Below are 61,482 nucleotides of genomic sequence, written 5' to 3' on the forward strand. Positions count from 1 at the left end.
AGGGCGCAGATTATTTTGTTACTATGAGATGCTTTAGATGGTGTAGGCAACACTCACATTTTTGAAAGTTTCTTTATACCTGAAAGACGCTTCATAGTGAAGCATCTGCATAAATTTAGTGAAAAATTTCCTCTAGTCGGATATCATTATACTTTCTGAGGGTTAGGAGAAGGTGATGGTTCTGCTACACCAGCAGCTCAGAATAGTACGGCCTGGAGTAACTCTGTGCTCAGTCACTCATAAGCTATATGCAGACCAAGAGGTAAATTCTCTACCCTCTTGGAGTTCATTTTCATTCTCTGAAATGGGAACAACAAGAATATCTACCTCGTGACATTTTGCACCAGTTAGATGACAGAAAGAACCTAGGATGATATCTTTGACGTGCTAGGAATGGAAAAGTCAGAGTTATTTTTAGCAATAGCCTTATTATTTTAAAGTGACCTAAAATTTAAAGAAGTACAAATTTTACAAAATCATAAATCTTTGTTTTATATATAGATAATATGTATTTATATTATATATGTATATTTATAAATTATATATATTTATTTATAGATATAATTATATATATCTAACTATATATTATGTATTATATATATATATATATATATATATATATATATATATTTGGGAAAAAATCCTTTTTTTAAGGAAGTATTCACAGAGCCATCACCTCATATCTCATTCCAACTATCCCCCTGCATTCTCCCCTTTATTCTTTGAAGAAAGTCTTATCTAGTCACAAAAAGTCTACAGAGTTATTTGAATAATCTTCACATTTTCCTCAGTGATGAAATTTCTTCCCATCTCTGAATTTTTCTATGTCAACTTTTTAAAACTTTTAACACTTTCTTATTTATATTATGGTTATTTGTATTTATTTATTTATTTTTACTCACAATGGTAGCTTCCAAACTCTTTTGACTGATATTTTCAATTAAAAAAAATGTACAGTTATCCAGTGTATGCACACTTATCTTTGCCTTTGTCATTCAAGCTGCTCTAATGAGTTTGATGCTTTTCTGTTGTATTCCATTCTAACCTTCCACCATTACCCTCATCTATTCTGTCCTATCCCAATCTCTTATTTTCTTCCACCTGTTTTGTCATATAACCCAGTATCCTAATATATCCTATCTTACTCTATTTGATATAAGGGTATGTGTGTGTGTGTGTGTGTGTGTGTGTGTATGTGTGTGTATGTGTATTTTCTTTCTTTCTTTTTTCTTTTTTTGAGAGAGAGAGAGAGAGAGCGAGAAAGAGTGTACATGGGGGTAGAGCGTACATGGAGGCTGAGGTAGAAGGAGAGAGAGAATCCCAAGTAGGCCCCACACCCAGTGAAGAGTTCCACCCAGAGCTTGATCTCATGACCCTGAGATCATGACCTGAGACAAAATCAAGACTGGGATGCTTAACAGACTGAGCCATCAAGGTACCCTTATTTTGTATTTTTAGAGAATTTTTTTTTAAAGATTTAATTTATTTATTTGACAGAGAGAGATCACAAGTAGTCAGAGAGACAGGCAGAGAGAGAGAGAGGAGGAACAGGCTCCCTGCTGAGCAGTGAGCCCGATGTCGGACTCAATCCCAGGACCCTGAAATCATGACCTGAGCCGAAGGCAGCGGCTTAACACACTGAGCCACCCCTGTGCCCTATTTTGTATTTTTAAAATGCTAGACTGAACTTCTAAATTGACTGCATGCTCAATAAAATTGTGATCACAGTCTGAAAACATTTCCCCCTCCTTGAGTTAGGATTCATGTTGAAGTCTTCTTGCATCTTCAGCATGATGATGTAAGGAGATCAGCATGATATATCATATACATATGCACAGTAAAAAATTATATATATATATAAACATACATATATGTTTTTAACTTGGAATGCTGATCTACACACAGAGAAGTTTACTAAATCTAAATCTAAAGTTAATCCCTAACTCAGAGCTTTGGGCAAAAGTATTAGAAACTCTATTAGAAACTTTACTAGGCTCTCTGTGGGTTTTTCATCATTAAGATATTATCTCAAACGTATAGAACTTATAATGAAAGAAAGTTTGAGAGGAAAAATTGGGATAACAAATGGTTATTCCTATTGTATTGGCATAGCATCTCAGTTGAATTTAGTGAAAGAGGCTTGATTTCCTGGTTATGGATTGAAGCATATTTCTTTTGATTGGCCAAGATCTTAACCAGCTCTGCTTTATTAGGACGAGGGTAGGTAGGAATTGGGAAGAATAAGTGGAAGATATATGAGAATAAATTTGGACAATTTATAGAGTCCAAAATTATATCAGTAAAGACTTTTTCTTTAACTTGTAGTACTGGTATTTGAAACAGTATGTATATCATATTTACATGTTTTGTTTGAAAAGGAAAAATACATGCATTATCCCAAAGGATTGAAGAAACAGATTCACCATAGAAGTTGCAGTGCAGATATGTTCCAGAATTCTAATTACATTTTAAGATTTAACTGACACAAAGATGATTTTAGAAAGGAATATACATGTACACAGACAAAATAAAATTGTCCCAGCTTTATTTCTCTAGGATGCATTTAGAAGGTAAACAGAGGGTACCATTGAGGACAGATCAACCAAAACAGTTTTATAGAAGCTATGTAAGTATTTTCTTCTTAGAATTTGTTGTAAAAAAAATTATTAAGTAAAGGCCACTTCAAGTATAATGGAATCTATTTGCAAGATCTTCTGTTTTTGTTGAATAACAACCAAGAAAGTTAAAATCATACACCATGAATCATGTAATTGGTGATATTACAGTGGAGTTATTTAAGGAGCTGAGTACTAAAGAAAGGAAAAAAAGAAAGAAAAATAACCTTAGATTAAGCCTTTTCCCCCCCCTGTAATTCTCTGCTTGTAAAAATTTTATATGGGTGACTTCATAGTTGCTAAAGATAAGAGATTGTTACGAATTTCACTTAGCTGCCAAACATCTGGGCAAAGCTGTGACCCATGAGGAATGATATTAATGAAAGATGAGCTATGGATTTTATACTAATTTGGGTCCCACCGATGCCAAGGTCAGCACCTCAGGGTAACAGTACCAAACTATTCATCATGCTTTGTCTTCACAGGAGAACTTGTTCTATGATGAAAATCTGCAGCTCAGTGGACATTGCTCATGACTTAGGGGCTCAAACTTAATCAGATGACAGGGACCAACTGACTTCATGTCTACATACAAAACACACCCTTCAGAGAAACAAAATCAAAGAAGTGAATAAACTTACACATTCCTCTTAACAATTGTTTTCTTAATTCCAATTAGGTCCAAACATGACATTCTAGTAACTCATGAAATTTTCTCTCAGGAGGATGAGCTTGAAAAATGTATTTTCAGAGACTCCTTCTTGAATTACTGACCCACTACCCTTTGTATTTCAAACTAGAATTCTAGGAAAAAAATGCTCAGTGTAGTGCTCTAGGAAGAAAGCTTTTGACCACTCTGTACACTGTATTCCAATGGAGAATACACTACAATGATAGATTCAGTGATAAAATTATGCCCTGACAATGAAAAGAAAAAAGAAAATTAGAAAATATTCTAAAAAAAAAAATATATATATATATATATATATGTATACACACACACACACACATATATATTATTTAAGCAAAACTTTCTATCTTAAGAGAGGAAGATTTGAATATATGAGATTTTAATGAATTTTTACAAACATATTTACATTTCTTATTAACATTTTACAGAAGAACTAGAATGAGTTAAAATTTCATGTTTTACTGTCTACACATGTAATTGCAAAAGGCAACTATAATAAAGCTTGAGATAAAATGATTTCTTTTCAAAGCTAAAACTGATTATCTTCAAATAAGTCATTTAAGTTTGGGGGAGCTATGTTTACTAATCTCTAAAGTATAATGCTGTCTTATAAGGTGATATTATTACAATTTCTCTCACTTTTGCCTTAGCTTACAACAATAATAGATGCCTACCTCAGTGTAGTACTTTCTAGTCAATGTGGGGACAGGGTCCAAGGCTAGTGGTTACAAAGCTAATTCTGTATTAGCAGACAGGGTCTAGAATCCGTTTGGGACAGGGTCTAGAATCCGTTTGGGACAGAGTTTTCCTTTATCAGACAGCACACAGTCAATATTTCTTTTTTATTATAACATATGAGTTATTCTTATTTAAAATATTTTTTTAAAGTGAACTCAAATTATTTCATAGAAATAGATTATTAAAATCTGCCAATATAACTATGATTCCAGAACCAGGAAATACACATCCTACTATATAATTCCAAGCACAATTTAAAATGACATTATATATATATATATATATATATATATATATATATATATAAAATAGCAGATAAATCACATAGAATTGAATTTCAAATATTCACCATCAAAGATATATGATAAAACAGATAGAATCTGAATCTATAAAAATTTATACCTTACTTGATATTCCTTTCCATGAATAGTGTTTTTGCATATGTCTAAGAATTATATAAATGACACAGAAGGTGTGTTTTTCTTGACTTTCTGATGTAAGTTCTCCATCTGTGAGACTTTATACAATAATGTTATTAATTTTACTGTAGGAGCAGATATCTATATGTAATTTCAGCCTTGAGTTAGTCTAATGTGATTATAGGATTATAGAACTGGAAAGAATTGAGGTAAAGAAATACTTTTTTGTATCATCCTCTTTTATCTTCTCTTCAGTTTTTAGGAGACAGCATTCCATATTGTCAAATGGATAATACACAACTATGCTTAAAATGGATCTTTAAAATTAAATGTTTTCTTCCAAATTAGAGTTAACATCCAGATTGAGTTCTATGGCTAAACAGTTTTGTTTTTTTTTTTTTTTTTAAACATCAGACAGTTCTCTATTCAACAAATAAAGACCTTTTTGTAGGAGTTGAAGAAGAGGCAGCTTACTAGTTACCTACGTGTGAAAAAAATACCAGCAGTATTAAGAGGAATAATAAAAAGGCATACACAGATCTTTCCTGTCTACAGGTCATAGCCAAAGGCATCCAGAGAGTAGAACAGGCTGTGAATGTAACAAAAGATTCTGGGGTCCAGGGGCCAATCCAGCCCACTGGAGATGCCCATCTGATCAAAGTTCTTGTGCATGTGGTAGTCAGGCAAGAGGTAGTACAGGGACCCCTGGTGGGGCTCCAGAATGGCTGGGGCTGTCTCCTCTACTGGGTTTCCCCCAAAGTATGTCCCAGCAAGATCTACCTTCTTGTCATTGACTCAGTTGTTTTTCTTGTCTTTACCTACTGGACAACTACAGACCAATCTACCTAGTTCAAAGTGCAGAACTTTGTTCTAATGTGGTGACCTACATTGCCTCCTGGCTGGTGAAGGGCCACAGAACTGATGGGGCATCCACGCTCACTTGCTGCACTCGTTTGCTGAGCAAATCCCACTGGCAAACCTCTTTTGCAAGAATATCTAAGAAGAACAGAGAGTTGGGCGCTACCTCCTGCACTGGAGATTCACAGCACCAGCAGTTCTCTGGCAAAACTCAGTCTTCATGGAATATATTGTCATGGGGGAGATCTTGGTGCTAGTGACCTTTGGAAAGCTGGCTCCTAGTTGGCTTTTGAATTCTTGTTTATGTGTTCTAGTAAGTCTTTGCTCTAACTTCCATTTTCCGTCTTTTTATACATGCCAGCAAATGATGGTTGAACCCCCTAGCTGTATTATATAGTCCACAAATTGTTTCAATTCCATTATGTTTTTCTCTCCAATTGCTAGATTTTAGCAGGTAAGAAAGCTATTGAATTTTAAGGTCCTCTCAAACCTCTCTGCCTAGGTTAATTCTTCGAATCTGAGTTACAAAGGCTATTTACCAGGCTTTTCCTGTTACCTATATTTTTAGTCCCTTTTGGCAAATTCAGGATTAATTTCCCAATAATATGGGGATGTAATGGTAAGTGCTGGAGAAACTCCATTTTTACTTTAGAAGCAGAGAGCAAGTGAGCATTAACAAACAGCTTAAATGTTGTGTTCTATGACTGCCCTTCTTTGCTGACTGGATAAATTTTGTGCTGGGAAGTTTTTCCTGGAAAAAAAAAATTGAGAAAATAATACTAACCTGGTTGTAGTAAAAGAATGTAAGATATTCACGAATCACCAATGAGAAAGGCATTGAAAAAAATAACCAAGACTGACATATATATCCCAAACAATCTTGGGATCTATCTGCTTGTATCTACCCACTTAAAAACTTGCAACAAGTTTGGATCTATCTGGTTAAAAAACTTTGTCCTTATGTGAATTCTTTCCTATGAAAGCCCTTTTATGTGGTTACCATGGGGATTACATTTTATAATTGCCCAAGTATATACTGTTAAAAAAAATTCAATCGAGTAAAAATTAAAGATGTAATTGACTTTATTAATCGATGCATGAATCAGGCAGCATCCCATCCAGAAAGTAGAGGGAAGCCTCAAAGGGCTACAGAGAAGGAAAGTTTTTTTAAAGGTAGAGTGTAAAGGTCTACTTAACCAGAACAATTCCATCTTGGATTAAACAGCCATTTTGTTGTTTATGCAGTAAAACTTAAACTGAGCCTGCCGCCCACCCCAGGGGACTTACTTAAAAGCAAGTCCGGGAAACCAGTAGAATATGGTCGACCAGTTCCTGAGAACAGGGCCCAAATATAAGGGCGGGTCAGGCCAGGTGGAGATAACAGAGCCCGAATGCAGGGATGAGTGGGACCAGGTGGAGACATCCCATCAGTGGGGCATGCATACTGTCTCCCTAGCTACCAAGTCGTGTGGGTTCTGCCTTTTGGGTGCCTTTTGGGCCCAATTCTGACCAAGATGATAAGCTAGTTCAAATAGCTACAATAGGGTGAATTGTAATTCAATTGGCCACCCATGTGTGACCTGGCATGACTGTGCAGCTTTCTCTGTGTGTTACAATCTCATTGGCCACCTGTGTGTGGCCAGGCTGAACCACGTGGCCTTTGCTCTATAACAGTTAATCTGTGAGGCTGGGAGGGGTCACCCTCTCTGTAAGAGGCGGAACGGTGGGTTTGATTCTCAATGTTTGGTGTGAAATTAAGCTTTGCTTGATTTTCGGTTTGTATCAGTCTCGCTCCTTTGATCACGGACCTATTATTGGGGGACCTTTCAGAGAGGAAGTGAAAAAAGGAGTTATTAGCAAAGAATGTGTTGTTTTAGGCACAGTTGCCCTCCTAAGGGGCTTATCAGTAATTATCAGTAATTTCCTAGTGCTGACCAGGAAATTCCCATGTTGACACGTCAGAGGTCACATTTCTGGGAGGTTGAAACTGCAGTCAGGTTAGGTATGAAGTCTTGGTTTACTCACTTGGGATCTTAACCTAAGTCATGCTATTTGGGGCCTGTGTTTTTTGTTTAATTGTTCATGCATTCATTCATTATTTATATTCTTGTAGGCTGGTGTTTGCAGAGGGAGTGGCTCTGCTGGCCAGGGGAGTGGGGAATAATGAGTGACTATTACTGTGCTGAGCCTAAATTGCCCCAAATGAACCCCTATTTACTAAGTCTTCCCTTGGAGGTTGCAAGCCTTTAATAGAGTCACGAGTTCCTTACATCAGACAGATTCTGCCATGTAATAATTTTTTGTCTAGGTGGGGTGACACATCTCTAGTGCTTCCTACTATACCCTCTTCCCAGAATCTTCTTTTGAATTTCTTTTTAACAAGTATATTTCAAAATGATTATAGCACAGGCATTACAGCTAAATTTCTAGCAAGAATTTGATTGTAGAGGGGCACCTGGGTGGCTCAGTCAGTCAAGCAACAGCCTTCGTCTTCATTCCTGATCCCAGAGTCCTGGGATCAAGCCCTGCATCAGGATATTTGCTCATCAGGGAGTCTGCTTCTCCCCCTGCCTCTGCCAGCAGATTCCTCAGCTGGTGCTCTCTCTCTTGCTCTCTCACTTGCTCTCTCTCTCTCTCTCTCAAATAATAAATAAAATCTTTTTTAAAAGGTTGACTATAGAATATAGTTTAAATTATTTCTCTAATGTTCAGTTTTTAAGATTGCATCATCTTGAGAATGAGAAATTAATTTTTTTAAAAATAGTAGGGAGGACGAAAGACACTGCTAATAATGATAAAATCAGCTCCTAGACTGCTTGATATGGTCGCTCAGGAAAGCAATGTGAGGCACAACTCTCTGTGGGGTTGTTGTGGCTCAGACCATAAACACAGAAAGCAAAAGGAGCAGCATACAATTAAAGATATGATGGGTATATTAAGCAAATGGGAAAAATCAATCACAATCGTCGGGATTCTACAGAGGTTGAAGCTCCCTGTTTTGTCTCTACGTCCAGGTTATGAACCATGCAGTTAAATCCATGGACTATCTTCCCGTACTCCTCTAGGAGAGCTGCCAGCCAATGGCTTCTCTTTGATAAATAGAAAGCAGCTGTTGTCTCAAGGATGGCTATTAATCTCCTCACAAATGAAAGTAAGTGGGAAAGCTGAGAAATGCTTTGTAATTAGTGATTCATGCACTCCTTCCCTAAGAATAAAAAATCTTTGAAGCAGTTTCTGCTTGGAAGATGGATAAGTTTTAATTGATACATAGTTACCTTAGGAAATCAAGACATACCAAATGGAGTCTAATCTCAAAAGCTTCTGATTTAGGGTAACTATTACTTAAAGACGTATATTTGTTTGGATTTCTTGTCGTGTTGGGTTATAGAAAAAAAAATACAATCCAGTTTATTCTAGAAGGTGTCCACTAACTGAATTTTTTCTTCTTGGTAATTATTTAACTTAGCTTATGGCATCTACTCAGCTGTACTTTAGGGACAAAAGACTTCAACATAGCGATTTAAGTTTTAGGAAATGAATTTCTTGGACATTAAGGTGGGAAAGTGATGTAATGAACACTCAATCTTATATTAGACTGGGTATTATATAAGACTGATGTATCACTGAATTCTACCTCTGAAACTGGTAATACATTATATGTTAATTGATTGAATTTAAATTTTAAAAAAAGTTTAAAAAATGAATTTCTTTGAAAGAAGTTGTATTTCTTTCATGTACCTCAAATTGTATAGCAGCCATTGGACAATTCTAGTACTTTCCAATATATTGAATATGAGATTCCTTTCTTTTTGTCATGCATATTATTTAAAGTCATTTATATTATTTTCATATCCATCAATAGAAAAATTAATGATCCAAAAGTTCTCTGAACTTTTGTATTAATCAAAGTATTAATCAAAATAACCATTGTATTAATCAAAGTAACCATCTCTCTAAATGAATTAAGTTAATTATGTAACCATTTAATAATGTATAGCACATGCTAACAACACAATAAATATATTTTTTTCATTATTTGGTACTTGAAAAAATGGTAAAATCATATTTAGTCCCCAGCTTTTGCCTATGAATCAATGATCATAGCTCTCTTCCTAAACCCATAATCAGAAACTCAGGGCCTTATATAGCAGAACTTGTAAGGGACAAGTATACAAATGTGTAAGTTGAGGAAACCTTTCCTCTAAATACTTTTAGAGGAATCTGTGTTGATAGAAATCATTTGAGATTAATTCACACTGGAATTTGGAATGCCTTTGTGTCCTCGTAATTTTATCAACTGTTTCTTTGGGTTATCCAAACTAGATTATAACAAAAATATTGATTAATTAAATCCCATAAATATTTAATGAGCAACTACTTTGTGCAAAGCACAGAAGTACTGTTACTACATTTGTGGAGCTTTTAATCCAATGGAAGTAGATAGAAGCTGAAATTATTAGTTATTAGAATATAGGTTTAAAGGAATTCAATGGGAATGTAAGGACAGGGGAGGTTAATTAATATGAATTCACTCAATAATTGGCATATGGTCCTTATTTTTACTATCATTTATAGCTAATCAAGAGACTAAAATTTTTAATTCCATTAAAATTTGATGGCTAGATAGCATTCTAGTGGATCAACTTCTAATGAGGTTTAAACAAAAAGTGGTACCAAAAAAAAAAAAAAATTCCCTAGAAAGTACAACAAAAGCTTTAAAATCTGAAAGGTTTTGCCCTTCTTAAAAACAAAACAAAAACAAAAACATCTTAACAAAGTGCTTTGGCATCCAACCTAAAAAAGAGCACTTTAAAAAAAAAAAAAAAGACAGATCATCTCATCATTTTAGCACACTGTTCCACTTGGAGATAGAAATACTTGTTTCCAAAGCAAGTATAAGTGCAAAATTGCCAACAATTTGTGGGAAAATTAAATATCCATTTGGTATGGAGTGATCTTTTTTTTAAGCCCTAAACTATTCTTTTCCAACATTTTTACAGCACTTACAATATTTCTGATAAAAAAATATGTCTCAAAATATATTAAGATGTTCCAGTTAAAATTTTCTTATATAAACCAAAATATAATGTTAGGTAAGTAGTTGGAATATAAGAATAATATCATTTTTCTCTTAATTCTATATAGAATTCTATACTTTGTCTTATGAAATTGTATGTTTTTACTGATTACCTGTACATATGTGTGTGTGTGTGTATACTCTTGTTTTAGCTCATTGATGATATGACTCACTATTCTCCTCCAAAGTTTTGGACCAGTTGGTAAAAAGTTATAATTTTCATGAAATTAATATTGATAAATAAGGAGGCAACAGTGCTTCTACACTGACTTTTATCATCTTCTACACAGTCACTTTCATTTACCCTAATTACAAAAGGTAGAAGGGATTTTGTTTCTATAGTTTGGGGTACTGAGTATCAAGAATATTTTTAGGTTCAATAAGCTTTTGTCTATTACATAAATGTTCTAACATTTCATATATCTAAATGATATAGTTATTATTATTTTTTTTAAAGATTTTATTCATTTATTTGACAGAGAGAGGTCAGAAGTAGACAGAGAGGCAGGCAGAGAGAGAGAGAGAGAGGAGGAAGCAGGCTCCCTGCCCAGCAGAGAGCCCGATGCGGGACTTGATCCCAGGACCCTGAGATCATGACCTGAGCCGAAGGCAGAGGCTTAACCCACTGAGCCACCCAGGTGCCCAATGATATAGTTATTATTAAAGTACAATTTTACCTGAAAGGACTCCTAAACATCTAGTAGTTTTGGTCATTTTACATTTTCCAAAGTTAAAAAATGCTGAAATGTCTGTTGGGTACACATATGGAAAGCCGTGAATGCTTCATAGTAAACAAATCCTTAACTATGCAAAGGATGGGACAATCATCCGAGTTTCTCTCTTCTAATGTCATTTTTCAAAGCTTTTAGGCAGCGTGCATGTTTATGGGGGAAAAGGAAGGGAGATCAGCTCATTCTTCATTCACTGGAATATCCTGATCAATTCTTAAATTCCTGAGATTGGCACACAAATTAAATCCTTCTAGAGGAATTGGACATTGATTTCATATGAAGCTACAGGACTCTAATCACAGATCTGTCTTTACTATCGGTAAAATAGTAAAGAGAATGTGGTTTATTGTATACTTTTGGAGAACACGTAAGATGTATTCTAGCTATTCTAATCAGGGCTACTCTTAAATTTAAACCTTTGTAATTTTGCAACATATGCAACATGCCCTCTGTGATTGTTAGGATTGCAGTAATTAAACCTAAAAGCCCTGATGTAATTAGGAGGTTGGGTTTTTACTTTTTGTCTTGAAGTTCAGTTGCACATATTGGACTAATCATAATTATAAATTAACCACACAACATGCATGACACTCTCTTAAGATGCCTTATTTAACTATATATATATAAGACCATTTTTGAACATACCATCCAAACCAAGAGCTAGACTATTGCAAAGTTTCTGTTATAAGAAAGGTTGGAAAAGCACACACACACACAAAAAAATTTACACATAAGGTGAAGGCAGCAAGTGCTCCTGGGGCATCTGAGACAGGAGGTGCCATAACTCTTGAAAGAGGGGAAATTTACTGAGATGAATGCGAACAACCCATCTCACTTTTCTCCTTAGGGCCCTTTTTAAGTCTGGCATGGCATAGAGTGATTGGCTAAAAAGTTTGGTAGAGGAAAACCAATGTGGTGCATACAAATGTGAAGCATTTGACAATTTTAGAAAACAGAGAGAGAAAAATGGAATTTGGCCAGGCTGCCTCAGCGGACAAAACTTGTATAACCAAGATCCTCAAGAGAAGCGCTGTACAGAGAAGGTTGAACATGACATTGTCTGGCTTTCTCCTCGCATTATTTTCCAGTTCTTATTATACACTGAGACAGATACTAAAAATCCTAGTGGACAGTGGGTAAGGTGTTTAATGGGGATTTTGACAGTCTCACAATGTTGAATATTTAGATTTTCTGAAAATAAATTGGAGTTCAGTTGGAAAGTGGTAAGCCTGAAATAGATCAAGCATTGATCCGTATGACAAGGAGGCTCCAATTAACGAAGCTGATCGTGGACTAAGGGGATCTTCCCCTACTGCAGAAAGTAACCTGAGACACGACTGGGTGAATGTTCTCTGGAGGAAGATATCCAAAGCCTCTATCACGTTTTATAGCACAGTGTCCCACACATGGAGAAATGCTAACAGACAATCTAAGAGAAGGACTAAGAAAAACAATTGATAGCAGAAACAGTTTTAAGATGGTCCAGATACTGAATTTTTCAGCCATGAACTTTAAAATAAATGTAATTAATACATCAAGGAAAATTAATGACAAGATGGAGAAATTTATCAGATTACAGGAATATATATATTCCATATAAAAAATAATCAAACAGTAATTTTAGAACTGAATAAATGAATACTATGAAAATAAGAAACTATAGATGAGTTTAAGAGCTTCCTGGAAAAAGTGAAGAGCTGACTGGTAAACATGTTAGTAGAAATTATCCAGACTAAAACACAGAGAAAGAAAACAAATTAAAACAAAAAAGGAAAGAAAGAAGAAAGAATGAAAGATTAAGAGAGAAGTACAAGAGACATACAAGAAATTGTAAAATTTATAACTTAGCAAAAGAATTAGAAGAGAAAGAGAGAGAACTGATGTTCAAAAAGATAATGGCTACAGTTTTCTTTTTTTACATTGAAAAAAGACATCAAGCCATAAGCCACATATTCAAGCAGCACAGCAAATTTCACTTAGAGTAAGTACAAAGAAAAGCAACAAAATAGAGATAAAATCGATCACCAACAATCCCATACTAAAATAATACTAACATGAATTCTTCAGACATAAAAATTATGCCAGATTGATTATGGAAATGTAGAAAGGAAGAGACAGTAATGATAACTGTGGTAAATTTAATGGTAACTAAGGGTAACTAATGGTAAATCTAAATAAATATTGGCTGTAGAAAACAATAATCATAATGCACAATGGAGTTCAAAATAAATGTAGAAATAAAGTGCATGAGAATAGTAACACCAAAGGTAGGAGGAAGAAAAAAAGAGGTATGTGTTCAAATGTTATAAAATTGGGGTGCCTGAGTGTCTCAATCAGTTAAGCATTCAACTCTTGATTTTTGGCTCAGGTCATGATTTCAGAGTCATGGGATTGGGCCCTGCTTCAGCTCCATGCTGAACATGCCTGCTTAGGATTCTCTCTCTCCCTCTGCCCCTCCACAGGTGCTTTCTCTCTCTCTCTCTCTTTCTCTCTCTCTCTCAAAACAGAACAAAACAAAAAACAAAACAAAAAAAAAAGAAAAGAAAAAAGAAAAAGAAAGAAGTTGCACAATTGTCTGGGAAGTAATAATAATACTTATTTTTAGGAGAAGCTAGTAAGTCAAGAGTGCATATTGTGCATTTTTAGGATTACCATTAAACAAATAGGAAAATATTTTATAACAACCTAATAGTTGAGAAAATGAGAAAATTCTGATAATTTAGTAGAAAAAGGAAAGAACGTAGAATATGTGAGAAAATAAACAATAAGATGTTATTTATAAATGTAAATACATCTAGTTATATTAAATGTGAACAACCATAATACTCTATCATAAATTTAAAGATAAGTATATATCCTATGTGGAAGAAAGACATGTATTTTTTTATTTTTTATTTTAATTTTAATTCCTGTATAGTTAACCTACAGTGTTGTACTAGTTTCAGGTGTACAATATAGTGATTCGACAATTCTATTCATTACTCAGTGCTCATCGTGTTAAGTGTACTCTTAATCCCCTTCACCTATTTCACCCATTCCCTTGTCCACCTCTCCTCTGGTAATCATCATCATTGTTCTCTGTAGTTAAGAGTCTTTTTCTTGGTTTTTGTCTCTTTTTCTTTGTTCATTTGTTTTGTTTCTTAAATTCCACATATGACTGGATGCATATGGTATTTGTCTTTCTCTCCATGACTTATTTCCCTTAGCATTATACCCTGTAGATCCATCTGTGTTATTGAAAATGACAAGATTTCATTCTTTTTTATGGCTGAATAATATTCCATGCTGTGTACACACACACATGAATTTATCCATTTATCTTCAATGGACACTTAGGTTGCTTTCACACCTTGGCTATTATAAATAACACTGCAATAAATGTATGGGTGCATATATTTTTTCAAACTAGTCTTTTTGTATTCTTTGGGTAAATACCTAGAAGTGAAATTGCTGGATCATATAGTAGTTCTGTTTCTATTTTTTCAAGGGACCTCCATACTGTTTTCCATAGTGGTTGCAAAAATTTACAATTCCACCAGTAGGGCACAAGGGTTCTCTCTTCTGTACATCCTTGTCAACATGTGTGATTTTTTTTTTTTTGTCTTTTTGTTAATAGCCGTTTTAACGGGTATGAGGTAATATCTCATCATGGTTTTGATTTGCATTCTCCTGATGATTAATGATGTCAAGAGTCTTATCATGCACCTATTGACTATCTGTATGTCTTCTTTGGAAACATGTCTGTTTAGATCTTCTGTTTAATTTTTAATCAGAATGTCTTGTTTTTTTCTTTTGCCACTGAGTTATATGATTTTTTATATATTTTAATTATTATCTCTTTATCAGATATATGATTAGTAAATATTTTCTCAGATATATGATATTTTCTCAGATATATGATTAGTAAATATTAGTAAATATTAGTAAGTTGCCTTTTTCATTTGTTGATTTCCTTTGCTGTATAAGATACTTTTAGTTTAATATTGTCCTAATTTCTTATTTTTGGTTTTGTTGCTCTTGCTCTTGGTATCAGATTAAAAAAAATAATAATATTGCCAAAACTCTGTCAAACAGCTTATCATCTCTGTTTTCTTCTAAAAATTTTATGATGTCAAGTTTTAATTTCAAGTTTTTAATCCATTTTGAGTTAATTTTTGTGTATGTTATAAAATAGTGGTTGTTTCATTCTTTTGCATGTGGCTGTCTAATTTCCAATTTATTGAAGAGATTTTCTTTTCCCATTGTATATTCTTGGCTCCTTAGTCATAAATTAATTAACCATACATGCATGGATTTATCTGTGGGTTCTCTATTCTGTTCTACTTATCTGTTTTTATGCCAATACCCTATTTTTTCTATTACTATAGCTTTTTAATGTATTTTTAAATGAGGGAGCATAATGCCTCCAGCTTTGTTCATCTTTCCCAAGATTTCCTTCGTTATTCTGTTTTTTTGTTTTTGTTTTTGTTTTTTGTTTTTTACTGGTTCCATACAAATTTTTGGATGTTCTACTTCTATAAAAAATGCCACTGGAATTTTGACAGGGATTGCATTAACTGTGTAGTATGGACATTTTAACAATATTGATTCTTCCAATTCATGAGCATGGAATATCTTCAATTCCTTTCTTTAATATCTTGCTGTTTTCAATGTACAGGTCTTTCATCTCCTTAATTAAATTTATTTCTACACTTTTTTTTCTCTTCAATGCAATTGTAAATGGGAATTTTTTTTTATTAATTTTTCTTTCTGATAGTTTACTACTAATGTACATAAATGCAGTAATTTTTCTTTTTCATGTTGATTTTGTATCCTGCCACTTTACTGAATTCATTTCTTAATTCTAACAGTTTTTTGATGGAGTCTTTGTAGTTTTTTATGTATCATGTCATCTGCAAATAGTGATAGTTTTATGTCTTCCTTTCCATTCTCAATGCCTCTTATTTATTTTTCATCCCTTATTGCTCTGGCTAGGACTTCTAATAGTAGATTGAATAAAAGTAGAAAGAATGGGCATCTTTGGCTTTTTCTGGATTTAGAGGAAAATCTTTTAGCTTTTCACTGTTGAATATGATGTGGGCTTGTCAAATATGGCCTCGATGATGTGTAGGTACATTCCCATTTTACTAAGACTTTTAAAATCATAAATGGATGTTGAATTTTATCAATTTTTTTCTGCATCTATTAAAATGCTTGTATCATTTTTATCTTTCATTTTATTAGTATGATGTATCACAATGACTGATTTATGGATGTTGAACTACTCTTGAGCATCCTTGAAATAAATTCTACTTGACCATGGTGTATGATCCTTTCAATGTATTGTTGAATTCGGTTTGCTAATATTTCATTGAATATATTTGCATCTATGTTTATTAGTGATATTGGCCTATAATTCTTTATTTGTGTGTGTGTGTGTGTGTGTATGGCATCCTAGTTTGGCTTTAGTTTTGGGGTTATAATGGGCACATAAAATGAATTTGGAAGAGTTCCTCCCCTTCTATTTTTTTGAAAAGTTTGGGCAGGATTGGTATTTTAATTCTTCTTTGAATGTTTGTTAAAATTCACCAGGGAAGCCATCTGGTCCTGGACTTTTGTTTGTTGGGAGGTTTTGATTACTGATTCAATCTCTTTCCTAATAATTGGTCTGTTCAAATTTTCTATTTCATCATAATTCAGTTTTGGGGATTGTATGTTTCTAGGAATTTATTCATTTCTTCTAAGTTGTTCAATTTGTGTGTGTATAATTGTCCTAGTTGTGAGGATATAAGATCCCTTATGATCTTTTGTATGTGGTATGATTTGTAACATGCCCTCTTCCATTTCTGAAATCAGAAATAGAAGAAGTTTTTTTTTTTAATGTGAGTTCTTTAAAAAAGTAATTACTATTGTCTGTTCTAGACATTAAATTAAAAAGAGAATTAAGTTGTAGCATTGATGAAAAAGAGGAAAGTTTTTCCTAGATAAATATACCTAATGCAATACTCAAAGCTATGAAATCTCAGATTGCTCTGAGCTCCTTTTTTTTATCTCCATTATTAATTAACTGCCTTAACTTATTTTTTCCTAGGAGAAAGTTGAAGAGGGGATAATCATACTAAAGTAAGAGCACAATTGTCTGGAAGTTTGTATTTTTAAAATCAAAGTTAAGATAAAAACTGGTAAATTTCTAACTTTGGTTACCTAAACTTACAATTTGATTTTCTAACCTTTAGGTTTTTTTTTCAGTTGCTACCCTACCATATATTTAAAGTCATTGTAAACTATCATCAGAAACATTTAACTTCTAGCTGTGACAGTGTGCTTTATTTTATTCGATATGATGTCTAAGTGAAATATAAGACTAAAGTAAGTGTTTTCTTTCCTTGAAATCAGATTTTCATTATAAAGTTGATCTTTAAATGTCCCATTTTGTTAGGCAAACAACATTATTTGAAATTAGTCACAGGTTTCTTGTTTTGTGCAAGCAAAACTTGATTACAAGCCTTTCTATAAAGCTTCTATTCAGTTTAATAATTCATACCTCTCTGCTTATCAGCTTTAGAATTCTAAAGGAGGAATTTGCCTATAAATCTTTCCCACTGCTGCATTTTATTTTAATGCACAGCAACACAACACTAACATAATTGGTGCAATCTGTTATTTACAGATATGTGGTGAGACGCAGGTGGCAAACTCTTTTTTAGTGTTGTAAGGAAAAGTAAGACCTTCTTCACAACTTGAGTTATGTGAATAAAAATTGTGGCTGGGTTAGGATAGCAGCCATTGTCACTATGGGTGTTCTCTAATTCTTGCAGTAAATCTTTTCCATATGGAATACTTTTCAATTCCACTCTACACCAGAAAGCTTATTTTATGTTAAGAACATTTACTTTCTAAAAAAGTAGATCCATAAAGGAATATTGTTGTGTACAATCTTACTCAAGTGTCCAGAATAAGTTGGCTTATGATTTTTGTTCTAATAAAAATCATCTATAAATTCTTTCTGAAATCTAAATCACATACCATACTTTTTGTGCATCAACCATAACCTCTAAGTTTAAAAGCTTCCAACAAATTTCAGTTTTAGAAAACACATAATCACAGAAAACAAAATTCAACAATGTGGCTTTATTGACTACATATCTCCTCTATAGTTCCATTTATATATTTCCCTTTATATAAAACCTATGAATGGAATGTTTAATATTTTCTATATCTATTTAATCAAGACCATCAATAATAACCATTTATCAAATTCAGTGATCAAATCTTAGTCCTTGTTGTACCTCTTAGTAGTATTCAATAAATTTGATGACTTTGTTCTTAATATTCTTTTTTTTCACTCGGCTTACTCTGTGCATCTCTCTGATGCATTTTTATCCTTCATCCTCCACTCCTTCTTCATCTTTTTTGTTAGAGTTTCTCTTCTTATCCCTAAATGTCTGAGTCACTCATGCTTAGTTTTATAACCACCTTCCTTCTCTATTTGGATCTTCCTTCCATGTGATTCTATTTGGCTTTATTACAGTCGATTCTCAGACATATAGCCTGATATGCTATAGGACCTTACAACTAAGAACTTGAAAACTAACTTTAATTGTCTGTCTTTTTTTTTTTTTTTTTTCCTAATCTGGTCCAGTCTCTATGTAGCCATTAGAGTCATCTTTTAAAACATTAGAGAAGATCATACCACTTCCATAGTCAAAATTTTCTGGTGATTTCTATCACATTTAGAAAAGAATCAGCTTCTTAATTCAGGTCTCAAGGCCTCACTGATTTAATACTAATCATGTATGCCTTCTGCTTCAGCTATGCTTACTCTGTTTGGATCACATGGAACTTCCTGCTATTCCTTAAAACACATCTAGTTCTTTCCTGCCTCAGAGATTTGCACTAGTGTTTCCTACACTAGAATGTTCTTCTTCCTCCCCACCTGACTTCCTGTTTTTCTTTGCCTCCTTCAGGGCTCCACTTAAATATCACCTCATCACAGAGACCTTCCCTGACTACCTTAAACAAAATAGAAAATGCACCACAATTCCACCACTCTGTTTCCTTACTTTGCTTTGTTCTTTTCTTGTATCACTTATTACGACTTTAAGTTAGCAGATGTATTTATTCATCCAGAAGTACCTCCTGATCATCAGGGAAAATGTCCATACCTTGAGAGAGAAAAATATTCTGGAAAATGTTTTTGGAATATTTATCATTAAAACTATCAGATCAGGGATGCCTGGGTGGCTCAGTCAGTTAAAAGTCTGCCTTTGGCTCAGGTCATGATCCCAGGGTCCTGGGATCGAGTTCCCATATCAGGCTCCTTGCTCAGCAGGGATCCTGCTTCTCCCTTCACCTGCCACTCCCCTGCTTGTGCTCACACTCTCTTTCTCTCTCTGACAAATAAATAAATAAAATCATTAAAAAAAACTAGCAGATCAAAAACATGAAGGATTAGCTGTGCCTTGACCAAGAAGTAGGATGATATCAGCTTTCAGAACACACCTACTTTAAGTAACTGTATGTTGATTAAATATATATATGAATAAATACATATAGAATTATCATGAAATGTTCAGTATTTTAAAGAAGTATATTTTCCTTGATTTTTATCATTTTACTATTGTGCATAAATGAACTAATTGTAACATTGTTGATTTCATTTCAATAGCTATTACACACCTCAAATTCCTAGCAAGAGGGTAGGTCTTAGAAGAAAAAATCAGGGGCACTGAGTGGCTCAGTCATTAAGTTTCTACCTTGGGTTCAGGTCATGATCTCAGGGTCCTGGGATCAAGCCCTACATCGGGCTCTCTGCTCAATAGAAGCCTGCTTTAACCTTCTTCCCCTCCCACTGCTTGTTCTCTCTCTTGCTGTTTCTCTTTCTGTCAAATAAATAAATAAAATCGAAATAAAAAAAAAAGAAAGAAAGAAAGAAAAAGGAAAAGAAAATACAGGCTCCTTTCCCCGGGGTGCTCTTCGGGGAATAGGAGAAAACTATTGAACACAACTGACAACTAATGATATGAACAGAGCTCTAAGAAAACATATATATTTATATACAAATTTTAAAAGACTGTGATTGTGGAGACCTTGATGATTAGGTATAATGAGAACTCTTAATTGCAGGCTTAAAAAGGACTTGCAGTTTCTAAAAAAATAGTTCTCAATTTAGAATGAGAATTTTGAATTTAAATAGAAACATTTACTTATACAAAATTTTATAAGTATATGTGAACTTATATTTTCAAAACATATTAATTATGGTACAATTTCCCAGTAGTAGCCCAGAAATAATTATGATCTTTCATGGAAGAACTGCTCATTTTTGTAGGCCACATTCAGAACAACTTGGAACAATTGCCCTACTGCTTAAAATCAGGAAGTCTCTTGAATTATCTGTTGCAGGTCGGCATCTTTGCTGATGTCTATAATGTACAGAGGAATGATCAAAGTACTTAACAACAGATAATTAACATTCTCTTGTTCTGTACAATTCATAGAAGAAAAGTTATTATTTATATTTTAAGTCTATTTTGCAAAATGTGTTTTATGTATACAAAGTGCCATTGTAAGAACAGTCATGACCATAATAAAAGATATCTTAAGGTTTTGCTATTATTCTCATACAACAGTTTCTTGGAAGAATCTGTTTTATTTTTCTAGTTCTTTCAAAAGCAAATAGTGCCTGAGCAGTATGCCTGTATTTCTTCTATTGTGATACTTGTGTCTGTAAGAGTTGAATAGAACCCCCCTTTCTGTAAAAATAATTAGATAATAAAAAGTTTCAGATGAGTTCATAATCCAAAGAATGGATGCTGACATTTTTATCCACCAAATTATCTTAGAACCAATTTGAATGGGTAACATTTAAAATAAATATGGATCATTAATGCAATTTCATCTTTTCACTTTGTCTTTGAGCAGATAAGTTATTAAAATAAGAACTATAAGTAAAAATAAAATCAAGCACAAGGAAAATAATGATAATTGCAGCTATTTAATAAAGCACTTTCTATGTGCCTGGCACTGAATTTGTGCTGTATATTCTCCCGACCCCCGTTTAAGTCTTGTAACAATCTAGAATGTATCTATCGTGTTTATCCCTTTTGGATGGGCTAGCAAACTGAGGCACAAAAAACTATATAGATGCCCATAATAATTTAAGTTACAAGGGCTCTGGTAACAAATGCAGGTGTGTGGACACAAGAGTATGTGCACCCTTGTTAAATTCTCCTCCGTCCATTTACCTTTTCCTTTTGCTAAGAAGGTAATTTTTTAAAAAAGAAAGAATGAGAGAATATAATTAAGACCATGCTTTCATGTTCAGATTGTCAACATGTCATTCTGTGCATTGCCCCATTTTTAGCCATACCATTTTGGACAGATTACTTACCCTTACTCCACCTCAGTTCTTCCCACAAAATGGAGAAGAAACATACTAGGAGAATTGGAGTATTCTTGTAGGAGAAGAAACATACTACGGGAATAAATAGTGCATGGCATAAAGAATTAGTAAGTTAAGGATAATATTTTTCACTTAAATGATTTTTTTAAAGATTTTATTTATTTATGAGAGAGAGTGAGAGTGAGCACAAGTGAGGGGGATTGGCAGAGGGAGAGGGAGAATCTGGCTCAATTCCAGAACCCTGAAATCATGACCTGAGGCAGAGGCAGCTGCTTAACTGACTGAGCCTCCCAGGCACCCCAGGAAATGTTTATTGAGCACCAACAAAGCATGTTGCTTATTACCGGACAGGATATAGCTCTCCTGTCTTTCTGCTTACTATAATCACAATTGTATATTTATTAATGATCTCTATTCTTTCTGCATGTTTTGATGCTTCTGTCTGTACTTATCATATATTCAATAAAAATCTCCTTACTATGTGCTAGCTGCTAGGTACTGAAAGTTTAGAGATCTGTGTGTCCAAACCTACTATTAAGACATACCTAGTCATGTCTGGCAAACTGATGGAGTAAGTCTAATTCACATCAATTTGTATGAGGTAAGGACATATCTAAAAGGAAAAATAATACTAAAACCTACTGAGTGTTTAATAATGCCTGTTTTAAATACTGCTCATGTAATCATGCTAGTCAATTTAATGGTACCATTATAATATTGATTTTAGGTATACGGAATGTGAGACCCATGGAGATTGAGTAATTTGCCAAAGATCATTCAACAATTATGATGAGGAGCCAGTGTTGAAATACAGTCAGTAAGTCTGAGAACCTACACTCTGAACCACAATCCTCTATCATTTTGGACCCAGAACAAGATGTCATAATCCAGTGTTGAAAAAAAGTTTTTTTGGATAGTATAGATAATTTGTTCTTTCACTATCAATGGCCCATAGACTTCTACTGAGTTCTAGTGAGAGGGGAGTATGAGTAAAAGCAAAGAGTTTTGTTTTGTTTTGTTTTTTTACTGAAAACTTTATAAGACTGGTATTCATTTGGGGAGCAATTCGATGTCTTTTTAATGAAATGTAGAAGCAAAATGAGAAGTGTATTCTACTTCCCAAACCACAGAATACCACTCAACCTCAACACCTAGAAAGAAAACAGCTCTTGGTGTAGTGTCTGGCCGGAGAGCGGTACATGGAATATAGAGCAACAATGTCCAACACAGAGAATGGCAGATGGTTTGGGCCAATTCATCAACACTGCCCAGGGTGAGGGGGACTACTGCCCAAACCAAGCAGCGCTGGTGTCAGATATGTCAGTAAGAATCCATAGTGATGTGTGGAAATTTAGCAGAGTCAAGAGATGGTGTGGTCCACAGGGAAAGAGGATCAAAGCCACACAAGCGAACAATAAATAAATTTGGCCTCATGGAAACTCAAGTTTGCCAGAAGTGTTAAGGAGCTCTTGCTAAGTGACTCCATATCCACTAGGAGTGGAGGGATTAATAAACCCTGGAGGGATTATTTCAGCAAGGCATAGAAGAGCCATTGCAATATGGATGATGAACATAATTTTTCCAACTTCATTTATGTCTTGGCTTTGGATATACTCAGATTTCCTAAGTGAGGCATGGTCCCCTTTCTTAAGAAATCCATGGTCTCTAAAGTGAGACAGACAGGCAAAATAACTACTTAAAACATGGCTCTGTGCTTGAGTTCTACACAAAGTTCACCTGGAACTCAATCAGTGACAAGGAGGTTACATTCCTCACTCTTCAACACTCTAACTTGTTCAGCTCTTTCCACCTCACCCCCAAATTTCCTTTTATTATTACTGTGATTGCCATTATATAAATTAAACTTAAATCTTTGTTCACGATAGCAAGTTCATTTTACGAATCACCATTTGCTTACTCTGTTGTTCTGTGCCATGCAGGAACATACAGTCAATGAAATCAATATAGTCAATTTAAAAAACATGTGATAGTTGTGATCTATAAAAGTCACTGCAAACAGTGACTCAATGAATGCTGAGTCATTTATGAAGATACGGGATTAGTTTCCTGTGAGGCTCTGGTCCCATTTTCATCAACCAAATAATACGTAACCTTATTTTGTATGTGTTTCTGCTTAAAGACCCTTATTTAATATGTGATTGACTCATTAACGTTGAGCCTAGAGCCAAGGGTGCTATTGACTCATGCCTGAACAAAGTGGATCCACATATTTGTCTATAAGGCACATCACAGACACCCTATGCTTTGAATAGTAGCTAGCTCCTCAGTACTACACAGGAAGGCAACTTTAAACAATAAAATTACCAAGAGAAAGCACAAACAAGCAAAATATATGGCAATAAATAAACAGCAAAAAAGACACTTGGTCACTCAGGAGAGCTGAAACAAGAGGGCAGAGCCTTGTTTGACCTCAGCCGGAAACGCCTCCCCCAAGGACAACTCAAAAGTTTCCTTACTCTGGGAATGCTTGCAAGTGACTTGAGAGTTACTCATGTGTTCAGGGCGGTGGGGGTGGGGGGGAGGGAGGGAAACGTGAGCTCCACATAAATTTTAGCGAGTAGATGAATTTGCAAATATAGAAATCACAAATAAGGAGGATTTACTACATTGGGCAAATAACATCACATAACTGATTTCCATAAAATCTTTTTCACTTAAAATGTGACTCTAGTTGGGATCTTAATAAATAAAATCACATATATTTTAATCCATTAAATGAGATTCTTTGTTTGTAGCTGATAATACATTAGAAAACATATAAAACTCTTAAAAATCTCTTGTTTAGGGGCGCCTGGGTGGCTCAGTGGGTTAAAGCCTCTGCTTTCAGCTCAGGTCATGATCCCAGAGTTCTGGGATCGAGCCCCATATTGGGCTCTCTGCTCAGCAGGGAGCCTGCTTCCTCCTCTCTCTCTCTCTCTCTCTCTCTGTCTGCCTGCCTCTCTGCCTAATTGTGATCTCTGTCAAATAAATAAATAAAATCTTTAAAAAAAACCCTCTTGTTTAGCATGATGTAGTAATCACTCATATCTCCCCTAATATGTTACAATTAAGTATATATGCATTATATATGTATAAATTATATATATAAAAATACATATAAAATTTTCTATATAAAATTATATATGCATATATAAAAATATATACATATCAGTGGCCAACCTATGAGTTGGTACCTTTATCAAAAGGAAAACATACTCAGTCCTTTCTGAGGAAACTGTCCCCCCCAATATTTTTTTTCTGAACAAATTACAATGACCTATCAGTTTCAATTAGTAAATCTGAAGCTACTGTTCTGGCCACAATTGATTATAGGAAGAATATGTTTGTGAGTCAAAGCCAACCTGTTTAGACAGATCATAGTAAAAGCCAATAGCTAATGAGATGGCTTGGTATAAAACCATCTTTGATGAGGATGGTCCTACTGCATGGTGATAAACTTACCTAGCCATATCATATGTCTTGACAATATTAATAATAGGTATTAATAATAAGAATCCTGGTTTCATCCTATGTGGTTTAATTATTTTTCTATTCCTCTCTCAGCTACCTCATTCTAGTTTTGAAACTCCGGAACTGGTGCTATTATAAAATTGCTAGCACAATTTCCCATTCCATGACATTTTACCACATAGCTTTATACTAAACTCCCATCATCAAAGAGAAACTGTGTCTGTCTGTTTCTGGCAACAGGAACATAGTTGATTATTTCCAAGGCATTTGACTGGCTAAGGTCACACAGGTAGAGGTGACAGTGGTCACAAACCTAATATCTTAACTTACAGGACTTCTGTTCATGCATATCATACAACAGCTACTTACGCTATCAAGATGACCGTTTTGGGACATGCTCCACCTGGCTTTAGTGACAGATTACAATTCCTTGCATGTTAAAAATCCACCCTAGAAAAGGAACTCAATTTCACTCTTAGATATGGACACCGAATATAAATTATTTTATCTTCATCTATAATTTTATTGAATTTATCTTGTTCATCTAATCCTTTTTAGTAGACGACTGTTAAATCAAAAGAGGTTTAGCATACTGGAATTTTCTTGTGGGAGAAAAGACCCTCCGTCTATAAATGAAGGATAAAATAGTCACAGATAAAAGGAAAAATCATCTTTAACCTCAGGCTTACTAAGTAAAGCCTTACAAGGACAAAACACTTGACTTGATATTAATCAAGAACCAGCCTCCCTAGGCAGGAGAGACCTGAACAGGTTGGACTCATGACATGATGCTTGTGAAGTGTCTCGAAATGCTGTCACCCCTGCTGAGACTCCTGATGCTGCTACTTCTAATGCCAGACCTGCTGTCTCTCCATGTTACCCTCTTGTTCACACCACTTCATGCTCATGTCCAATGAGCCAAGGAACACACTCATAATCTACCTGTTCCAGGGGAATAAAAGCATTTTTAGCAACCAAATTAGGGAATGCTGGGGCTAAAGATCAGTAACCATGATTGATTACACTCTAGCTCTTGCATCTGGAAAGGGGAATCCAGTAAAGATAGAAAGCCATGAATTTGGAGCTAACAGAAAGTCATTCTCTAAACCGTTAGTATAAAATAACAATTGGAGCCTGGCGTCATATTTTAATGGTGGTCATCATTGTATAGATATTCATGAATGAGATTTGAATGAGAAATAGAAAAGTACATCTTGTTTCAGATGGGTAAATGTTTTAAATTGGTTTTTGCAACTTATTGATCTATACACATAGAGATATGCCTATGATATTAAACATTTCTGAAATTTCCTTAACTTCACTAATATTTGCTATTTATGCTGTTATTGAAAAATCAATACTGCAATTATTTTGTATGTATATTTATTATTTAAATGACTTATTCAGCCATCCTAGTTGAAACCAATTAGAATTCTATATTTAGCACATATTGTGGAATGAACACTGTATAAGACATTAATAATACAATGATGAACAAGATAGACACTACCCTGCTTTTGAAGAAGCTACCATTTAGAGGAAGGAGAATAGGATTCATAGAAGAATGTATAGGGAAGATATAGTATTAAGCATAGTAATAGGTGTAAGTGCAAGGTATATGGAATTACCTAAGAGGCATACATTTAGTTTTTTTGAGAAATGGAAGCTTTCCTAGAAAAGGAAAAATCATCACTAAACCCAGGCCCATGAAATGATGTGCCTGAGTGAAGAAATGGATTGAGGAAGTACCAGGAACTGGGTTACCAGTGTGCACAAGTACCACCAGCTGGGAGTAGGGTGCATTCAGAGGAACCGCACGTTCTTGTGACTGGTTGTCACACAGAATGATAACGTGAGAGGGATAGAGATAAAAGGAAAAGTGGGGAGAGAGGTTGCTGGTGTAGGAGGCTGGAGAGGGTCTGAGTGAATTCATCAGCATTATGGTGTTTGCTCTTCGCCCTGTGAGCCATGGAAAACCAAGAAGAGGTTTTGAGGAGGGGAGGAAGATACCCAGATTTGATCTTTCAGGTAACCACTCTGGTTTCAAATGTGAAACGGACTGGAGAGCAGCAATGCTGGAAGTAATTAGGTTAGAAGAAAATTGGAGGATGTATTGGGGAAGCCCAAGCCAAACTAGTGGCCATGGAGATGAAGGAAAGGAGATGTTATTTAAGAAATACTGAGGATACAGGGGCATTTGGGTGGCTCCATTGGTTAAGCAACTGACTCTTCGTTTTGGTTCAGGTCATGGTCTCAGGGTGTGAGATTGAGCCCCGTGTATTGCTCTGCACAGGGCATGGAGTCTGCTTAAAATCCTCTCTCTCTAAAAAAAAAAAAAAAAGAAGAAGAAGAAGAAGAAGGAAAGGAAAAGAAAGAAAAAGAAAGAAAAGAAAAGGAAAGGAAAAATACTTCGGACACAGAATGAACAAAATTTGGTGATTGATTAGATTTGTTTGGTCTGGACGGTATTGGATGACTTAACCTTTTGAACTTCAGTTTCCTTATTTGTAGAATCCATATAATAACAGTACTATGCCATGGGATTACTATGAAGGTAAAGTAGGAAAAATCAGACATTTCACATTTTATAACCAGAATGAGTTATACCAGGGTAACATCTGGTTGCCCAGTTTTGGCAAAGAGCTGGCACTTTCCTGTAAAGGAGAAATTGCCAAGAGAGGAATGCATGGAAGATGTCTAGTTTTGTTTCACATTTCATCTCTGTTGTAGCCATTTCTGTCCAATATCCAACATATTGATGTCTTAACTGATCTTGCCAGGTCTTCTTTTGTACTTTCAAAATACTACCCAGATTATAGACGGAGTATTTTTAAACTAAGTATCAGACCATATTACTGCTGGCTTTTAAAATTGTTAAAAGGCTGGGGCACCTGGGTGGCTCATTTGGTTAAGCATCTGCCTTGGGTACTTCAGTCATGATCCCAGAGTCCTGGGATCTAGCCTGGCATCTGGCTGCCAGTTGAGTGGGGAGCCTGCTTGTCCCTCTGCCCCTCCCCACCACTCATGTTCTCTCTCTATCAAATAAATAAATAAAATCTTAAAAGAAAATTTTTAAAAAGTGTTAAATAGCCATCCTTAGGATCTTCTATATTTGTTTAGGGTAAAATAATTCCCTAGGCTAAGGCATTGGTATAAGGCCTTTCCAAACTCTGCAGCTTCATCTCAGAATTCTCTTCTCTCTGCTCTATCTCCCACCATTCCAGCTTTCTTTCCATCTTTCAAAGATGACATGGTTCCTACTGCTCATGGTTCCTAGGCCTATCAGAATTTTTGTGCTCTTGTATTTTTTAACTTTTTCTTTAATCCTTCAGATTGTACAACATTGACATTTAAAAGAAAAACAATGAATGCTTATTATGTGCAAAACATTTTTTCTAAATTCTTTATATGCGATACTTTATTTAATATTTATAAAACTCTATGTGATAATTATTATCTCTATTTTAAATATGTAGAAACTGAGGCAGTAAATTTAAGTAACTTATCCAATGTTATGCACATGCTAAGAGATGGAGATTTTGAAGAAAAATAGGACATTTGCATAGTCTCAAAATATCTTCTTCCAAGGTATTTATTTCTTTTAAGATTTTATTTATTATTTTAGAGAAAGAGAGAGCACAAACAGGGGGAGGGGCAAAAGGAGAGGGAGAAGAAGATTCCCCTCTTAGCAGGGAGCCCGATGTTGGGTTCGATCCCAGGACTCCATGATCGTGACCTGAGTTGAAGGCAGAGGCTTAACTGACTGAGCCACCCAGGTGTCCCACTCCCAAGATATTTATTAATAAAAAAGGGAATATAGAAGCTTTCAGTGGAGAAACACAGAAAACAATACCTTGATATACCGAATACTGAATGCTAGTTTAACTAAAAGATACTAAATGTTCAAGCCTAACATCATGAGTAGTAAGACATCTGATATGATATAGTGAAAAGGATGAAACATCACATCTTTTGTATTCTTATTCAAATGTGTATAGCCAGTCTAATCATGAAAAGGACATCAGACAAACACAAATTGTGGAATAAATTCTACAATATAGAATTTGATATCTACCAGCACTCTTCAAAAGCATCAAGATCGTTTGTGAAAGGCAAGGAAAGCTGAGGGATCATCACAGATTGGGGTAAACCAAAGAGACATGAAAACTAAATGCAACATGGGATCCTGAAATAACAAAGAAAGGAATTATTGGAAAGACCAGGGAATTTTGAGTAAGATCTGTAGTTTAGTCATGAGCAGTACTGTATATTACTTTCCTAGTTTTGATCCTTATACTACAGTTATGTCAATGCTAGCATTAGGGCAAACTGAGGGAAGCATTTGTAGGAACTCTATTTTCATAAACTTTCCATATTTTAAAATTACTGGAATATTAACAGGTGAGAGAGAGAGAGGAAAAGAAGTCAGAGCAGAAGTCCAATTGGAGATTAAGTGAAACCTTTCACATTGTACTCAAAGATGTAACAGAAGCATAAGTGTTCACATTGACAAACATTCCCTTAAGACATTTTAAAAATCCTTGTTAGTATTGACATAATCATGTCAATTAACCAATATGGTAGCCTTCTTTTATCTGGCAATGCCAGAGGGAAAGGTATTCTACCTAAGTGCATTCTTCTGATAATGACAAACACCTAACAATTTCTTACTTCCTTTTTAAAAAGCTATAGTGCTCAAGGGAGAGAGGCTCTGAAATTAGAAAAGTTGGGTGTTTCATACTAGTTGACCCTCCTTTGTAGTTTTGAGACTTTAGCCAAATTTTTTAACCTCTTTGAAACTCAGTAAATTGAGAATCATAATTCTGTGCTAATAGATTCTAATTAAATGCAACTTCCCTTATACATTTATATTAAGTTAATGCGAGGCTAACAACTGTTTGAACATATTTTTATACGAAAGTTTACCCTCAAAATGTATTGACATGTGAACACCTTTTTTGTCCTTGTACTAAGCACTCTGTTACATTCTTTGTGTCTTGTTCCTAATTTTAATTTTTTTTGTCTCTGTTCTTTTGCTATCAGCTTTCTTTTGTCAGAATTGCCAATGTGCTTTTCATCAAAGAAAACATATTATTCAGTTTTGTATCAGTGACAGCACATGGTGAGCTCAAGATTTTGGCAAGTGACTGAGTGAATGAAGAAGCATATAAATGAATGAATTAATTAATACTCCTAATATTTCATGGATTGTGAAACTATTATGAAGAAAATTCAAGGTTCAATGAGGCATTGAAAAATTTTCAGTTATGCTTTTTAGAGGGCTTTTGTGTTTTTTGTGGATCTTTTATTTTATATCAGAATTTACCTTTGCTCAGTATGAAATCCCTATGATAAATAGCAAATATATTAATATTTAAAACTGAGGTTCAACATTAAAGATATGAAAATTCTGTCATTTAATTATAAGCATATATTCGCACATTCTTGGTATTTAAAATATACATGCAGAGATAAATTCTTGAGCTAAAATCAATCACATTAAGTTTTACGGATATGTTTTTTGTGCTACAAAATAAATGATGTACAAGTATCTCTTTCTTTCTCAGAGATACAAAGTTAGAAACTAGAAGACCAGATTTAGAACTATAATGCAAGTCTTCTCATTGATTTTTTTCCATTACATTTAGTAATTTCCAAAATATTAAAAGTCAGTAATATGAGAAATTTTTCAGTATGATTCTTGGCTAACACCTGTCTTGATGTGAGCTATCAGCTCCCTGCCCCCATGTTGTGATAGAATTCTTAGTGGAGTAGTCAGACACCTATCATCTGGAAATATGTAGGTTATTTGCTTTCAGTGGGTGGGAAAGGAGCCGGTGTGACCAAGAGTAGGGCCAAGGCAGCCCCTCTCCCACTACCCACCATTTAAGAATCTCTCAGCATTTGTTGGGGTACCTGGGTGGCTTCATCGGTTAAACATCTGAGTCTTGATTTTGGCTCAGGTCATGATCTCAGGGTCCTGAGATCAAGCCCTGTGTTAGGCTCCCTGGTGGGTATAGAGCCTGCTTCAGATTATCTCTCCCTCTCCCTTGCTGACTCACAAGCTCTTGCTCTCTCTCCATCTCCTAAAAAAAAAAAAAAAAAAAAAAAAAAAAAATCCAACATTTGTTACAGCTTTAAACTCAGTGCAAGATTCAAAGGACCTGAAAATGGATTGTTTATGTAGACCATGCCTCAGTGCAGCTTTTATCAACTCTCTCCTGGGCTGAAGGCTCACTTAGTTTACAGTGACTTTATTTTTAGAAAGAAACACTGAAATCTGATATTCTGAAATTAATATTTTATGGAATTCACTCAATTCCCCCCTCTTTTTTGTTCTCACTTCTCCATTTTTGAATCTTTGCTTCCCCTATATTACATTATATAGTAATAATTTGTGTTTTGATGAAAAACCACTGCCATAGTCTATTAAGAAGGTCATTCTGTTATTTCTGCAAGCTCACGTTCAGATTGGCAGATGAGGAGGAAAATACTGCTTAGGGTGGGGTTGTGTGATTTATTGATCCCTTGAAATTCCCAAGCAAGATTGTAAGACAAAAATAAAGAGTATGAGACATGTTGCATTTATCATGCCACATCCCCAATATTAGTTCTTAATACCGTAAAGCATTTTTTATAATCAACTCCATCTAAGCTGATGCCATGAGAATTGTATCTTATACAGGTTACCAAGCAATGCATCTTTTTCCATGAGCCATTGCAGTAAAGTGTAACCATATGAGTCCTTAAGATTATTATTATTGTTTTTTATGATATGCTCTGTGGCCATTGTGATGGTTGTAAATAAGCCCATTGTCGTCTTTAAGGCTAATGAGGTCATGCATAGGACTTAACTGGATGATTCCTTCCTTAAGCTCTTCTAAATACTGACAAAATCATCTTTCTAAAATGCAAATCTAATTCTATTATTCCTTTTTTATATCGGTCAATGGTTTCCCATCACATTTAAGATTCAGCTGCCTTGACATGTCAGAGATATTTAGATTACCATTCTGGTTTTTCAGACTCAATTCCCAAAAGTCTACTTGGATTTTATTCCCAAGCACACTAGTCCATAATAATTAATAATAATAGTAGTAGTAATAGTAATTTGCACTGCCTAAAATTACTTGGCTGTTTAATTCTTTTGTTGATCCAGTTATGCAAAACAGTCTCCTAGGCATCTTCCTGATGAAGTTCAGCAGAGCCTTCAAAATCATCTCCTTATAATTGCTTCTTTGAAGTTTTTTTTTTTTTTCCTACTTTGAAGCTTTTGTTGGGTTGTTTCTGCAGACAAAGCTTATAACAATCAGCTCTGTTTTACTTGGGTTTAAAACTATTTTTATCATTATACTGATTGTACTACATTAAAAATTTAAGTATTTTTTTCAATTCTGCCATATAAATATGTTAATTTTAAGTATTTTCTCATATTAAACAGAAGAAATCTATTCTTTGATAATAGTTGTATCTTATTAACTTTCTATTTTGAATGCCTATTGCAGAGCCTGACACACGGTGAGCTCCTAATATTTTCCCCTTTATCCAACTCTTGAAAATATATATTTTCCATCGAGTTGCGAAACATTTCCATATTTGCCATGTTGATTTGGGTCCAGATTGCCAGGAATGCCCCGCAATCCCTGCGCTGATGGACGAAAGAGAGGCGGAGGCAAGGGGATCAAAGCTCAGAGATGAAGACCCTTTGCTCTTCTTTACTCCTGCTTTAATTGGTCATTCAGGATAAGCACAAATCCTTATCACTGTTTGTCAGGCACATGATGTGTTACAAGGGGTCTTGCTAGAAATTAGGGCATCTGTTGATGAGAAGCTAAAATGTGCTAATCTCCATGTTCTACTAAACATAGCCTAAGGGACAATGCATATCTCTCTTAGATCACAGGGTGACTGTTTGGGCTAAGAAAGTTTCTTTGGGAAGGAGTGGTCAGGCAGGCTCCAGCACTCCGAAGGCCTACCCCCTTCTCCAAAACCTTCCTCGTCCCCAGCAGCCTCCGAGTTACATTTTAGCAAGCCAGATACTATGGCTGAGTTCATGCTCTCCATTAACCCCAACACGAGATTATCCAGACTTGGGGGAAAATATCTTAATGACTCTGTAAGCCACTATCTCATTAATATGGTATGTGTTTATTTAACTAATATAGATGTTTACCTACTACAGTGATTTTTTTTTTCTTAAGAAAATTAACAATTAAAACTTGATCTCGAAAACTCAATCTCCCCAGCTGAAGCATTGTACATTTGGTTAACAGAGTAAGGCTCCTATTTATTACACATTAGCCTATCATAAAAATACACAAATCATTTTTTCATTATTTCTTTATGGATTTTTAAAATTGTGTTTTAATTCCAGTGTTCTACTAACTTCAGGTGTGCAATATAGGGATTGAACACTCCCATATATTACTCAGTGTGAGTGTACTGTTTGTGCCCTTCACCTATTAGCCCATTCACCCACCCACTTCCTCTTTGGTAACCATCTGTTTATCCTCTATACCAAACTCCTGATTCTTTTAATGATTTTATCATTGTTTCCATTCCACTGAGCACGTTGAGAAAATAGAAAAAGAGATTTTTGAGACAAAGTACTTCCGAACAATGGAATGACTGAAAATGTCTTCAAACTGTGTAATTCCATTGATTCAAGCTGCTACCTCACTACTTTTGTATATCATTGTATAGGTCTATGTGTGTTTTCTAGAAGATATAGTGTATGATATTGATATATACCTGAAAGATTCTTTACCAATTCTTTTATTATGAAATACTAGAAAAAGAACATATCCTTATAGATCTCATCATTTTGACCAATGAAAATGAATTTCTTTATTTCATTCAAATATAAGATAAATTAAATCCAGTCTTTTCACCAATTATCCAAAATGACTTTGTGCACATAAAAGTTATATTGTTACAGTGTTTTGTATGAGTACAACTTATTAAAACAACATATGCTTCCTCTTGAGTCAAAAAATATTTGTGCATATCACAAAGCCTCAAGATTTACCAAATTTTCTCCTATGACTTGAATTTCATCTTATAGCTAATTCAGAAAGTGATATTAAAAAAAGATCAATGTTTATATGTTAGTTTTAATATCTTTGCTTTGTCTCTAGCCAAAAATTCTCATTTTAGCTGCCAACAATTCTAATAATTTTTATTCAAAATGTGTATATGTGATTTTTAAATGTCACTGCAGGAGAGATCACAAAAATTGGCAAGATTTAGACTCACTTGAATATTCTCAAATATAAAATCCATATCTAAAATAAGTAGACAGGTATATCCTAAGCTTTTGGAGTGACAGCTAGACTTAATACAGACTTATCTCTGGTGAATACCATCATTTCATTGTCAAATCACTGTGTGGAGTCTCAGGGACAATGCCATGCCTATCAAAATTCTCCCTGGTTTCAGGTTATTTTTTTGTTTTGTTTTGTTTGATTTAAGATTTACTTATTTATTTTAGAGAACGAGCAGGGAGAGGGGGCAGAGGGTGAGAAAGAATCTCAAAGAGACTCCCCAGTGAGTGTGGAGCCCAACCAAGCAGGACTCAATCTCAGGGCTCTGAGATTATGAGATTATGACCTGAAGCCAAATTACAAGAGTCAGGCACTCACCAGACAGAGTCACTCTGGTGCCCCTGTTTTCTTTTCCTTTAAATTGACATCAAACTTAACACTATTATCTTTCTGTTTTCTCTTCTTTTTGCTTTTCAGTGTTTCTAACTGAAATTAGAATTTAAGACATACTGCTCTATAAATGGTTAAATGAAGAATATTGCAAAAATAAATAACTCCTAGAACTTATTTTTTTTTAATTTTATCAAGGAATTCACTATGTTGGGAGATGGAGCTATATAGTTAGCCCCATCTTTGTAAGCCAATATTCAACCAAGCATTAGTTCAACAAGAAAATAAATTGGTTTTTGAGGAGCAGTAGATTTTGTGTAATAAAAAATTAATAATTCACAGGTTAATAAGGTGACAAGCTAGATGAGCCTCTGAAACTGTTGAGGCACATTATCTTCTCTATGAGACATTAGCTCCAATGGGTTCCCCAAAGGCATAGAAGTACCAACTTTACCATTACTCATGATATATACAGACAACATCTATCCCACCATACCCTCCTTATCCCCCCAAAAGAAGAAGAAAACTTGAGTAGTTTCAACTTCTTATTTAACTTTAAGAGTACAGAAGTCCAAAATTTCATCACAGAATCATTGAAAATCTGATGTTCCCAGCTGATACCCCATATTGTAATTTAATGTTCCTTCTGGGGATGTTGCCCCAGTTTGAGATGCATGACATTAAACTATTGCCAAAATGTCTACTAATGTTCATAATATTTTGATGAGAATTGAAAAGTGCCACATTTGGTTGCTAGTATAGTTTTTTTTTTTTTGGTTTGTTTTTGATTGATATTTCCATTTGTACTTTCTTACATGTTTCTGCTCCAGGTTTGTTCACTAGCATTCAGGATTTAAACATGGGGTATCTTTTGCAATGAGACACAGTATCACTGTCTTTATAGGAACTTGAAATCAAGTTCCTTTTAATAAAAGGGAGAAGCAGCTTGTAGCAGCAGTGTCCCAACTGTGAACACAACACATTACTGATGTTACTTTGTTTCTCATTAGGCTGATCTAATTAGCTATCTTGATAATTTTTTTTTCACCTGATACATCTCCTATGAATCTGTAGTGTCACAGAAATATAAATCTGCAATAAACAAAGATCATTCAGTTCAGTCCCCTCAAACTTCAGGTGAAAAAGTTGACTCCTACAGGGGGGGAAATTAAAATTATTTGCCCAAAGACTCACATTACCCCATAGAGGTAGAGTCAGGTCTAGAAAAAAAACCCAGATACCCTGGTTCCAGTCTGTCAGTTCTCAAACTCAAAAGACCTATCTATCCCATGTATACCTTTGTCTCAGTAGAAAAATAAATTAGAAAGAAACATACATGAATTGTTAAATATGTATACTATTAGAAAACTGGAATTCATATATTTACATGTAAACAATGCAATATAAACAACAACAACCTACTAATTTTATTAAACTTACATTTGTTGTAAGGTAACATAAATTATATAGTGGGCTTTATATTATTTAAAACACAAAAATAATCATAAGCACTTAATTGACTGTGTTAGCTTAAGACTATTATATTTTAACAACCATTAACTGTTTAGTTCACCAGAAGGTAGATCTTTGTAATATGATGAATGGATGACTGTAGAATTTATGCATAATTTCCCAGTCAAAATGGAAAAGATATGCTTATTTATCCAATTGGAATTTTATCAGGGCATTTGAAGTCCACCTCTGGGCCTTTATATTACTTTGAAAATCACTCTTTTTTTTTTTTTTTCCAGTGTTCCAAAATTCATTGTTTATGTGCCACACCCAGTGCTTCATGTAATACATGCCCTTCTTAATACCCACCGCCAGACTCACCCATTCCTCCACCCCTCTTCCCTCTAAAACCCAGTTTGTTTCTCAGAGTCCACAATCTCTCATAGTTTGTCTCCCCCTCCAATTTCACCCAATTCACTTTTCCTTTCCTTCTCCTAATGTCCTCCATGTTATTCCTTATGTTCCACAAATTAAGTGAAACCCTATGATAATTGACTTTCTCTGCTTGACTGTTTCACTGAGCATAATCTCCTCCAGTCAAGTCCATGTTGATAAAAAAGTTGGGTATTTATCCTTTCTGATGGTTGTGTAATATTCTATTGTATACATGGACCACATCTTTATCCATTTGTCTGTTAAAAGGCATCTTGGCTCTTTCCACAGTTTGGCGACTGTGGCCATTGCTGCTATGAACATTGGGGTCCAGATGGCCTTTCTTTTCATTACATCTCTATCTTTGGGGTAAATACCCAGTAGTGCAATTGCAGGGTTAGAGGGTAGATCTATTTTTAATTTTTTGGTAGATCTGTTTTCCAAAGTGGCTGCACCAACTTACATTCCCACCAACAGTGGAAGAGAGTTCCCCTTTCTCTACAACCTCTCCAACATTTGTTGTTCCCTGTCTTGTTAATTTTGGCCATTCTAACTGGTGTAAGTTGGTATATCAATGTGGTTTTGATTTGAATTTCTCTGATGGCTAGTGATGTTGAACATTTTTTCATGTGTCTGTTAGCCATTTGTATGTCTTCTTTGGAGAAGTGTCTGTTCACGTCTTCTCATTTTTTGACACATTATCTGTTTTTTGGGGTTTGAGTTTGGGGAGTTCGTTAAAGATCTTGGATATCAGCCCTTTGTAGTGTCATTTGCGAATATCTTCCCCCATTCCGTGGGCTGCCCCTTTGTTTTGTTGACTGTTTCCTTTGCTGTGCAGAAGCTTTTTATCTTGATAAAGTCACAAAAGTTCATTTTCACTCTTATAGAGGATTTCTAACTATTCTTTTTTTTTTTTTTAAAGATTTTTTATTTATTCATTTGACAGAGAGAGAGAGATCACAAGTAAGCAGAGAGGCAGGCAGTGAGAGAGGAAGGGAAGCAGGCTCCCTGCTGAGCAGAGAGCCCAATGTGGGGCTCGATCCCAGGACCCTGAGATCATGACCTGAGCTGAAGGCAGAGGCTTAAACCACTGAGCCACCCAGGCGCCCTCTAACTATTCTTAAATTCTTTCTTTTTCAGTGTCACTTTTCTCACTAAATTGACCAAATATTTAAGAAAATTGATTCCATACTTAGAGATCCAGGGAATGTAAAATTATAAAGGTGGATATCGTTTAAGAAATTATCATTCACCACCCCATGATTAAGTAGAAACAAGCTAATGTGTATAACAAAAGTAACAATTCACTTTATATATGGATAGCAAGGAGACTCCATACCCACTTAATTGTTTACACTAATTTTTTGAGACATATTTTTGTCACTTGAACCCCCTACCATGAATCTTAAGACCATTTTCATTTTCCTTTCACTTCAAATACAAGGAAACACTGGAAAGAAAAAGTGTTTGGTGAGTATTCTATGATTCTATGGAACTTGTAATATTTTCTTGGAATTACCAAATTCTATTATTATTATTATTATTGTTTTACATCAGAGACTAAGTTTTTTTTTTTTTTTTTTCTGGAAGGAGGAGTCAAGGTGATTGTTGATGGTGAGATTTATAATCGTTCATAGATACTTCATAATGCTTACTGCTAATAAACACATGGCAAAGATGATTAAAATATTTTTCCCTATATTGTTAAATTTTCAGTGTTCCCAAACATGTTGAACATAATTTAATTAGACTTCAGATCTAAAATCCAGTTTATAAGAAGCCCTACAGGTAGAAGGATAAGATAACTGACACCTAGAAGGAATACTGAGAAGGAATCAGGCAAACTCAGGATATGGGTTTGGGGTAGTTAAAGAATTACATCCTCCATGTGTCCTCTTTTTCTCCTTATTTTTTGTTGAAGAAGGTTGATCCACCTATGTTCATAGCTATCTATAAAATAATGTAGACCAGAGTGCCTGGATGGCTCAGTCTTTAAGGATTGCCTTCAGTTCAGGTCATGACCCCCTGGGTCCTGGGATCAAGCCCCATGTAGGGACTCAGCTGGCAGCCTGCTTCTCCCTCCCACTCCTCCTGCCTGTGTCCCCTCTCTTGCTGTCTCTCTCTGTCAAATAAATAAATAAAATCTTTAAAAAGTAATAGTAACGTAAACCATATTCCATGCCTTGCATGTATGTCACCTAACTTCACCATTAAAATAGTGAAGCAGTTATTATTTAACCAATTTTATAGTTAATAAAAATCATTTAGAAAGGTCCCAAATCACATATTTAATAGGTGGTGAGGTTAAAGGTCAAAGGCAATCTGATCTCAAAGTTTATACCTTTACCAATGACACCATTTTTTCTCAGTATAGTTGATGGGAAAATGGCACCAAGAATTTTAAAGACTTTATTAAATAAAAGGCAGATTTTATGCCTGCTGAATTAAAATCTCTGGAGATAGGGTACAGGTATCTGTCTTTGTTAAAGGCTCTTCAGGTAGGTCTATATAGGATACAATTCTAGTGCTTTGATATGTTAGGATGCTGGAGCTGATGTACTGAATTAAGAATATGCAATTATAATTTAAAAAAATTTCAAAAAGGGGGGGGGGTTGGTACCTGGGTGGCTCAGGCAGTTCAATGTCTGTCTTTGGCTCAGTTTGATCCCAGGGTCTTGGGATTGAGCCCTTCATGGGGTTTCCTGCTCTGTGGGGCATCTGCTTCTCCTTCTCCCTTCGCCCCTCCCCCTCGACTTGTGCTCTCCCTCTCAAATAAATAAATAGATAAACTTAAAAAAAAAGAATATGCAGATGATGAACAGCTGATTGAGTAGACACAAGCCATCCAGAGGTGATTGGCAGGTATCTTCCTCTGCATCTGAACTTCCACTCTAGAGAAGTGAAAATCCTGACGGTCCTTGTGATTGAAGGCACAGTTTCAATACATCCACAGACAGGAAGTAAAGTCACAAGAGTTATTACTTATACATTCCATAAATGGGGTTGGGTGGGGAGGAGTGAGCAGTGTCCTGGAAAAAGGGTAGTCATCTATCCTAGGTCATGAGCTATCTGGAGATAGAGAGCAGGGTAGCAAGGATTTATTACCTCAAAGGTAGATGGGATGTGGTGGAAGTGATTAACTTTTTGTGGGTTTTTTTTTTAAAGATTGTTATTTATTTATTTGATAGACAGAGAGAGATCACAAGTAGGTAGAGAGGCAGGCAGAGAGAGAGAGAGGGGAAAGCAGGCTCCCCGCTGAGCAGAGAGCCCGATGTGGGGCTCGATCCCAGGACCCTGAGATCATGACCTGAGCTGAAGGCAGAGGCTTAAACCACTGAGCCATCGAGGCACCCCAACTTTTTGTGGGTTTAACTCTAGACAGCACCTCAGAAAAAACAAAAGTTGTCTTTCTCATCACAGATGGCACTGCACTATAGTGATTCTAACAGAAAAAAAAAAAAAAAAAACAAATATCCCAAAAGAAAACGCAACAAAACTTGTTCTATTTAGTGCAGCTTAAACACTTAAAATAGATCATAAGGCAATGGAAGAAATGAGCTTGAAAGACTTCAGCCATGTTTAAAACAGTTGGCTTTGATTTTATCCACACTCCATTTTTTTTTTTTTTGAAGTATCGCCCTAGAATTCAACTGTTTGACCATGACTTTGATACTTAGCTCTTCTTCCTCATGTAGGCTTGATGATTAGAGTAATGTTTTTAGTGTCAGAGTTTACACATTCCCTTTCCAAATTCACTCAACCTCTGATTCTTTCCATTTTTAGCCACTTTTGGATAATGATTCCACCTAGATGATGATTCCACCTTAGACCCACAATCTAGAGTACAAACCTTAAAGCTCATGCTCCTGGCCCGTGTTCTGACCCAAACTGCCTGATAAAGGAAACTTATTGCTCTAACTGTGTCTTCTGTGACAATTATACCTGCAAGTGGGGAAAATTACACCTGTAAGACTAGACAGAACATGCTGATAGAATTAAAAAGGAATGTGGATAACTACTACTGCAGAAAAAGTATTAAAATACTTTAGAGTTTTTCATCCACATATTCAAGAAATTCAACTGTGGCAATGCTATCTGATTATTTCAGACTCATAAGAGACGTGTAGCTTTCTTGAGTTCATTTATTTTTATAAATCTAAAAATGCGCCATGGAAATCTTCTTCCTTTCTTGGCTAATAATTTTCCCGTATGAGTTTCCTCATTAATTTCTATTTTAGCCCATGCAGAAGTTAGCTAGAATCCTTGGCAGTGTCTCTTCAAATGCCTGGAAGCATCTGCACTCTGACTTGTTGCCGCTGTTTAGTTCTCACTTCCAGTGTTTATCAGGGAAGAATGTCAGTGGTCAGCACTATCCTTTAACATTACTGAGCTCACATAAAGAAGTAGACATTCTTCTTCTACTCTGCATATTTTTTTTTCCTCCTGAATCATGGTGTTTCTCTTTTCTGTTTTTCCCCTACACATTGTCTCTACATTTTCTTTTTTATTTAAATTCCAGTGAGTTAACATACAGTCAAATACTAGTTTCAGGTGTAGAACACAGTGATTCAAGACATCTATACAATACCCATGTCTCATCACAAGTGCCCTCCATAATCCCCATCACCTATTTTTTCTCATCTCCCCAACCACCACCCCTCTGGTCACCATCAGTGTGTTTTCTATAGTCAAGAGTCCTGTTTCTTGATTTTTTTCTTTTTCTCTCTCTCTTTCCTTTGCTTATTTTTTTTTTCCCTTAAAATCACACGGTGTTTGTCTTTGTCTGACTTGTTTTGCCTAGCATGATACTGTCTTGCTCCATCCAAGTTATTGCAAATGGTAAGACTTTTTTATGGCTGAGTAATATCATATAAATACATATATATGTGTATATATATGCCACTTCTTCTTTATATATTTATGTGTGTGTGTGTGTGTGTGTGTGTGTATGCCACTTCATATATATCTCTATCTACATATAGATATAGACGATGATATAGATATAGATAGATACAGATATCTTTTTCTTTATCCCTTCACTGGTTCATGAACACTGGGGCTGGCCTCTACATCTTTTTTTCTCATAACCTTTACATTAGAAGGTTATCTTACACATCTAATGAATCCTTAAGACCCAAATAAAGGATACATTGAGGAAAATAGAAGCAAAGATGCCATCTCTATGTTCTCATCTTTACTCCTGTCGCTATGTGTCATATACTATACAGAAGTAAATGGCCATTTGTCTTTCTGGCCAGAGAAAACAAATTTTAGATAAGAATTATGGCGGACATATTATTGAGTTTATGAAAAGGGTTCCATTTTGCCTTTCAACCAATATTCTACTTGAGTGGGGGAAAGTTAAACTCGCTGGCCTGGGGACACACTGTGAGGTTATGTAACACACATGACAACACAGGTAGGTGACTACTTTGATGTGGGATGGCGAAGCTGACACCACTCTCAACTTGTGAAGTATGAGGGAGTGTCAGTTGTAGTTAAGAACATCTGAACTCACAGATGTACTCCACCATGGTGATCAGGGGTATTGCCATTATCCTTCTGCCAAGACTCGACATTTAGAGAGAAAGAAATTGTTCTAAACAGCAGCTCACAATAAAGAACAGTACACTCCTAAGGAACTGTGCTGGGTCATTTGAAGAGCATGGGGATTTTGTTTCTATTTTGTGATTTTTTTTTTCCAAAAAAAAAAAAAAAATGATAGATGAGCACCAAATACCAAAACCTAAAAGGAAAACTTAAAAGCAAACACACTGTGTGGACACCCGCAGTTTGGGTTGAGACTCTGAGTGTTTTTGTCTCCACCTCAGGACACACTAGAGCTCCTTGGATATCATCACATTGAACATTTGAACCCCCTGAGAGTTATGTCCATTCCTTATTTCTTTTCATTTGAATGAATCTCTCAACTTGTAAGGCACAATGAAAGCAAAACATAGTGTATGCCTCATTTTGTTTGAACTCTATTGTACCACTTTTATCTCCCTTATGAAAAATACATTATTCATTGAAAAAAAATTAATTATTGCCATTTACCCAGATAGAAAAGTTGTTACTGTTGATACAATATAAGAATACCCCCATTAAAGATATTCATTACAATTGCTCAAAACACTTAATGTTTCCATTTTACTATTTAATCTTTGATCTAATTTGGATTTAACTCAAGTTCTGTAGGATGAACACCACCGCGCTTATGTTTTTCATTTAAAACTTCTTGTATGTTGTACAACATGACTCTCATTGGTTTGACATATTTAAAAACATTTTGGATAGTAAATATTGTTCCCAAAATAACATAATAGCATGTAAAGCATAAAACACAAAACAACAGCTTAAGGACCTGTCTTGAAATGGAACAAATCTGGACCTGGGACAAAAGTTTTAAGTTTTTGACTCTGGCTTTAAGCAATTGATGTTCCAACTCATAAACAGTTCCCTTTGCTGTGAAGCAAGGGCACTCAAAAACCTGATGTCATAGGTTGAACGTAATTCTTTTCTTTTTTTAAAGATTTTATTTATTTGAGAGAGAGAGAGAGAGCAAAGAAGGGGGGAAGGACAGAGGGACCAGCAGAGTCTCCCCTGAGCATGGAGACTGACATGGGGCTTGATTTCAGGACCCTGGGATCATACCCTGAGCCAAAGTCAGATGCTTAACCAACTGAGCCACCCAGATACCCTTCAATGTAATTCTAAAAAGAGTTTTTTATTTTTTAAGGATTTATTTATTTATTTGAGAGAGAGGGAAAGAGAGTGGGTGGGGAGGGGAAGAGTGAGGAGAGAGAAACTTCAGCAGAGTCCTTGTTGAGCTTGGAGCTTGACATGGGGCTTGATCTCAGGACCCTGAGATCATGACCTGAGCTGAAACCAAGAGTCGGTCATTCAATCGATTGCACCACTAGGAGCCCCTACAAAGAGTTTATATTTACATGTTCAATTATTTTTCCCTAATCTTTATTAAAACTCAATTTACCTGTTCACCTATAACTTGATGTATTGATCAAAAAAATTTAAAATCATCGGTATTTTCTAAGAGGAGATCAATGCTTATTAAATAAAAGGGTTCAATATGCTCACAATTTTTTTAAATTTTTTAATTAATTAGTAATATACATGTGTCATCTTTTGCTCCAAAACAATATTTAGTGGCTTAAGAATAGTAATTTTTATTTAGATTGCAATTCTGTGGGTTAGCAAGCAGGGCTGGCCTCAGCTGGGTTGTTGCCTGGATAGTTTCTTGGATGGGCTCAATCAAGTCTGGGGTCAGCCATCAGGTTAGATGGGGACTAGTTGGCCTAGGATGCACTTCTCCAGATGCTTTACATGGTTTCTCTAACATCAACCAGCAGGCTCTTCCAGGCTTATTTAGATGGCTTCCAGGCTCCCAGAAATATCAAAAATGGAAGCTGCAAAGCTTAAAAATAAAATGTATCAAGAGTGATGTTGTGTAAACCCAGAGCAAGTCACAGACCAGGCAGTATAAGAAATGGGGAAACAAACAAAACTCTACTCTGCAACAGGAATAGTTGCAAAATATTGCTGCCAATTTGCAAACTTCCAGGGCAGTTAGTAAGAGCGCTAAACATCCATACATAACCAGGATTCAGCATTAGTATATGGGCTGAGAAGTTCTGTTTTCTTTTATTTCTTTTTTTTAGATTTTTATTTAGAAAGTAGAAAGGCAGGCAGAGAGAGAGAGGGAAGCAGGCTCCCTGCTGCTCACAGAGCCCAATGTAGGACTCGATCTCAGGACCCTGAGAGCATGATCAGAGGCAGAGGCTTAACCCACTGAGCCACCTAGGTGCCCTTGTTTTCTTATGTTTCTATATTTTGCAGAGAATTTGGAGGGAGAATCCAGTTCAAGTTAAGTGGTCAAGAATAATAAATTACTGTGCCATTGAAAACCTGTCACATCTTCCCTAGTTACCCCAAACAACAGTTAGCTTCAACTCTTTTTTTGTTATGTTTAACTTAACTGTGTTTTTGTTATTGTTCAGTAAAGATGATCACCTTCAAACTATGTTATCTTATGGGTCAAATTGTGTTTCTAAAAATTTGTATGTTGAAGTCCTAACTCACAATAATACCTCGTCATGTGACTTTGTTTAGCAATAGAACCTTTGAAGAGGTAACTCAGTTGAATGAAGTTACATTTGTAACTAAGTTAAATGAGGTTACATTTGACTCTAATCCAATATGACTGATGGCCTCATAAGAAAAGATTAGAATACAGGCACGCACAGAGACCATGTGATGACACAGGGAGAAAATGGCCATCTACATACAAACCCAGGAGAAATGTCTCGGAAGACCTCAACTTTGCCACACCCCGATCTCAGATAGTTAGCTTCCAAAACTGTGAGAAAATGCATTCTGTTTATTTTTATTAAACACAGAATAGTTTCTTTTCTTTTTTTGTTTTTCTTTGTTTTTGAGGTTTTATTTACATTTTAGTTAGTTAACATACACTATAGTATTCGTTTCTGGTGTATAATAGAGTGATTCAATACTTCCATACAACACGCGGTGCTTATCACAAGTACACTCACTCCATAATTGTCATCACCTATTTCTCCCATCCCCTTACCCACCTCCGCTCTGGTCACCAGTTTGATCTTTGTAGCTAAGAGTCTGTTTCTTGGTTTACTTCCCTCCGTCTCTTTTTTCTCCTTTGTTCATTCGTTTTGTTTCTTAACTTTCATATATGAGTGAAATCATGGGGTATTTGTCCTTTTCTAACTGGCTTATTTTGCTAAGCATAATATTCTCTCACTCCATCCACATCATAGCAAATGGCAAGATTTCATTCTTTATTGTGCCTGAGTAATATTCCATTGTGTATATATACACCACCTCTTCTTTATCCATTCATCACCCGATGGACATTGGGGTGTCCCCATAGTTTGGCTATTGTTAGATAATGCTGCTATAAACATTAAGGTGCATGCATCCCTTTGAATTAGTATTTTTTGTATTCCTTGTGTAAATACCTGGTAGGGTAATCCCTGGGTCTTTTTTTTTTTCTTTTTTTTTAATTTTGAGGAACCTCCATAGTATTTTCCAGAGAAGCTGCACCAGTTTGCAGTCCCATCAACAGTACAAGAGGGTTCCTCTTTCTGCACACCCTCTCCATCACCTGTTGTTTCTTATGTTGTTGATTTTAGCCATTTTTACATGAGGTGATATCTGATTGTAGGTTTTGATTTGTATTTCCCTGATGATGAGTGATGTTAGGCATCTTTTAATTTATCTGTTGGCCATCTGCATATCTTTTCTGGAAAAATGTCTATTTATGTCTTCTTCCCATTTTTCATTGGGCAATTTGTTTTGGAGGCATTGAGTTTCATAAGTTCTTTATATATTTTGGATACTAACCCTCTATCAGGTAAGTAATTTACAAATATGTTCTTCCATTTCAAAGTTATATTTTAGTTTTGTTGATGGCTTCCTTCACTGGGTAGAAGTTCTTGTTTGTTTGTTTTTGGTGAAGTCCCAAGTAGTTCCAGTACTATGTTGAATAAAGTTTCGCTTGCCTCAGGAGATATATATAGTAAGAAGTTGCTATGACCAATTCAAAAGGTTACTGCCTGTGTTCTCCTCTAGGATTTTAATGGTTTCCTATTTCACATTTAGGTCTTTCATCCATTTTAATTTATTTTTGTGGATAGTATAAGAAAGTGTTCCAGTTTCATTCTTTTGCATGTTGCTCTCCAGTTTTCCAGTAACATCTGTTGAAGAGGCTATTTTTCCCTTTGGATATTCATTCCAGCTTTGTCAAAGACCAAATAATTGTGGGTTCATTTATGGGCTTTCTGTTCCATTGATCTGTGTGTCTATTTATGTGCCAGTACCATACTGTCTTGATCACTACAGTTTTGTAATATAACTTGAAGTCCGGAGTTGCGATGCCTCCATCATTGCTTTTCTCTTTCAAAATTGCTTTGACTATTTGGGGCCTTTTGTGGTTCCATATATTTTTTTCTAGCTCTGTGAAGAACATTAGTGGTATTTTGATAGGGATTGCATTAAGTGTGTAGATCACCTAAGTAATATAGACATTTTAATAATGTTTGTTTTTCAAATCTGTGAGCATGGAATGTCTTTCCATTTCTTTGTGTCTTCTTCAATTTCTTTCATCAGTATTGTATAGTTTTCAGTGTAGAAGTCTTTTACTTCTTTGGTTAGGTTTACTCTTAGGTATCTTACTGGTTTTGGTGCAATTGTAAATGGGATTGACTCCTTAATTTCCCTTTTGCTGCTTCATTATTGGTGTACAGAAATGTACCAGGTTTCTATACATTGATTTTATATCCTGTGACTTTGCTGAATTTGTGTATTATTTCTAGCAATTTTTGGCAGAGTCTTTGGGTTTTCTATATAGAGTATCATGTCACCTACAAATAATAAAAGTTTGATTTCTTCCTTGCTGATTTGAATGCATTTTATTTCTTTGTATTTTCTGATTCCTATGGTTAGGGCTGCCAGTACTATGTTGAATAAAGTGATGGGAGTGGACATCTTTGTCTTATTCCTAACTATAGGGGGAAAGCCTTCAGATTTCCCCCATTAAGGATGATACTAACCGTGGGGTTTTCATATATGGCCTTTATTATGTTGAGCTATGTTCCTTCTAGCCCTTTCTAGAGGGCCTTTATCATGAATGGATGTTGTACTTTGTCAAATGCTTTCTGTTTTCTTTTTTTAAAATCTATTGAAAGCATCAGATGGTTCTTATCCTTTCTCTTATTGGTGTGATGTATCACATTGATTGATTTGTGAATATTGAATCACTCTTACAGCCTAGGAATAAATCCCATTTGATTGTGTTAAATAATTATTTTCATGTATTGGATTCCATTTGCCAGTATTTTATTGAAAAATTTTGCATCCATGTTCATCACGGATATTGGATATTGCACTGTAGTTTCCTTTTTTAGTAGTTTTTACCTAGTTTTGGTATCAGGGTAGGCTGGCCTCATATAATAAGTTTGGAAGTTTCCCTTCATTATTCTTTGGAATAGTTGAGAAGAGAAGTTATTCAATATTTGATAAAATTCACCTGTGGCACTATCTGATCTGGACTTTTGCTTATTGAAAGATTTTTTTATATTACTGGTTTAATTTTTTTGCTGGTTATGTCTATTCAAGTTTTTATTTCTTCCTGTTTTGGTAGATTATGTTTCTAGAAATTTATCTATTTCTTTTCCACATTGCCCTATCTGTTAGCATATAGCTTTTCATAATATTCTAACTGGTTTGTATTTCTGTGGTGTTGGTTGTTATTTTTCCTCTCTCATTTGTGATTTAATTTATTTGGGTCCTTTCTCTTCTTTTGTTTTGATAAGTCTGACTAAAGAATACAAATTTTATTTATTTTTCAATGAACCAGCTCCTAGCTTCATAGATCTGTTATATTGCTGTTTGTTTGTTTTTTTCTAAAGATTATTTATTTTATATATAGAGAGAGAGAGCATATGTGAGCAGGGGAAGGGTCAAAGGGAGGAAGAGTGAGAATGCTCAAGGAGACTCTCCACTGAACACAGAGTCTGATGTGGGGCTTGATTCCAGGACCTAAGGTCATGATCTGAGCCCAAATCAAGAGTCTGCAGCTGAACTGGTAGAGCCACCCAGGTGCCCATTTTTTTTTTTTTTAATTTCTGTATCATTTATTTCTGTTCTACACTTTATTATTTTTCTTCTTCTCGTGTATTAGGCTTCATTTATTGTTCTTTCTCTAGCTTCTTTAAGTGCAAGTTTAGGTTGTGTATTTGGGATTTTTCTTGCTTTTTGAGATGGGCCTGTATTGCTATATACTTCCCTTTTAGGACTAATTTTGTTGCATCCCAAAGATTATGGACCATTGTGCTTTCATTTTCATCTGTTTTCATGTGGGTTTGTTTTTTTTTTTTTTCTAATTTCTTCTCTGGTTTTCTGGGAGACCCATTCATTGTTGAGTAGCATGTTGTTTAACCTCCTTGTATTTGTGGTCTTTCTAAATTTTTTCTTGTGGTTGACTTCATTCCATAGTATTGTTATCAGAAAATACACATGGTGTGATCTCAATCTTTTTGTACTTCTTGAGGCCTGATTTGTCAAGACTTAATATGTGACCTATTCTGTTGAATGTCCCATGTGTTCTTGAAAAGAATGTGTATTCTGCTCATTTAGGATGAAATGTTCTGAATACGTCTTTTCAGTCCAGCTGGTCTGTCATTCAAAGCCATTGCTTCCTTGTTGGTTTTCTGTTTAAATGATCTGCCTACTGATGTATTTGAGGTGTTCAAGTCCCCTACTATTATTGTATTATTATCAATTAATTCCTTTATGTTTGTCATTAATTGTTTTATATATTTGGGTGCTCCCATGTTGGATGCATAAATATTTATAATTATTAGACCTTCTTCTTGGATTGTTCCCTTTATTATGATATAGTACCCTTCTTCATTTCTTGTTACAATCTTTGGCTTAAAGTCTAGTTTGCCAAATATAAGTATTACTATTCTGGCTTTTTTTTTTTTTTTTTTTGACCTACATTTGCATGATAAATATTTCTCCAACCCCTTACTTTCAATCTGCAGGTGTCCTTAGGTCTAAAGTTAGTCTCTTATAGGCAGCATATAGATGGGTCTTGTTTTCTTATACATTCTGACACCCTATATGTCTTTTGATTAGAGCATTTAGTCCATTTACAGTCAGAGTTATCATTGGTAGATGTATAGTTAGTGCCATTGTATTTCTTGTTTTGTTATTGTTTCTGCATATTTTCTCTGATCCTTTCTTGTCTTTGTTGATTTTGATCTCTTCTTTGTACTCCAAGAGTCCTCTTTAATATTCCTTGCAAGGTGGGTTTAATAGTCACAAACTTCTTATTTTTAGTTTGTCTGGGAAACTTTCTCTTTCCTTCTATTCTGAATAATAATTCTTGCTGGTTAGAGTATCTTTGGCAGCAGATTTTTCCCATTTAGCAATTTTGAATATATCTTGCCACATTCTTCTGGTTTGCTTAATTTCTGTTAAGAAATCTCCAAATAGTCTTCTGGATCTTCCCTTGTAAGTTAAGGACTCCTTTTGTCTTTCTGCTTTTAAGATTTTTTATTTTTTTTTTATCATTATACCTTGCAAATTTAATTACAATATGTCTTGGTCTTAGCTTGCCTTTGTTGATTTTGGGGAGTTTTCTGCCTTCTGGATCTTAATGTCTGTTTCTTTCCCCAGATTAGGGAAGTTTTCTGCTATTATTTCTTGAAATAAATTTTCTTCCACCTTTCTCTCTTTTTCTTCTGGGACTTCTATAATATGAATGTAATTACATTTCATGGTGTCACTGAGTTCCCTAAGTTTATTCTCCTTTTCCATAATTCTTCTTTCTCTCTTTTGTTCAGCATCATTATTTTCCATTATTTTGTTTTCTATATCACATATTTATTCCTCTGTTTCTTCCAGCACTGTGTTTATTGCATAAAGCCTGTTTCCAATCTCATTTATTGCATTTTTCATTTTTGACTGATTTTTTTTTTACTCTTTTATCTCTGTGATAAAAGTCTTTCTGAAGTCTTCCATTCTTTGTCAAGCTCAGTGAGTATACTTATGACTATAGCTTTAAATTCTCCATCATTCATGTTACTTATATCTGTTTTGCTTAGATTTCTGAGTGTGGCCTTATCTTGTTCTTTCATTTGGGATGAATTCCTCCATCCTGGCATTTTGTCTGAGTCTCTGCATTCTTCTCTGTTAGAAAAGCTCATTATGTTCCCTGCTTCTGAGAGTAATGGCTTTATGAAAAGGAGGGCCCGGTACTTCAAGGAGTATCTCTGGAGTGTGCTGCTTGTGCTCTACTACTGTGTTTTGGGTGCTCTATCCTTCAGGCCAGTCTGCAGAGGTTCTCCTTGCCTGCTCTGGGTGTTTGGTCTTTGGCCGGAATGTGGAGAGTTTTAAGTAGGTGTGCTCTGATCTGCTTGTGAAAAAAATCCTGGTTCTACTTCCACTAGAACTGAAGTCCCTCAGAACTCTCTGGTCAGAAGATGTGGCAAGCAAAGGGCCCACTGCACTGGGGTTGAGGCAAGCCTGAGTGAGGGTCAGTCCTGCCAGAGCATAGGACTGTGGGACTTGGTGTAAGCAGGTTAGGCAGCCAGTGTGGGCCCTGTACTACTTCCACAGGTGGTTTTGTGTTTATGCTGAGAGAATAGGGGAGGGAAATGGCATTGGCCAGGTCCTTAGTCCCGAGAGAGGCATCTCCATGAATGTTGCCTCAACGGGAAGTGCTCCTAGAATAGTGAATAATTTCTCTCGTGTGCCCCAGGGGTTCTTATATTAGTTGTTTCCACACTGTCTGCCCCTGGGTTGTTTGTCTGCATTCTGTCCAGGAGTAAAGCCTTGCCATCAGGGCTCTAATGCAGCTCAGCCTGCTGAACTTTAAAACTCCAACTCCTGTTGGTTGCAAAAACTCATAACAATTACCCCCTCTCATTTTCTAAGCCAGTGGTTTTGGGGAAATGTTCTCTTTGTGGATTGCCCTATGTGTGCCCCTCTCTCTCACATTTCTCTGAGACCAGGGCTCCTTCCCCTCTGCAGCACCTCTTATCCATTTTTTCCCTAAAGTACATCTTCACATTTCCTACCTTTTTTCTTTTTTTTTTTTTTTTTCAAGATTTTATTTATTTGACAGGGAGAGAGAGAGAGAGAGAGAGATATCACAAGTAGGCAGAGAGTCAGGCAGAGAGAGAGGAAGCAGGCTCTCTGCTGAGCAGAGAGCCTGTTGTAGGGCTTGATCCCAGGACCCTGGGATCATGACCTGAGCCTAAGGCAGAGGCTTTCACCCACTGAGCCACCCAGGCATCCTTTCCTACCTTTTTCAATATGCTTTTTCCCTTCCTTTAGTTGTGTGATTTTTTTGGTCAGTCTTCAGGTTGACTTCTGGGGTATATAGAATGATTTGGTAGTCATCTAGTTGTGTTCGAGAATAGACAAGCCCAGGGTCCTCCTATCCACCACCATCTTAGCTCCTCCATACATTTCTGTTTAAATCACTCAATGTATACATTTTGTTATGGCAGCCCTAGCAAACTAATGCATGCTCTATGTAACTTCTTTTTTTTTTTTTTAAAGATTTTATTTATTTATTTGATAGAGAGATCACAAGTAGATGGAGAGGCAGGCAGATAGAGAGAGAGAGGGAAGCAGGCTCCCTGCCGAGCAGAGAGCCCGATGTGGGACTCGATCCCAGGACCCTGAGATCATGACCTGAGCAGTGGCTTAACTCACTGAGCCACCCAGGTGCCCCCCTATGTAACTTATTTTCATTCTTTATTGTTGTTCATAGTTTGGAATACTTCAAAATTCATAATTTAATTTTAATCACTTGTAATAAAGAATACTGAAAAGCATAACGAAGGATGAAAAATTATAGTTAATGACAAGAAAATTAATATTTTGAGAAAAAAATACTAGTGTTATTTTCAATTCAGTAAAGATAGCCATCTCAAAATTATAAAGTGTACCTAGGACTAATAATCGTATCCCATATACAAAATAATTTGCATACATTATTTTAATAACACAAATGAGTAATTAGACACTGTTGCAATTATATCTTGCTGCATAGCAAATCCAAAACTTGGTGGCTGAAAACAAAAAATTTAGTATTAATATTTATAATTCTTTGGTTTGACTGGACTCAGCTGGATAGCTCTCTCTGGATTTCACATGCAGCTGCAATGGGAAAACAGCTTTGATTATGATTACTAAAGGCTCAACTAGTCTTAGTAGAAAGGTCCCTTTGTTCTTGCAGCTGACACATTGACTTCTTTAGCTGCTCTTTTTCTCCATGTGGGATCTCATCTTGTGTATGTGGCTTGAGTTTCTCAGAGCAAAGTGATCCCAGGGTTGTATTTTGGGCTGGTCTCAGCCTGCCAATAACCATTGTTATGGCTGGGCCAGCCCTTGTGGTTGCTATTATGATTATAACACATGGTCAGCAATAACCATCAGGAAACTTGTGTGTTGGGGGGAGGGTTTATTACTTACAAGTCCTAGAAATAACACAGCACACAAGGGGCTACACAGTGAGGTCACTGGGGAAAGAGAAAGACAAAGACAGAGGCGGAGACAGAGAGAGAGGGTACGCACTTAGCATTTTGCTTATTGGGGTAGAGGGTGGGGGCCTAGGGTTTTGTAGTCTTGTTCTTTATTGGTGGATTATAACATAAGACTGGGAATTTAAAGTGGAGAAAGAAGATAAACAAGTTTTCAGTTATGGAAATAAACCAGGATCTTTAAAACAAAGGAATGTAGGGATGGGGCATGGCCTGGCTCTTTATCTTGCCTGCAGAGGCTGGGTATTTTATCTGTGGCTGCCAATTAGCTTATTAGAAGAAGATATCTTTTTCAAGTGGATGCATCTACAATCAAAGCTTAGGTCAGGGGCACTTGGGTGGCTCAGTGGGTTAAGCCTTTGCCTTTAGTTCGGGTCATGATCCCAGGGTCCTGGGATCGAGCCCCGCATTGGGCTCCCTGCTTGGCGGGGAACCTGTTTCTCCCTCTCCCTCTGCTGCTTTGCCTGCTTGTGCTCTCTCATTCGTTCTGTCAAATAAATAAATAAAATCTTTAAAAAAAAAAAAAAAAGTTTAGTTCAGTCACCTGCATCAGAAAAAAGAAAAGCCAAGCGGGCTAATGCTACAGGTGGTCATACTTCTGACACAGTGGTAGGTTTCTAAGAGGAAGAAGAAGTTCACCGCTAAATGAAGATTTCACCCAGAGCAGAGCTGGCTATTTATAGAAGCAGTTATAAGGCCTACCCATTTTCAAAAGGGTGGAGAGGGATTCTGTTTTTCTGTGTGGGTGTGGCAGGTTACATTATAGAAAGCATATGGGATCAGAGAAAGTTTAGCCATCTCTAGAACACAAAATACACCATAATCATCCACACCATTTTAATGATAAAGAGAGTGGATCTCAGAGAGAGTAGATGAACTGCCTGATATGTTATAGCTGGTGGGTGGCAGTTGCTACTCAAATTCATGTCCGTCTAGTTCTAAGACCTACAGTTTCCTTAGAAACCATAAAAATGAATGGCTGTTATTTAAAATACACACACACACACAGAATAAACACCATTTGGGAAGTCTTATCTTTATGATGTAATTGTTAGAAATCTACTACACAAATTTTATCCACATATTTCCCTTGTGAAAGTGAAAAAAAAATTAATTCCATAAGGATTTGGCTTACATTACATGCAATACTATAAGATTTTTTTAAAATAAGGTTAATATTTTGATCACAGTTTGATCATAAGTATTATTTTGATCTTATTCTGTACCTTGATAAACTATTATGATTAGCTATAATCTGTCTTTAAAAAATTAGGAAGAAGAGAGACATATCTAGCTTATTTGTCTTGGTCTATCAGCATATACTCAGTTTTATGTGACACGGTATTTAGTCAATGATTTGGGTATTTAATTAACCGCATTAACACACACACACATATTCAGAAAAATTGTTTGGTAAAATAGAGTTAATATTGCCAAGTATTTAATTTATATTTTGGAAGAAAACTGGCCATTCTTTTTTTTTTTTTTTTTAAAGATTTTATTTATTTATTTGACAGACAGAGATCACAAGTAGGCAGAGAAGCAGGCAGAGAGAGAGGGAGAAAGCAGGCTCCCTGCCGAGCAAAGAGCCCAATGCGGGGCTCCATCCCAGGACCCTGAGATCATGACCTGAGCTGAAGGCAGAGGCTTTAACCCACTGAGCCACCCAGGCGCCCCAAGACTGGCCATTCTTATTAACAAATGTAATTTTTATCTTGTTACAAAGGTGGCCTTTATGTACTTCTCAGCTTGACTAAACTTTAGACAGCTTTTTTTCTTACTATAGGCCCTGGCCACAGAACATTTACTTTAGAAAACTTGCAGTTTTTAATTCTTTCCCTACCTCTTAAAAACATAAGTCTTTCATGACCTAGCAATAGCTTTCTCAAGGACCTGGGAGCCATCCCTTTGTAATGTAATCATCAGGAAAAGCAAGGCCCCTATATCCTAGTCTCTGTGGGAGAGTAGGTGCCCAACTTCCATAGTACCAGTTAGCAAATGCAAATGACATAATCACATTGACCAACCCTACCCCTCAACTCCTCCAGTATTTCTCCACTAGCTTACACCAGCACTTAAGAAACCTCCTGTCTTTTATTTCACAGGGATTGAGTTCAGTCTCTCACCCCTATTGCAATAATATTGAGCCCCATTGAAATTGTCTTGAGTAAAGTCTTCCTGTCCTATTTAACTCTGCCTGGTACAATTTTTTCCTTTGACCCTTGAAATAAGTTTGCTGTTTGTAAGATATAAATTTAATTATACTGTTTTCACTAGTATCTCTTTGACCTCTACAAATAGAGTCCTGGAAACTTGACATTAGTGTTCTTCTTTGATACCAAATGGAAGGAATTTTTAAGGTGCTTTGCAGATATGTAGAACATGATTTAAGTACTTCAATAATAAAGATCGTAATGACAATGATGTTGATACTAGATAAGGAAAAGTATTTTTGGTACTTGTATAAGGAATAAAACAGTAAACACATAAACATATTATGTTTAAGTTCAAATGTCCAACAGCTTACATTATCTATGCTGCTATTTTGAGAGAGGTAACAAAAAACCATGTATACTATAAAAAGAGATTAAAGTCATGGCAAATTGTTAGTCATATACCAATATGTTAATATTAAAAGATCACAGTGGTTCTACTTACTAAAAAAGTGAGAGGGTTTTTCTTTTCTGTTTTCTTATGAAAACACTTAGTGAAATCTATACTATTAAGTAAAACTGGAGAAACCATCTGGATTCAAAGGATTTTATATTTTGGGGCTGATCTGGCAAGAGTGTGATTGACAAAAGAACTTACTTTTTTTTTTCATTTTTGTTTAATAAAAATTGATTGTGCTTATTCCAGCTTCATGCCATCACTCTATTGCAGGAGCTGAGGAGGCATTTCTTGATAAGCCCTATTTGCAGCCACTTACAGGCTTCAAAAGTGCATCAGCCTGAAATTCATCATCATTTTTCTCCTCACTCCTAAATGAGGATTTTCAGTGAAAATTTGGTGAAATTCCATTCTCCATTTTTTGAGGTACTGAAGCAATAAAATTAGATATTTTTCACCTGCACGTTGTTTCAGGTATAATTTGGAGTATTTTCCTGGTGAAGGTCATTGAAGAAAATTCTGGTGTAAGCATAGTTCAAAAATTGGAAAAAAATTTTATTTGATATTATATATTTAAAACCTTCTCTATGTACATTGGATTTTGAAGTTAACATAAAGTAAAAATGTAGCAATTTTGGTTGATTTTTTAATGAGAGTGTCTGTATTTGTCAGTTCTCCTATCCTATTCTTTTTTCCCTTTTCTTATGGTATGTAAGATTCAGTAAGAATCATTTTTCCCATTATAATCTAGAATAAATGTTTCAACACTATATTGGTTAAGCTACCTTAAAGGCAAATTCTATATTAAAAATAAATATGTTCATGTGATTTTTATAACTTTCCATATATCATACATGTTATCATATAACAAAAAGGTCACATGACTTTATCTGAATTCCATTAGTTCTATTAACCAGTAGATTTGGATCTTGAATGTAAAGGGAACTCTTGAAAGTAAAAATGTTTTCCTTTATTAGAATTAGAAAATTAACAGCCACTTAAAATTTGGGAAAATAATCAAATAAAAAGAAAATGAAAAAATAAAAATCTCCCAAATCCCTACACCTATACATAGCAATATAAACAAATAACATTTCAGGGTGCCTGGGTGGCTCAGTGGGTTAAGTCTCTGCCTTCGGCTCAGGTCATGATCTCAGGGTCCTTGTATTGAGCCCCCACATCGGGCTCTCTGCCCGGTGGGGAATCTGCTTCCCCCTCTCTCTCTGCTTGCCTCTCTGCCTACTTGTGATCTCTTTCTCTAATGAATGGATGAAATCTTAAAACAAAAACAAAAAAGCAACAGATAGCATATCTTAGAAATATTTTAACTTAGACACACACACACACACACACACACATATCATTTGTGACAGGCTAAAAAAAGACTCCCCAAAATATAACCACATCCTTATCCCTTGTGAATGTTACTTTACACGTCAACAAAAGAAGTACTTTGCACATATGTTTAAATTAAGAATCTTTTGATGAGAAGATTATCCTTAGTTATCCAGATGGAACTTAAACACAATCACCTATATACCTTATTGCACATGAAGAAGGAGATGGAAGGAGTAGGCACATCGAGAAGGTGATGTGTCTATGAAAGCAGAGATTAGACCAAAGTGACTATAAGATACGGAAGGCTGACTACCACCAGAAAGTGTGAAAAGTGAGGAACAAATTCAACCCTAGAGCTCCCAGAAGAAGTGTGGCTCTGCTGACATCTTTATCTTGACCCAGTGAAACTGGTTTTGGACTTCTGACATCCAGAACTCAGAAAATAAATTTCTGTTGTTTTAAGTTTGCAGTAATCTAAGAAACTAATATAGCATATAATTATAAACACATTATATGTAAAATTTTGTTTTCTGCTATTGTCATATTTTTTACTTTATAGTCTTTTCACTAGTGTGTAAGATTTATATATATTGCACTCTAGTCACTGGTAATTACAGATCCTTATGAATTTGTGATAAGAAATATATGAAATAATAATTAATTATAAATATATAGTTTATTATTTTTCACTTTAGATCGTTATTTGCGGTTTCATGTTATAGAATATTTTTTAAAAGACTGTGGTCTTTTACAAATTTTTGCTACTCTTCATAGTGTTGTATTGAATATATTTATGTTTAATTTATTTCTTTATTTGTCATTGCTTTCCCTAGGATATGCAAGTCCTTTCGTGTCTGTGCATAGTTTATTCATCTAGAAGAGGTAAAATTTAGACAAGATGACTCCTAAGATCACTTTCCACTACTGTATTCAAATTATTATTTTTTAAGAAATAGTGGGAGATGACAGAAGTTAGAAAGTAAAAAATATTCAGGATAGTTAAAAAAAATATGCATACAGTCAGGACATGATTATTTGACCACTATGTATCCTTTTAGAAAAAATATCTAGGAGTAAACACTGCAAGGTGATAGAGAGAATGCTAACAGAACCTAGTGTTTGATGATGTTCTAAAGACTTTCAACTTTGAGTTAAATTAGCAATTTCATGTTTATTTTAGCACATTAGTTTGTGAAGTAAAATTATCATTTATTTCTCAAACCTTGCCTGCTAAAGTACTTGTGTTAAGAGATCTGGAAATCTGACCTGAGATGTGGCCCTTAGCTCCAAGTAAAGAATTCTTTTGAGGTCTCTGATAGATATTTTTTTTAATTCTCATGAAACTGGTATTCTTGCCATGTCTTTGTCTTTTCCATCAGTCATACAAAATTTAACAGTTCAGCTGTTGCTTCCAAAAGGAAGTAAAATATGCTGATATAGCCTTCAAATGTTGGTAATTCATATTGACTTAATAAGTCTTGCACAGCAGAAGTCTCTCTATGTGTCTGACTCTCTGTCTCTTTCTCTCTCTTTCTATGTGCCTGTGATTTCTGCCAATTCACCAGCTGGTAGCTTTTCATGGGTCCTTAATCCAAAGTGATGTGATAGTGGTCCCTTTGTTGTAGAGTCTTGGAAACAAAGCATTATACTGATTTTTTTTTTTTAAAGATTCTATCTATTTACTTGACAGACAGAGACCACAGGTAGGCAGAGAGGCAGGCAGAGAGAGAGGAGGAAGCAGGCTCCCCGCCGAGCAGAGAGCCTGATGCGGGACTCGATCCCAGGACCCGGAGACCACTACCCGAGCCCAAGGCAGCAGCCCAACCCACAGAGCCACCCAGGCGCCCCAGCATTATACTGATTTTTAAAGGTGTGCTACCTCATTACAACCCAGCATCATTACAAGAATGAACCTAGGCTTGAATCTTGTGAAAATGACCTAAACTCCTTAGAGGAAAAATATAGTATGGAAATACCATTAAGTAAATTTTAAATGTTCTTGCGGTAACTTGAAATGCTTCATTTGCTTTTAGACCACTGCAATTATGAAAGGACTCTAGATAAAAAGTTTGAAGAAAATAATAGATTAAGAAGTTCTCATTTTGGTTTTTCAGATGGAGAGAATCTGCAAATAGCTCACACTGATGCAACAGAAGGGGAAGCAGTGAGTACGTTTCTTCCCCACCTTAAGTGATATGACAGATCTTTTTATTTAGGAATGAGCTGCACTTTTAGCCATATAAAACCTCTCTGCTTGTCTTATTTTATAGCTGTAATTTATTTTTAGTAATTACACATGTTAAGCAATGAAACTATAGTGCCCAGAAATCTCTGACATTAAAAGGATTAATTTGAGACTTAGTATCACGCTGTCAAGCTAGCAGGCTTGCAGATCTGGTTCCTTAGTCTGGCTCTACTAGCTTATTCGTTTTTGTGGTGGTGGGACATGGGGCACTTCATCCTTGTGAAAGAAGCAACACAATTCTCAAATGAATCTTCCATTTCTCCAGCGTGTACAGATTTTGTTAGGATGTGTATGTGTGTGTGTGTGTGAGAGAGAGAGAGAGAGATGGATGGAGAGAGAGCATACCTCAAGGATGAACGTTTAAATGGCTGTCAGTGAGAGCCTGCTCTTCCTGAATTTCTCTCCAAATGGGGCACGATTCAATACTAGCATTTCACGTGGCATTGCATTTTTCTTACACAAATGAAGTTACATTTAACCTTACAAATTGGAGCAATGGTGACTGCGTTTACAATTGTTAGGAAGGCACACTTTTTTCTTTGGACAGTTGGGAATTCAAGGCAAGAAATACATGAGGCAGAGCAAGTATATTCATTTCCTGGGGCTGCCATAACAAAGTACCACAAACCAAGTGGCTTCAATAAGAGGAATTTATTGTCTCACAGTTCTGGATGCTGGAAGCCCGGGACGAATGCATCTGAGACTTGCTGCTGCTGATGATGATCCTGGGGACTATGGGAAGAATCTGTCCTGTTGCTCTCTCGTACTTCGGGTGGCCTGCTGGCAATTTTTGGCATTCTTTGACTTGCAGATCTCTGCTTTCACCTTTAAATAACGTTATCCCTGTGCATGTATTTGTCTTCAGATTTCCCTCTTGGTTAAGAACATTTTGTCACTTGGACTAGAGAGTATTGTTACTCCAGTATGACCTGATCTTAATAAAGCACATCTTTTTGTTGTTGTTGTTTTTAAGATTTTATTTATTTATTTGACAGACAGAGATCACAAGTAGGCAGAGAGGCAGGCAGAGAGAGAGGAGGAGGCAGGGGGAGAAGCAGGCTCCCGGTGAGCAGAGAGCCCAGGACCCCGGGATCATGACCTGAGCTGAAGGCATCGGCTTAACCGACTGAGCCACCCAGGTGCCCCTAATAAAGCACATCTACAACAACCCTGCTTCCCGGGATAAAAAGGTCGGGTTCTGATGTTGCAGAAAATAATCAGACCCACGAGAGAGCAAGTGACATTCAGAGAAGTAGGAGAACTCAGATTTATTTTATGCCGGCGGACCCAGATGAGCTCGTGCTCGAAGTTCTGGGCCCTGGGCAATGGGTTTATAAGGCTTTCATAGGGGACTGCAGGCAGGCAGGCAGGCAGGTTCCAAGGACTGTGCTGACTGCTAGTAGGCAGGATTAAACTGGGGGAGCGAGGGCTGCTTTAGGCGGAACAGTAGTGCAGGGAGCCTATGGCAGGAAGCCTGTTTACAGAAGCAGAAACGTCTGGTTATCTCTTGCTCCCAGTAGGGCTTCTGGTTCTCTCTAGCTTATTGTCAGTAACTTCCCAACTTCTGGGACCTCCTGGCCTGAGCCTGCTCTGGGTAATTTTCTTTTTCACTGGAGCACTGGGGAGTCAGACTTCACCATAATGAATTTGGGAGGAACACAATTCAACCTATAATGGAAGTATCCTCCCTGAGTTTAGACATCTTTTTGAAGCTCCAGTGTAGGCAAACTCAACAAGATAAAGGAATAGAAAATATCACTGGTAGAATAGCAGATGTCTATGGGAAGTGACAGTGATAACACTTTTGGAGACTACTTTCAAAGAAAAATTAAGAGGAAGGTACAGAGACTTTCCATATGCCCTGTCCCCCAGACATGCACAGTCTTTCCCATTATCAACATCTGCCACCAGAGGTGTATTGGTTGTAATTGATGAACCTACAAGTCTCGTCATTATCACCCGAAGTCCATAGTTTACCTCTTCACTGTTCACCCTTGGTGTTGTGCATTCTGAGGGTTTGAACAAATACGTAATGACATGTATCCATTGTGATAATATCGCACGGAGTATTTTCCCTGCTCTAAACACCCTCTGTGTTCCACCTGTTCATTCCTCCCACTCCTCACCCACTGGCACTTACGAACCTTCTTACTGTTTCCATAGTTTTGTGTTTTCCAGAATGTTATATAACTGGAATCATAGAGTCCAGAGTCTTTTCACATTGGATCCTTTCACTTAGCAATATGCATTTAAATTTCCCCTGTGTCTTTTCATGGCTTGAGAGCTTGCTCGCTCTCTCTTTCTCTCTCATTTTTTTTTCCTCTATGTCCAACTCAAACCTATGACCCAGAGATTAAGAGTCGTGTCCTCTTCTGACTGAACCTGCCAGGTCCCCTGTGAGAATTCCGTTTTTTTTTTTTTTTTTTAAGTGCTGAATAACACAGATTTATCCAGATGTACCATTTTTATTTACCCATTCATGTCCTGACACCTTGGTTGTTTCCACATTTTGGCAACTGTGAATAAACATCCATATTCAGGTTTTTACATGAATTTAAGTTTTCAATTCCTTTGAGTACATATTGATGAGGGAGCAGAAGTCTAGCTGAAGACAAAGCACAAGACAACACCTTTCGTGTTGTCGTGTCGTCCCCCG

At 35.8% G+C, this 61,482-nt stretch overlaps 1 pseudogene; it reads right to left on the reverse strand.

The window, feature by feature from the left end:
• Nucleotides 1-237: 237 nt before the first annotated feature.
• On the reverse strand, nt 238-33,039 carry LOC132010987 (regucalcin-like; annotated as a pseudogene).
• Nucleotides 33,040-61,482: the final 28,443 nt, after the last annotated feature.

This window comes from Mustela nigripes, chromosome 1 (assembly GCF_022355385.1).
Source record: "Mustela nigripes isolate SB6536 chromosome 1, MUSNIG.SB6536, whole genome shotgun sequence".
NCBI classification, from domain to species: Eukaryota; Metazoa; Chordata; class Mammalia; order Carnivora; family Mustelidae; genus Mustela; species Mustela nigripes.